This window comes from Cornus florida, unplaced genomic scaffold, assembly GCF_030987335.1.
Source record: "Cornus florida cultivar Cherokee Brave unplaced genomic scaffold, ASM3098733v1 CherokeeBrave_3.0.0_Hap2_Chr04, whole genome shotgun sequence".
Classification (NCBI taxonomy): domain Eukaryota; kingdom Viridiplantae; phylum Streptophyta; class Magnoliopsida; order Cornales; family Cornaceae; genus Cornus; species Cornus florida.
This window is the reverse complement of record NW_026775574.1, coordinates 56991850-57063938: the sequence shown is the minus strand read 5'-3', so window position 1 is coordinate 57063938 and position 72089 is coordinate 56991850. Positions and strand designations below refer to the sequence as shown.

At 36.3% G+C, this 72089-nt stretch overlaps 1 protein-coding gene across 1 annotated transcript; it reads right to left on the bottom strand.

Annotated features, from left to right (window-relative positions):
• Window positions 1-41103: 41103 nt before the first annotated feature.
• On the bottom strand, window positions 41104-52494 carry LOC132303298 (prefoldin subunit 5). The gene is made up of 4 exons (XM_059800514.1): window positions 52169-52494; window positions 51834-51937; window positions 44758-44835; window positions 41104-41469 (listed from the first exon to the last, which is right to left on the bottom strand). Exons 1-4 carry the CDS (start codon window positions 52374-52376, stop codon window positions 41386-41388), a joined length of 474 nt encoding a protein of 157 aa, XP_059656497.1. The 5' UTR covers window positions 52377-52494; the 3' UTR covers window positions 41104-41385.
• Between the last annotated feature and the right edge of the window lie 19595 nt (window positions 52495-72089).

Sequence of the window (72089 nt, the reverse complement as noted above, 5' to 3'; positions counted from 1 at the left end):
TACATCCACAAGTGTTCAAATAAACACCCAATATACAAGTCTTCAAATTATCGTTCAAAGATCAAATAATCAAACCACTCAAACTCATTGGACAAGTAGTTCTGAACCAAATACGCCATTGCTCACGATAACACCTATCCATTCATAGAAGTAACATCATTCTCCAGAAACATCCATTCCACTAGACTTACATCCAAATAAGACATCTAACTTTAAACTACGCAACACACTATATCCCGCTCTAGTCACCACCAATCAATCAATTAAGAATGCATTCTTGACATCTAACTGATGCAGAGGCCAAGAATGGGCAGCAGACAAGGTGATAAGCAGTCGCACAGACATCAACTTTGCCACAAGAGCAAAGATAGCACCAAAGTCTTTGCCCAAAATTTAAGTAAAGCCTTTTGCCACCAACCAAGCCTTATACCGATCAATAGAACCATCAGCTAAGTACTTCACATTAAAGACCCATTTGCAGCCAATCGTTTTCTCCCCAGTAGGTAAAGCAACAAGTTCCCATGTATTATTATGTTCTGTTGTCATGGCAGACACCCAATTGAGATCTGGAGGGCCTTTGACACTGATCGAGGAATAGAAACGGTCCCAATCTTGTTCAAAAATGATTTATATACACCTGAAAGACCATCATAAGAGATATACTGGGAAATAGGGCGGTTAGTGCTACTAGAGAAACCATACCAATTAGGAGGGTGATGATTACGGGTAGGATAATGGGATGTATGCTCAGGAATGGTAAGAGCCACAGGAGAAGGAAGGTTACATGGACCTGGTTCTGAAGATGATTCTGGCAGGGGAGGTTGAGTGCGATGGCGACGAGCCTAACCTGCAAAGGTAGAGAGGAACCCTGCATGGATGGAGAAGGAGATTCCAGGACAGTGTGATTTTCAAAGAGAAGAATAGGACGGGTAATAGGAGAAATCTCCTTCCCCAGACCACAAGAGAGAGAATCCTGTACCACAGAATTAGTACTTGATACGCGTCAAATAATGCATATTTAAGCACCCTTAATTGCATTAGTTAAGTCCATTAGTTGATCTATATTTATAGATTAACTGCATTTTTATGTTTTTGTGTTTTTGCAAGTCTTATTGCTAAAAAGGAATAAGAATAAGGTTTTAAGGGTTTTTGGGGCACAAGTCATATCGAGCCTACATATCAAGTGGTTTTCAAGGAGAAATGACCTGAATAGGCGATGGATGCAACCAGAGTTGAAGAAAGAAAAAGAAGCCAAAGAAGCATGCCTCGCATCCGGATGCCAACCTTTAGTACCTCTCGTCCAGACGCAGGATATGGCGTCCGGACACCAAACCATCAGGACCTCGCATCCGGACGCAAGGCTACGGGCCCCCATTTTAATTAAGTCCGATTTTATTCTATCTTAAGCATAAATTCAAATTTTGAACGAATTCTTTTATTTGAAAACTCATGTAAGGATAAAGGAGGGGCAAAGGCTTGTATCAAGTCAGTTAGTTTTGGTTTTTGAAAAGAGATTGTTAGGGAGAGGATTTTCTTAAGGTTCTTAGCTGATTTTTTCAACAATGGTGAGAAGAAGGATTTCCTTCTCTTCTTCAATCCTGGAGGTTGCTGCCATATCCATGAGAGGCTAAATCCCTTTCTAGGGAGTTGATGTAATCTAAACCAAGTAAACATTTGTTGATTTGTATTTTAATTTGAGGATTTTTATTGTATATATTCAGTTTCATAAATTAGAAGTATTTACATTGAATTGATGTATTTTACATTGAATTAATGTATGTGATTATCATTTGAATAAATATTTGTGTTGATTTGTTATCTTGCCTTAGAAATCACATTGACATAAATATTGCACTTGATTTCCTATAGTGACAATGGGAAATGGTGTTGCACCAAAAGTTTGCAAAAGAGACGTTAAACTAAGATGAGTGTGGCCAAGTTTTACATTTATAATTTGTCACTACTACCTTTCACTAAAAATATAATTAGGGCGAGTAGGGATCGTCCCAAGGGATTGGTGGGTCGTATTAGGTTGTGCAATCGAAATTAGGGTTAGTAGGTCGAGTGATCAAAAAATTGGTTGGTGATCGAATTATATTAAGATGCAATTTAAATTAAAGTAAACAATTAAATGTAATGGAGAGAAAATAAGATAGAGAGATCTTGGGATTTAGAGATCACCACTAAGCATAGCTTTTCTACACCCTTAATGAATGATTAATGAGGGGGAAAACATGTATTATAACATTAGTGTGTGTGTGTATGGTTGTTTCAACAAGTATGGATGACTAATTAAGTATATATTGTCTAAGCAACATAGTGGATAGCACAATATATCAAACTAAGCCATTAATCCTTTCTTTAAGCTCATAATCCAAACACATCACAAGGTTAGAGACATATGTTACTTGTTTTCATAAGTATGGAACATCAAACAACAAGCATAGATTGTCCTCCCATTTAACATCTGATGTGGTCCTTGTGAGGGTCGCTACACCATATCAAGCTTAAAGAGTGTGTATTAAGGCAAGGGCCAAGAGTTTTACATTTATAAAAGTCACTACTACCTTTACTAAAAATATAGCTAGGGCGAGTAGGGATCATCCCAAGGGGTTGTGAGGATCGAACAAGGTCGTGGAATCGCTATTAGGGTTAGTAGGTCGAGTGATCAAACAATTGGTTGGTTGGTTGATTAGAGAGCAACTAGATTGAATTAAGTAATAACAAAAGAATGCAATTAAGAGTAAGTAAGAGAGAGAAGAGTTTTTGGGTTTAGAGATCACCACCAAGCAATGCATTTCTATATCATTGATAAGTGACTAATGAGGGCAAATGGTGTGTTGCAATATTGGTGTGTGTGTGTGTTTGGTTGATTCAACAAGTAAGGATGACTAGTTAAGCATGTATTGTCTAAACATCATGCGAAAGGCACAATATATCTAAGCAATGAAGTATATATTATCTAAACAATATGTGAAAGGCACAATAGATCAAAACTAGTCATTAATCCTTTCATTAAGCTCACAATCCAAATACAACACAATGTTAAAAACATATGCTACTTGCATTCAAAAGCTTGGATCATCAAACAACAAGTATGGATTGTCCTCCCATTTAACATTACACTACAGCTACACTACTAGCATGAAAATAAACTAGGGGAGAGGCACAATCCATCAAGGAATAAGTATGAACCATCAAGAGAATCACAAGAGCATTCATTTAAGCACTCTATTTTGACAATCTCCAAATCTATAGCATTAATACACATAGACATGCATCAATAACACAAAATCTAGAGACAAGCACATGAACATCTATTCTAGCATACATAGACATATGGATAGAATGAAATGATCAATTGGAAGCATTAAACCACATAAATCATTGAATAAACAAAATTTATATATATCAAAGTGTCAAAACATTAATTACAACACTAATCCCTCAATAATACACAAGATTAAGATATAAAAAGCATGCTTAGGGCTAACTCTAGCCCCAAGAGGATGTCTAGCCACTCATGGTGATGTTGCTCCAACCCTCAAGGGCTAACTCCATGGAAGAAATCTACTCCTTGGTTGATGAAGAGTCTCCAATGGTGTCTCTAGCCTCCTCCTCTAAGCTTGCTCTCCAAGAGATGATATGAAAATGATATTAGCCTCCTTTTGTAAAAAACAATCCTTATCCTTATATAGGTAGGTCAAATGACACCCAAAATGAGCTGGGGTCGTGCACAGAATATTCTCTAATGATTGGATAAAGGACAAATTTCAATGAGATGGAAATTTAACTTTTTCGCACTGGAGGAAGTTCGATCGATCGAACCTTGGACTTGGATCGATCGAACTGGCTAAGATCCATCGAACTTAGGCTGGATTGATCCAACTGGTTGAGCTTTTTGGGAAAAGACAAATCCGAGATATTTTGGGAGATATTTTTGGGAAAAAGACAAAAGTGGTTAGTGGGTGGTACAGCTGTGGATAGGATCAATCATTTAAATAAGGACAAAAGTGTTCGATCGATCGAAGGGTGGTGTTAGATCGATCGAACTTTGGACTTTTTGCTTTTGGGCCAAGGCTTGGATCTATCTTGAAGTGCTGAGATCGATCATTGTTCAATCGATTGAACCTTAAAGTTGGATCGATCGAACTTTGCTGCTTCCCACCTTTGGCTTCATTTGCTTCCTTCTTTCTCCACTTTGCTCATTTCTTTGTTTAATCCTAGAATTGCTTCAATTAAGCTCTTATTTGGCTGAGTTAGCTTATTTTTGAGATAAATACCTGAAAATGGAAATAATACGAAATCAATCTAAAACGGTAAAGTAAGATAGATAAAGGTGCTAGAATGCCTAAGCTTAAGGGTTTTAAATACTCACTTTTCAGCACTCATCACACCCCCAAACTTAAATATTGCTAGTCCCTAGCAATGAACTAGAAAGTAAAGGAATGAAATGAACAACTATACAACTATGAACTAGAAAATAATAAATGGATACGCCACTTTCGCAGGGAACACGATTGCACTTATCATATGCAACAAGCCTTTTAAACCCCTAGGTTACCCCTAGTGGATGAGTGAAGTCTCGTGAGGGTTTCCAGATATGGTACCCACAAACATTAAGCTCATTCTTTCAAAAGAGGCACCAATATTGCAAACAAGCATTGGGAGAAAACTACCTCAAGTATGCAATTTTTTAACCCTTTCCAAGCAATCTCTCAAAATCTCAACATCAAGTAAGCAAGTGTGGTCCTCCACACATCAAGAAAATGATCATGCAAATCAAAACAACTCTAGAATCCTTTTTAAGTGGATCAGCATCAAATGTGTTGCTATCTAAGCCAACTAAAGAATTAATCACATCCTTACCCTCAACCTAGCACACAAATCTAGTATCGATCATCAAGACAAAAAGTGGACCTTTTATTAAGTTTTATTGTTTTAGGTGCGCTTATTCTTTTCACTCGATTTTTTTTTTTTTTTAAGGATCAAAGATGGAAGCATGGTGCAATGTGTTGATCTATTAAGCTTTCTAGTGATTCATGAGGTTGAGCGTTAGGTCAATGACTCCCAAACCAAACGGCTTTAGGGCATTAGGCGTTCAAACACCTCTACGAACTTATAAGCTCAAATCAACTAGGCTACAAATCAAAACAACCTCTATTTAATCATTTCCCACTTCTCACCATTTGGGAGAAGTCTTCACTTTTTATTACTTTTTTTTTTTTTTTTTGGTATTCAATTATTAACCTAGAGTTTGGGCCCTCCACCTTTCGGCGCGAGAAGTTCAGTGCTTGATGAGGCTAGAATCCCGGCTACTTAGTGAAAAGGGGTTGTTATCCACCTTTATCAAGACTGAAAGCTTTCAATACACTACTAGTCCAATTGGGATATAACTAATTCAATAATCAACAAAAGCATGTACCCCACAAATGAATGTTAGTGTGTGCCGGTGCTAGTGTAGAATTCTAGAATGAATCTCAAAGTAATCACAAAATCAAGATGATGTGGACCACAAGTGCAAGCAAGATATCAATCTTTCAAAAAATTTATTCCTAAATGGCATCCATAAGGCATACAAGGAGTATTGGACTCTCAAGTCAAGCAATTTTTAAATTTTAAGCAATATAGTCCTCAAAAGATCAAAATCATAGCTAGATATGGACCAATCATAGAAATATCCCTCAAATACACAAGTCATGCTCAAAATTTTGAAATTAAAACTAACACTGTAAAACACCATTCCCCCCAAACTTAAATGGCACAATGTCCTCAATGTGCGAAGAGAACAAAGGAAAGAGTATACCAGTGCAACTAAGGCATAGAATGATCGGGACTGAAGTATCCGAAGTGGGTGGCATGGCCCCCCCAAACTTGGGATGAACTGTGGTCCTGAAAATTGGCACTTGAATAAACTCATCAGATAACAAAATGGGATAATTAGTGCACAGTGGACATGCTAGTGTAAAGATCACTGTGATGCACCTGATGGAGTCAAACATACAGATATAAGAATATAATATATGACATCCATAATAAAAACAGATATATATATATATATATATATATAAAGTACTAGTACATCAAAAGATCTAAGCCGACAGACCAGTTACAAAAACAATAATGTACAGTGACAAAAGTAAAGTATCAATAGGAAAGAGGGATCATGAGATAGAAGGAACTGGGAACTCAGGAGGATGAGGTAGGATGGGCAGGTCGGGCTCCACGAATATCTCTGGATAGATCTCGGAACATAGTCGCGACATCCATGCGGAAGGCAGCAAAATCAGCTCTGTGGGCTATGAGATCAGCTCGTATGGCAACAACAGCATCCTCAAGAGTCTGTAGGCGTACTCGAAAGCCGGGGGTCATATCTGGAGCCTCAGGCATAGATGAATTAGAAGAAAGCTCCTGAGTCTACTCCTGCTCGTGAATGGGCGACCTAGCTGGAGAGTACTGCTCGGCGGCGTCTGCAGGGCGCTCTAAGTCAATATCTATATGATTAGCAGCTGGATCGACTGATGCGTCGTCTGCTGCGGGATCTTCTGCTGCTGCCTGTGCCTCTGCCTGTGCCTCCTCCTCCTCTAACTCCTCTGCAGCCACTACTGCGTGGTCCTGCAGTCTAGTGATAATGGCGTTGTAACTCTTAGTCCAATCCTTCTTCAGAAAGTGACATGAACCTCTCTCGGGGTGCTTCCAATGATGAATAAGGTAGCGCTGATCGATCAAAATCTGGGTGATGAGGTGGCTGAATGGAAGAGACTTAGCCCGTCTGGGCATCTCCTTGCTGATGTACTCGTCATATAGCTTCCTCATCACTCCAGATGAGCGTGGGAATGGACACCCAGTGCCCAGTGTAGAAGGTATAGAGGGCTGTCAAATAATCCCCCCTCCGCTGAATCTTGTGCCTGGCCATGTAAATGTTCTAGAAGAGCACGGAATCAGTAAACCAAAGGTCATCCGGAAGGAATGTCCGAGTGGCGAAGGTCTCGCCACTGGTATGGTGACCTATAAGAAAGACCGCCATGTCGGCGTAAGAAGGCCTGTATAGCCTCGGATATGTGTCCTGAAGCTCCGGAGGATAGCGGTGTGGGCAGTGGCAAGAGCGGGCTAGTGAGTCCACTGTGATGGTCATCTGATGGCCATCTACAGAAGTGACCAGCTTTGTTGTGGTACGCGAAGATGGTCGGAGGTTCTGGTAGAACAACCGTACTAGCCGCGGGTAGACTGGCTCTGTGATGGGGGCAAGAATAGCTGCCAGGCCCCTCTGTATGATGTTATGGTAAGCTGATCGGGTCAGCACCGATCTAGAGAAAAAGGCTATGTCGAACACTGACTCATGGTCAACCGTCATATGCGCATATCTAAGCACGGGCCTATCACGCTCTAGATGAGTTGGCTGAGCTGGTGAATTCTCAGCTCCAGTATGCGGTGGAGATGGTGATGGTGTAAATGCAGGATGAGCCGCAGAGGTGGATGGCATATGGTCATCCTCAGGCTCATGAGATGGTGACTGAGGTGGGGTAGCTTGTGCTGGCTGCATGAAAGGGCTCTGCTAGCTCCTCTGTACGTGGTCTGATATGTTGGTGGGGTCCATGTTGCCTATTGGCAACGGTCTTCCTCTTAACCATGGCCTGCAAAAAGAAAAAGAAAAACTTGCAATGGGAGTCAGTACCAGAGTAAGAAAGTTTAAGCACAATATAGAAACATGTATGTCAAGTAAAAATAGACAAAACAAATATGACATGAATCTAAGCAAGTGGCAGGATATGAAACATGCTAAATAATGTAAATATGAAATGCATCCAATGTGGAATATCACAGGCATTGGGCATATATGAGATAACATGAACATAAGATGTGAAGAATGAAGTGTGTGTGTGTGAGATCTGTGAAGTTCGATCGATCACAAAAAGAAGTGAGATCTATCACAAAAGTTGGATCGATCGAAAATATGTGAGATCGATCTCACAACTTCGATCGATCTGAGATATGAGTTCGATCGATCTCTCAAGATCGATCTGAGGTACAAGTTAGATCTATCGAATTGTGCGATGAATATAAACAGTCAAAGATCTGTGACTTTGGAAGCATGGGGCCCATACGAACGTGTTCGTGGGCCCATCAACACGACAAAACAAAAAATATCATCACCCAATCATGGCCCATCCTCCCAAAATAGATCAAACACATACATATATATACGAAGCATATACACACATATATATATACATGGAAACTCAATGCTTCAAAGCTTCAAAAATGGAGATTCAATCATGTATAAGGCAATAATGCAACATATAAAGCATCTAATCATCATATTGAAGCTTAAATCATAAGTGAGATCTCGGATCTTACCCAAATCGGAGGGAGAGAAGTGGATGCAAAGAGTGGGTGAGAAATCCGAGATGAAAGAGGTAGATGTGAGCTAGGATCTTGTCGGAGAACTCACCGGAGATGAGAAAGATGAGAGTGGATGCGGCGGCGATGAGGGGAGTAAGGGTTTGGATGGTTGGATCGATCTAAATGATCGATCTTGAGACCTTCCAGGTCTATTTTAAAAAACATTCCCGACAGAGTTCGATCGATCGAACTTCAACTGAGATCGATCGAACTTTATTGAACTCTCTTCAAAGGATTTTTTGGATTTTTGAAATTTTTGAAAAATGCAAAATTAAAAATTAGAATTAAAATTAAAAATTGTAAAATAAAATAAAATAAAATAAAATAGAATAAAATATTTTTGGTTTTTTTTTTAATTTTTTATTTTTGAATAAATTAAATAAACAATAATAATTAAAAACTAATTAAAATATTTTTGAAAACTTTTTGAAAAATAAAATAAAATGAAATAAAATGAAAATAAAATAAAATGAAATAAAAATGAAAATATTTTGAATTTTTTAAAATTTGAAAAGTCAAAACAAAATCAAAATAATGAAATGGAGAACTGAGATCGATCGAAACAAGAGTTCGATCGATCAGACAGAGAGCAAAAATATGCAGGTTTTTGGCTTAGAAAATTGGCTAAGTGTTGGAACATGAGATCGATCGAACTTGGAAGTTAGATCAATCGAAGAACTTCAGATCGATCTTGGAATGTTTCAATCGATGAGACAGAGAGGTGAAATATGCAGGTTGATGCAGACTCAAAATTTTTCTAAGTGTTGAATCATGAGATCGATCGAACTTGGAAGTTGGATTGATCGAAGGTCTCTTGATCGATCTAAGAATAAGTTCGAACGATGGGACAGAGAGGTGATTTGGATGCAGGTTTCTACAGGTCAAAAAATTTTCTAAGTGTTGGATGCAGAATGGAGTTCGATCGATCGAACTCAGGTTTGAAATCGATCGAACTATGCAGGATGCTCAATAATGACATGAAAGCTCATGCAATCCTCACCAAAGTTCCTTTCAATGTATATGAACCAAAAACAAGTATCTAGACTTCGCAAGAAATGAAATTAAAGATAGAAATGAAGGAGGAATAGGGTTTTGACACCCTACGAATGCTTTTTGCTAGTCTTTAACGTCTTTAGCAAGACATTAGGCTCTTTTAGCCTGGATCAAAGATCTTATAATGCATCCCCTCCTTGTTGGGGTGATAGATGCTTTGAACTCCTCCCAACAAATGATTTTTTGAAGAACTTGTTGGATTAAGCTCAAAAGAAACTTTTGATCCTTTGTCTATGCAATTATAACCTTTGGGCTTCCATGCCCTTTCAAAGCAAGAATTTGAAACAACATTTTGAGAATGCAAGGTTAAAGATGATCCTTTGGAAGTTTTGGTCTTACACAAAAGCTCATTTCCTTGACATTGAAGATCATAACATTTATCTATAACATTAACCTCTCCTTCATATTTGTCAAATGAATTGGGTGTGGGATTAAAGATATTCAACTTCACCTTCATGTGGCCAAATAAGATCTTCATTATCCCCGTCCTACAATTAATGTTGGCATTAGCGGTTGCCAAGAAAGGACGGCCAAGGATAACGGGAATTTGGCTCTTAAGATTGGGGACCGGTTCCGTGTCTATGACAACGAAATCAACGGGAAAGAAGAATTTGTCAATTTTAATCAAAACATCCTCAATTATACCCCTAGGCTTCTTGATAGATCGGTCGGCAAGTTGCAAAACTACCGACGTCAGTTTCAATTCACCTAGGCCCAATTTGACATAAACCGAGTATGGAAGAAGGTTAACATTTGCTCCTAAGTCAAGAAGCGCCCGATTAATGATATGATCACCAATAATGCATGTTGTAGTGGGTGAACCGGAGTCCTTAAACTTTGGCAAAGTGTTATGTTGCAAAATTGAGCTTACTTGCTCGGGTCAAAACCACTTTTTTTGGTGCTTAGCTCTTGTTCTTCCACTTTTGGGTGCACAAGTCTTTCAAGAATTTGGCATAAGCCGGAATTTGCTTGATTGCATCCAATAGTGGAAGATTAACTTTCACTTGCCTAAACATTTCCACAATTTCATTGGTTTTTGCCTTTTGCTTGTCTTTTGAAATGGATCCTTTTAAGGCATCCGGAAATGGAACTTTTGGTTCAAACACTTTTTCAAAATTTTCTTTTGAACTCTCTTCAATACAAGAAGTTTTTAAATCATTTTGTTCCAAATCATTTTTCAACAAAACTTTTTCAACATCATTTTTCAAAAATTCTTTTTCAAACACGTTTTTTAAAACTTTCTCATTCACAAGATCATGTATATGCAATGAAGGAAGAATGGGATGTGAAACGGGACGGGTGATAACTTGAGGTTGCACCGGTTTACTCTCTTCATTGGACATTCCAACTTGATTGTTCACAATCCTACCACTCCGCAAGGTAGTTACCGCATTAACATGTTCAATGGTGTGGCCTTCCGATGAGGAATGGGTTTCCACAACACATTGTTGCTTAGGTGGGGCATTAATGGGCATCTTTCCCTTCTCTCTTGCATTGAGAGTGCTTGCTATTTGCCCTACTTGGGTTTCTAGCTTCGTAATAGATTGAGAGTGAGAATGAAACAATTATGTGTTAGCCTCTAAAGTGCCCAAAGCATTCAAAACTTTTTCTTCAAAAGCGGGACTTCTAGTATTACCTTGGGAATAAGATTGGTTGGGAAAATGAGAATTAGCAAATTAATTCCCTTGTGATTGATAAGGTCTATAACCTTGGGATCCTTGGTTTTGAAGTGGAGGTGGAATGTACTTCCCTTGAAAACTGCCTTGGGAAGTGTTTGAGCCCTCTCCTTGGTTTTTCCAAGAGAAATTCGGATGATTCCTCCAACTTGGATTGTAATGAGTACCATAAGGATTGTTCCCTTGGTTTATAAAAGCTGCATTGACTTGTTCATTAGGTTCATTTTGCACTTGTCCGTGAGGACAATGAGAAGTAGAATGAAGAACACTAGAACAAGTTATACATGTTTCATTTGATGCACGATGAGAATGGTTAGGGAAGAAAGATACTTGGTTCGCCGAGTTTTGGTTAATAAAAAATCGATCAAACCTTTAAGATAAAGACTTCATTTTGGCGGCTATTTCATTTGAATGGTCGACTTGATATAAGCCAACACTCTTCCTACCTTGTGAATTTCTACCATTCTTAGATGATAGTGTTCTATGCAAAGAATTTTCACTCATGCTCTCATAAAGATGCCACACGTCATCCTCATGCCTATCAATGTATGAGCCACCCATGGAAGCATTAACCATACCCTTATAGTTGTCCGATAAGCTCTCAAAAAAGTATTGAACTAATTGCCATTTGGGCATGTCATGATGTGGACACTTTCTAAGCAATTCATTGAAGCGTTCTCATACCTCATGAAACGTTTCTCCATCCCCATGTGAAAATTCTCGAATTAAGGTTCTCATGGCATTGGTCTTAGAAACCGGATAGTACTTCTTCAAGAACTCTTGTTGCATTTCTGCCTAAGAAGTGATTGAAAAAGGCCTAAGATTGTTAAACCAATACTTTGCCTTGTCTTTTGAGGTGAATGGAAAAAGTTTGAGTCTTAAAACCTCTTCTGGCATGTCCGTATATTTTACGGTAGAACATACTTCAAGAAACTCATCCAAATGCTTGTAAAGTTCTTCACTTGGAAGTCTATGATAGTTAGGAAGCACTTGAATGGTTTGTAGCTTAATTTCATAATGATGTGCTCTAAATGGAGGCAATTGGATGCATGTAGGTGCATTATATTCATTAGGTACATAATGGTCTCTTAAAGTAAGAGGTGGATTAGCTACTTGAGGTGCAACATGAACACCTTGGTTTTGAATTCCTTGATTGATGATGGGAGGTTGTGGTGCATACATTGGCCTTGGCATTCTATATAGAGCTTGGCCTTGTTGTTGTGATGGTTGGTGAATGAATGGCCTAGGCATGCCTAATGGTACTTGTATGTTCTCATTGTGCACATTGGGATGAAGGATACCTTGTTGGTCTATTTGACCAAGGTCCTCAACATGATTATTATTATGGTCATCCATTGATAGATTGGCTCTATTTGAACTTCCTCTTCCCCTAGGATTTCTAATGATGGATTTAAGATGCAAATCAAGAGGGATAAGAGTTGGTCTCAATGAACGACGTCCATGCATGCACAATGCAAAACACAACAAGCACAAAGAATGACAAACACTATACCTTCACAACAATTCAATTAGACTTCTTTCACAAACACTTAATTCATACTCACATGCCTTAACAATAATTATGCAAGAACAAATAAAAATAAGCCTCCACGCGCGCCGACGATTTAACTAAGGGATTGAGTAAAGAAAGTCTCACAAAGGTCCTTTAGCACTTCAACTCCAAATTTAAAGCTTAGCTTAGCAAATTTTTAGAATTTTTAGCTTTTTTCCTTGCTTGCTTAGCTTGAAAGCTCCTTTGCTTGCTTCCTCTCCAATAATGCACCTAGTTAAGTAAGAACAACACAATAAGTAACCAAAAAGAAAAATAAAAATAAAGTAAAGACACAATCAAAAGAGCACTAATCCTAATTGATTCCACAAATCCGACGTTGCCTAATCTAATCAATCAATCCCCGGCAACGGCACCAAAAACTAATGTGGTCCTTGTGAGGGTCGCTACACCATATCAAGCTTGAAGAGTGTGCATTAAGGCGAGGGCCAAGAGTTTTACATTTATAAATGCCACTACTACCTTCACTAAAAATATAGCTAAGGCGAGTAGGAATCGTCCCAAGGGATTGTGAGGATCGAACAAGGTCGTGGAATCGCTATTAGGGTTAGTAGGTCGAGTGATCAAACAATTGGTTGGTTGGTTGATTAGAGAGCAACTAGATTGAATTAAGTAATAACAAAAGAATACAATTAAGAGTAAGTAAGAGAGAGAAGAGTTTTGGGGTTTAGAGATCATCACCAAGCAATGCATTTCTATACCATTGACAAGTAACTAATAAGGGCAAATGGTGTGTTGCAATATTGGTGTATGTGTGTGTTTGGTTGATTCAACAAGCAAGGATGACTAGTTAAGCATGTATTGTCTAAATATCATGTGAAAGGCACAATATATCTAAGCAATGAAGTATATATTGTTTAAACAACATGTGAAAAACACAATAGATCAAAACAAGTCATTAATCCTTTCATTAAGCTCACAATCCAAATACAACACAAGGTTAGAGACATATGCTACTTGCATTCAAAAGCTTGGATCATTAAACAACAAGCATGGATTGTCCTCCCATTTAACATTACACTACAACTACACTACATCTACACAACTAGCATGAAAATAAACTAGGGGAGAGGCACAATCCATCAAGGAATAAGTATGAACCATCAAGAGAATCACAAGAGCATTCCTTTAAGCACTATGTTTTGACAATCTCCAAATCTATAGCATTAATACACATAGACATGCATCAATAACATAAAATCTAGAGACAAGCACATGAACATCTATTCTAGCATACATAGATATATAGATAGAATGAAATGATCAATTAGAAGCATTAAACCACATAAATCATTGAATAAACAAGATCTATATATATCAAAGTGTCAAAACATTAATTACAACACTAATCCCTCAATAATACACAAGATTAAGATATAGAAAGCATGCTTGGGGCTAACTCTAGCCTCAAGAGTTAGCTTCATTCTTTGTTGCTTCCCACTTTTGGCTTCATTTGCATTAATTACAACATTAATTACAACACTAATCACTCAATCGAACTTTGCTGCTTCCCACCTTTGGCTTCATTTGCTTCATTCTTTCTCCACTTTACTCATTTCTTTGTTTAATCCTAGAATTGCTTCAATTAAGCTCTTATTTGGCTGAGTTAGCTTATTTTTGGGATAAGTGCCTGAAAATGGAAATAATACGAAATCAATCTAAAACGGTAAAGTAAGATAGATAAAGATGCTAGAATGCCTAAGCTTAAGGTGTAACGACCCGGTCATTTGCCTTCCTTTCCTTTTTCCTAAAATTTTACGAATGAATTTTTTTCGTTTAATTTTCCTTTCTGAGCTCTGTTTCGTGTCGCTTAGTGTCATCTCGAGTGCTCGGAATTGGTTTTTAAGACTCTTTCATGTGAATTGACAACTTTCTTTGAGGACCGAGTCATTTTCGCATTTTTCATTTTTGGATACTATGCGCTATTTCGTCTTTTCCCTATTCTGTCATTTTCCCTATTTCGTCTTATCTCCGTTTGTCAGTTTTTGGCACAACCTCACTTTTCGTGCTCAGAGTTGGTTTTTGACTTCACGTGCCTACATCTTGAGTGGTTTTCTCGAAATACGTATCTTTACTTTTGCAAGAAAGAACTCTGATTGCTCCCGGTGCCCACAGGGGTATGGATGCACAATTCTTTAGAATCTTTTTCATTTCTTGGGATGTTTTTCGTAAATATCTTTTGAAGATATTTTATTTTAGGGGCATCTAAGAAAATATCTTTTGGAAGATATTTTCATTCTGGGGCAGTTTCGCAGTTAACCCTTTTTATAGGAGTCATTGTGCAATTAACGAAAGTTATTGCAAAATGTCTCGTCTGGAGCCTGGATCCTCGTACGGGATTCATTTTCACATTTTGTTGAGTCGTGGACTCTTAGAATTCCGTTCTGGTCATTTTTCTCCAGTTTTAGAGTTTTTGGACCCGGTTGCAGCCGAACTTGTTCGGGGAATAACTTTTTACTCGGGACTCAATTTTTGATGCCGTTTCTTTCGTTATTCATATTTTCTCATTTTGAATCTTTTTCGTTCATGGAGTTTTTTTGTTTGAGCGCGTCTGCTCAAAATCCACTTTTCCAGACCCGGCGGGGCACTTTTAGGGTTTTTCTATAAATATGGGACTTAAAGAGAAAAATCGGAATTTTCTTCTCTCTCTCCTCTCTCTTAGCCGGCAGCCATGGCTGCCACCTTTGTTCTTTATTTTCTGGCCACTTCCCTCGAGTGAAAAGTCTTCGGCCTTAACGTTTAATGCTTGTCTTGACGTCACGCATCTTACGCCCTTATTAGAATCCATTTTCGACGATTTTTCGAGTTCGGGTTTGGAGTCAAGTTGAGTTTTTCATGGGGCTTCTTGCGGATTCTTGTTCCCGGTGTAGTCCCCGACAAAACCTCCCGGTATCGTCGAATTCAAAGCACTTTTATTTTGGTGGGCCTTTGAGATTTCATCTCAAATTGAGGTAGGAGATGTTCTAGGTTTAAATTCTTGTTATATAGCATGGTTGTGATGCTTATACTACTTGTTTGCATGATTAAATATAAAATCTAGAGATTTTATTATTTATTTTTCTTGTACGGGATCTAATTTTCCTGGTTGCTTATGACTTGGTTTAAACATGTAGCATGATTTTATATTGCCCCTTGATATGCTCATTGTCGTGTATTAAAATTGGAACATTTGAATAAGTATTAAAGATTTTATTTAATATTTATCTTAGGTAAAAGATTAATTCACATGGCCTTGACTAGCTTGAAATTTATATGTGTTAGCATATTATATTAGGCCTTAGCATGCTCTTCAACATAGTTGAATTTGAAAGTAATTGGAGGTGTTTAGAAAATTAGTAATTATTAATTAATTTGATTAATTAATTTACCCCGAGTGCACTATTCACTCCATTTAAATTCTGACTTGATATTCTTGATCTACGTGCCATATAGCTTCACATATATTTGATTTAGAGTATTCGGTGAGGTTTTGAAACCTTTCATTTAATTAATTTCGTTGTTTAAGATTTAATCATCATGGTGATATACAACTTGGAATTGAATTATGGCATGCTAGAAAATTAAGCTTTGGTGTAGTTGTTCACATATATTAAATTGGGATTAATTGCATGAGAATTGCAACTTTTAATTTATATTTAACTTTAGTGAAAGTTTAATTCACATGGTCTTAAATTGAATGAAATAAACTTGTAATGTGATATTACATTAGTTCTTGGAATGCTTTCCAACATAGGTTAATTTAAGAGCATTTGGTTGAGTTTGAAAATCAAGAGATTTTAATTAAAAGAATTAATTAAAATCTATTTTGTGGTCCCATTAGCTTAATTAAGTTGTATTGGTCATGACTTGTTTACTAGTATATATTAAATTAGGACTATTAGAAGTTGTTTTAGAACCTTGGGATTTAAATCAGCATGATTTAATTAAAGTTCTACTTTATTGTTCTAACAACCTAATTGAGTTTTAGAATGGATATAGGTGATGACCTTGCTATGTCCTTTAGCATGTATTAAATTGAGGTTAATTGAAATCAAATCATAAATCTAGAGAATTTAATTGTGTTTATCTATTTAAATTCTATCAATTTGCTCCATGATCTAGTTGTGTTTTAGAAGTGGTTTCTATATTCAAATCATGGACTTAGACTTGTTGTATATTCATTTGGTTATGTTTTAAACATTGGATAATGTAGTTGTTATGTTGTACTCATGAGAATATGTTTTCCTTATTGAATATATTGTTGCCTTGTGTAATGATTTGCACATTTCGTATTTAACATCTTTCATGCATAACGTGTAACGAATCGCACACTGAAGATTCGACATTCATCATATCATATTAGTTGTGGATTTAGAGCATGTATTGTATAGGTTTCCAAATTTGGTTGTGCTTGGTAGATAGTTGATTATCTTGCATATTCCTGTTGATATATGCGTTGTTGCACAACTTGTTGATTTTGGAAACTTGGGGATGTCGTTGTTTGACTATGGTTAGGACGTGGTTCTAGTACGGGGGATAGTCCCTCTATATGGTCTAGTACGCACATAGGGAGGTTACCTATAGGCTAGTAACCCTAAAGTAACTATGTCGTCGGTCTAATCCGGCGTGACGTCCGAGTATCCACTTTGTTTGATTTCGCATTTCATTTTCAAGTTGATAACTAGATGATGTTGTAACTTGTTGTTTCTTATTTGTCGTTCTATTTTAAGTTACATGATGTTAACTTTGCGAAATTGTGCTTTACGCGTTGTATTGGAAGTTCCAATGTTGGTTAAATTGCATCGATATTGAAAATTGTGTTTTGACGTTCTAACAAAGCTTAGGATTGATCCTATTGATTCATTTATAACTTAGACGTTAGGTGGCATGATCCACTTCTGTTGTTTTCGTGTTTTAGATTTCAAGCTGATAGCTTTAAGAAATTGTATTTTGTTGCCTTGTATAATATGCTTTTATGTGGTTAGATTGCATTGAAGTTGTAAATCATGTTTTGATTGTTCAGCATGGCCTAGGATGATTCCTTAGACTTATTCAGAACATAGACATTAGGTGACATGATCACTTTAGTTGTTTCTGTATTCGAGATTGCAAGTTAATACCTTTAAAAACTTATATCTTGTTGCTTTGTACAACATGCTTCCATATTGTTTAAATGGCATAGATGATGTGATTTATGCTAGAAACACTCTAAGGTAGCTTAGGATGCTCCCTGAGTCTCATTTCGATATAGACGTTAGGTGGCATGAACCCCTTTAACATGTTTCACCTTAAGGTGATAAATTTGTAAAATGTTAGGTCGATGCATGCTCATCTCCTACAAGTAACTTTATGTTACTCACCCCTACGATACTGGGGCATTTTTTAGGTACGAAGACTTGGTTCGTGACGCCTAGCATTCCTTGGATGTCGTGTAGCTTTCAAGTTTCCATTTCATGCAAATGTTAGCATGAAATGTTATTTTGTAGACTTATATGTCAAAATATGTATACTTGATTCCATGTATGTAATGTGTACTTAAGTACACTCCTTTCAATGTATTTGATATGTATGAGATGAGGCCAGAGGCCAATGACATGTATATTGTATTATATACAACTTTTTAACTTCATGAAATGTTATGAAAACCTTGAAAAATCGCAAGTCATTACTTCACCATGGTTGCATCGGGTGTGGGAATTCTATTTTCATTCTTTTATAGGGTCTTATTAATCTTGTATGAAGTGTGGCTAGGGGCCAAACGGTCATTTGATCCCGTTTTGTATTTTTGGATTCCGAGTTTTCATTCTAAGTTCCATTTTTGCCTTTTTGCCCGTTGGGGGGTCGGATTTTGTATCGGTGATATTTTTAAGTCGTGGACCATTGTAGCACGTCCAAATAGGTAAGTTACATTTGCGTGCATGGTCGTTTCCGGGCAAAACCTTATCGTTTGTGTTTTGAGCCTCTTGTGAATTCATTTCGCACTTTTTTTGCATATTCTGATCTAGGGGCATTATAGACTTTTCATGATGGTTTTATTTTCTTCTTTCAATATGGTTGAATAGAAAACATGATTTTAGGGGGGGTTTCTTTTCTGTGTTTTTCCAGAAAATATCTTCTTGATATCGGAAATCGCTTACGAAGTTCAGTTCTCAGTTTTCAAAATAGCAGCTTTTTGGACCTCCATGACCAGATTTCATGGAGGGGCATTTCAGGTATACTACATTACTTTTTTTTTTAATTCTCTCGGGAGTCACGTAGAAAACTCAATTTTGAAGGGGGTTTCTTTTCTGTGTTTTTGCAAAAAAAATCATCTAGGCCTCCAAATTTAGCCTCTGTTCTGGATTTTTCTGAAAAATAACCCCACAGCAGCTTTATAGGCTGCTACTGCCAGCCATGGTGCACTTAGCGTGCGCACGGCATGCATGGGCCCGCGCATGGGCGTGTGCATGGGGCTGTCATGGCCCCTCGTCGGGCCGCCGCGACGTCAACTCTTCTTTTGGGCTTTTCTCCTTCGTTCGGACTCCGATTCAAGTGAATTTTTTTTTTTAACTTGACTAATTTTTTGCTGTCTTTCCAATGGTGTACTTGGTTACACCCGGTTCTTCCTGTATAATTACCAGTTTACCCGTTTTGCCTTAAGTGCACGTTTTTCTTCGTCATACCGTTTCTCATTCGTCCGGATTCCGAATCATGCGATTTTTGAGTCCATCTTGATTAGTTTTTCGTTGTCCTTTCAGCGGTGTGCTCGGTGGCACCCGAATCTACAGTTTTCAAAAATGACTATTTTGCCCCTGGGGGCTTATTTGTCATATTTTTTATCTTTCGCTTCTGCATTCGGATCTGTTATCGAATCATCTTTACGGTTTATCACAGGACACGCTGGCCTAAAAAACAGGGTCGTCACATAAGGGGTTTAAATACGCACTTTTCAGCGCTCATCAACATCTAAACTACAACTACACCACAACTAAGCTAATGACATGAAATTGAACTAATTAAACTAAGGGAGAGGCACAATCCATCAATAAATGAGTATAAACCATCAAATAAACCACAAGAGCGTTCTATTAAGCACTATGTCTTGACAATCTTTAGATTTATAGCATCAATATACATAGACATGCATCAAGAATACAAAATCTAGAGACAAACACATGAACATCTATTCTAGTATACATAGAGATATGGATAGAATGAAATGATCAATTGGAAGCATTAAACCACACAAATCATTGAATAAACAAGATCTATGTATATAAAAATGTCAAAACATGTATCATAATACAAAACCCCTCAAAAATACATAAATCAAGGTGTAAAAAGCATGCTTAGGGCTAACTCTAGCCCCAAAAGGATGTCTAGCCACTCATAGATGGTGTCCTCCAACCCTTAAGGGCTAACTCTATGGTAGAGATTGCTCATCTTCTTGGTTAATGGAAGAACTCCAAGCTTGTGTCTCTAGCCTCCTCCCTTCTTTTCTTCCTTACTAAGAATATGATGTATCTCTTGTCTTTAAAGTATGTATATGTCTCTATCTCAAGAGTGGCTCATATTCCTTATATTGGTAGGTTAAATGTCACCCCCAATGACCTGGGCTCGTACACCAATATTCCCCCCAATGATTGGATATGAGATAATTTTTAATGAGCTGGAAATTGAATTTTCTTGCACTTAGGGAAGTTCGATCAATCAAACTTGTGGTGAGATCGATCGAACTTGGCTGAGATCTATTGAACTTTAGCTGGATCGATCCTCTATGGCGGTGCCTTTTTGGATAAAGACAAATCTGAGAAATTTTGGGGAACGAGACAAAAGTGGTAGGTAGGGTGGTACAACTAGATAAGATGAAATCTTTTCGATCGATCTAAAGAAAGTTGAATCGATCGAACTTTACGGGATCTTTGGATAAGAACAAAAGAGCTTGGATCCATCTTAAAATAACTAGATCGATGAACTTTCAATCGATCGAATATTTACTGAGATCGATCGAACTTGCTGAATTTCCACCACTTGCTTCCTTTTGCTCCCACTTTGCTCCTTTCTTTAATTCATCTCAAGATTGCTTCAATTATGCTCTTATTTAGCTGAGTTAGCTTATTTTAGGGATAAGTACCTGAAAATGGAAATAATACAAAATCAGTCTAAAGCGAGAAAATAAGATAGATAAGGGTTCTAGAATACCTAAACTTAAGGGGTTTAAATGCTCACTTTTTAGCGCTCATCTGGAAAGAATTTATGGAATGGTTATATTGGCATGTAATTTAGCATTTATATAGGTTATGCTTGATGAGCGCTGAAAAGTGTGTATTTAAACCCCTTAAGCTTAGGTATTTTAGGACCTTTATCTATCTTATTTTTCCGCCTTAAACTAATTTTATATTATTTCCATTTTCAGGCACTTATCCACAAAATAAGTCAATTCAGCCAAATTAAAGCATAAAAGAAGCAATCTTGAGTTGAATGGAAGAAAGAAGCATAGTGGAAGCAAAGTGGTGGAAAAACAATATCTTCGATCGATCTCAACAATTCTTCGATCGATCTGGAAGTGATCGATCTAGCCATTTCAATTTGGATCCAAGCCTTTGTCCTTATCCAAAAGATTCCACCATCTTCGATCGATCTAACTTTCCTCAAATCGATCGAAATCCTTTGATTTTTTCCCCACCTACCACTCCACCTACCACTTTTGTCCTTTTCCCAAAATATCCCAAAAATATCTCAGATTTGTCTTATTCCAAAAAGGCGCCGCCAATAATTGATTAATCCGGCCTAAATTCGATGGATCTGGCCACAGTTCGATCGATCTCATCTGAACTTGATCGATCGAACCTCCTCAAGTCCGAATTAAAACAAAGTCTAGCTTATTAAAAGATGGCTCATGGTACAATCATTGAAGGGACCCTAGTATACGAGTCCATACCATTGGGTCTGACACTTGAGCTACCTATAAAAGGATTTTGAGCCATTTTTTTTACATGATATCTTCATTTTCATCCAAACATACATACTTAGAGACTAAGAAAAGAGAGGAGTAGAGGCTAGAGACTAGAGACACACTATTTTGGGACTTTTTCCATTCTTCCAGGGTTTCAACCAAGGAGAAGAGCATTTCTACCATAGAGATAGCCCTTGAGGGTTGGATGACTACATCAATGAGTGGCTAAACATTTTCTTGGGGCTAAAGTTAGCCCTAAGCATGCCTTCTAGACCTTGATGTTTTATATTTTGAGGGGATTTGTGTTGTAATGTTGTTTTGACACTTGATTTATTTATGAATCTTGTTCTTACAATGATTTGTGTTCATTAATACTTCCAATTGATCATTTCATTCTATCCATATGTCTATGTATGCTAGAGTAGATGTTCGTGTGTTTATCTCTTGATTTTGTGATATTGATGCATGTCTATATGTATTGATACTATGAATCTAGAGATTGTCAAGGCATAGTGCTTAAATAGAATACTCTTGTGGTTTGTTTGATGGTTTATACTCATTTCTTAATGGATTGTGCCTCTACCTTAGTTTAATTAGTTTAATTTTTATGTCCTTAGCTTAGAAGTAGTGTAGTTTCTTTGCTTTCTTAGATGTGAGGACAATCCATGCTTGTTGTTTGATGTTCTATACTTATAAGTGCAAGTAGTATAATTTTCTAACTTGTTAGTGTGTTGATTGAGAGCTTAAAGGAAGAAATAATGGCTTAGTTTGATATATTGTGTTATTCACTAGGTTATTTAGACAATGTATACTTAATTAGTCAATTCATGTTTGTTGATTCAATCAATCACACCTCATTGTATTGCAACACATGTTTCCCCTCATTCATTACACATTGAATGTCTAGAATGGTGATATTTAGTAGTGACTTCTAAGTCCCAAGACCTTTCTCTCTTGTTCCCTCTGTCATTCATTTGTTATTATTTGTTTTACATTGAACTTGCTTAGTTTTAGCTAGTAGTTTAATCAACCAAACAATCTTTTGATCATTTGACCTACTAACCTTATATATTGTTTCCATTGCAAATACTCTCATAATCCCTTGGGACAATCCCTACTCACCCTAGCTATATTTAGTAGTTAGAGTTAGTAATGGCTTTTTATAAATTTAAAACTTGGCCACACTATTTTATTACAAATTTGGAGTGTTGCGACGACATGCACCAATGCTTAAGGAAGATGGACCATGCTATACCTTTAAATTAATGTAGTTAGGTAGATGGTCCATACCAACTGAAGATAATCTATGATATTTAATTGATTTCATGTGCTGCAATATACTATTGACAGACCTTGATAGGCCATGCCTAGGGAAAATGATTCATACCATAACCTAGCTTAGGTGGATGAGCCATGCTAACCAAAGATGGGTTATGCTTAGTCCTGAAATGTATGATCTTCTTGACGATGTTGTGGTAGTTTTATGCTTCTATACATCATTATATATATATAATTGTCTATCCCCAAGTTGAGTGCAATTTACCATGTTTATAAGGTTGAGGTAAAGTCAATTCCCTAGCCTTTTCTTTATAATTTCAATCCATTCTAATCACATTATTTATTGTTTTATGAAATTTAAATTCATGGGTTAAGTGACAAACAATTGAATTATCATCTCTGTTATCAAATTATGAAGTAATTTTACAATTCTGTTTGCCATAAACTAGCAATCCTTGTGGTTCGACAACCCCCTACTATAACATTAATCTACAATGATGAATGTGCTATTGTTATAAGTGGTATTTTTAAGTGGTACACATTTGTCTGTATCAGTACTATAAAAATGAACAATTTCATGAAATGTCACATCAAGAGAATGATACATATGTTTGGCCACAGGATCATCACAACGATAACTCTTTGGCATAGTAGAATAACCCAAGAAAATATACCTAATAGATTTATCATCAAGTTTATGATGAGAAGGACTACGGTTATGAACAAAACAAGTACAGCCAAAAACACGAGGCAGAAGGTGAAACAATGTATAATCAGGCTGGAGAATCTGAAGTGGGGCCTTACCACCCAAAACTCGACTGGGAGTACGATTACTCAGAGAAGCAGTTGTAAGAGCAGGCATATGCCAATAGAATTTAGGCACACGCATACCACTCAGAAGATATCGGACCACAAACATAAGATGACGGTTTTTGCGTTCAGCCACACCATTTTGCTCAGGGGTGTAGGAGCAAGTGAGTTGATGTAAAATCCCCTTTATATTAAGTTCAGTCCGGAACTCATTCGAAACATATTCACGTCCATTATCAGAACGAATATTACGGACAACAGTGTTATATTGGGTTTTGATCATTTGAAGAAACTGGGTAAATAAAAGAAACACATCAGATTTCTTTTTCAATAAATAAACCCAAGTACAACAAAAATAATCATCAATAAATGTCACATAATATCGATGCCTAGAGAAAACAGTAACTGTGTAAGGTCCCGAAATATTAGAATGAATAAGATTAAACATACTAAGTGCACGACTCATATGAGAAATATAGCTAGTTCTAGTATGTTTAGAAAGCTCACAAACTTCACATTGAAACTCATCGTCCTTACATGCTTTATTTAACAAAGGAAACAATAAACATAGATACTGAAAGTTTACATGCCCCAAACATGCATGCCACAAACTAAAAATGCGAAAAGAAACATCATAAACACTAGAAGCTAGTAGGACAGAAGCTTGAAGACCCATTCCTGATGGTTCCCCAAAGTAGTAAAGCCCATCACGCTCATAACCCCTACCAAAAATCCTCTTCGAACAAAGGTCCTGTAACAAACAGTGATCTGGCAAGAATATAACTGCACATTGGAGGTTTTTTACAAGCTGGCTAACAAATAAAAGGTTAAAGACAAATTTAGGTATATGAAGGACAGATGAAAGAGTAATATTATAAGACATACAAAGATCACCCTTACTATAAATGTAAGATGTAGGGCCATCCGTAAGATACAAAGATTGGGTAACAGGTATGACATTGGAAGAAAAACTAATAACTCACCAGTCATGTGATCATTGGCCCCAGAATCCAGAACCCAAGTGGGTTGTTTGGCCTTAATATGAAATACAGTAGGAGTACTTGTAACAATAGTGGCAGTGGGAGCAGCTGAAGGAATACCAACTCTAGAAGTAAGGGAGCCAAGCTGGTCTTAGATCTGCCCAATTTGAGACTGAAGCTGGCTTAGTCTAGGAAATACAGTAGATCCACCAGTAGTAGCAGAAGTCTCTGTAACAACCGCAGTACGAGAAGAACCAGTTCCAGATAAACGGTTCCTAGAAATTTTTTGCTTCAGTTCAGGATGAAGTTTAAAGCAATGAGCCTTAACATGTCCAACCCCTCTATAATGGTGACAAATAATCTTACCTCCAGAAGTACGTGATCCAAAGTTGGCTGCAAGAGCCATACTATCTCCAGATGGCTCAGACACTGGTAGAGGAACAGGTGAGGGCTAAATTAAGCGGTGCTTGCGTGCTTCACCATCAACAGTAGCAAAGACTTCCAATAGGGATGGCATTGGTGATGCATTCAAGATCTGAGACTTTAGTGGTTCAAATTCTGGGCGTAATCCAATAAAAAAACTAATAGGTATGTTGACGATCAAGACGTTTGACAAAAAGAGAGGCCGCCTCGGGAGGAAATTCACTGAGAGGCTCATATTAAGCTAGTTCCTCCCAACAAGATCTTAAATACCCAAAGTAATCAGCGATAGACAAATTCAGGCCTTCCTGCGAGGCCTTAACAATATCTTGGTATAATTCAAAAATACAAGCATCATTCCTAGAATGCGTATACATTTTATTCAAAGCAGTCCACAAGTCATTGACAGAGTCATAAAACATGAATATATTATAAATGATTTCCTCCATAGAATTAAACATCGATCCTATAATGGTGCAATTGTCCATATCCCACTGAGCATATTTAGGATCTTTAATATCTGGCATTTTTTCAATACCTAAAATCCACCCTGATTTGCCTTTTCCACCAACATAGAGGCGGAGGGGATGAGCCAGGATACAAAATTACGACCATTCAACAGCACACTAGTAACTCGTTAAGCCAGTGTGTGTTGCGTCAAAGAGAGAGTTTCTATATTATTACTTGAATCAGCCATAATATTAAATAGAACAATTCAATAGATCACCAATAATTTCAAATAAAGGAGGAATAAACCTGATTTTGATCAAACCAAGAAGCCCAAGACACGGCGGTCTGATCCAAAAATGCTGCCGAATATCCCGACAGCCCCAAAAAAATTACAAACACGTCTTCTGACCCTTAGTACATGAAAAAGACTAAGGGAATACCCCTACAGGGGTTGAACCTAAAGGAGATTGGCTCCCCTAGGACTGTAGCAACAGCGGCCTGAAGAAGAGAGAGGGTCTGTGAAAAAAAGGAAAAAAGAAAGAGGGAAGGGGCTGTGACGAGATAGAGAGAGAAATCAAAAGAGGCGGTGAAAAAGAGAGAAAGGGTGGAGGCGTAGGTTTGAGGATCTGATACCAAAAAGTAACTTGGTAAAATTGGTGTACTCAATTTGAGTGACTGGCTATCATTATATACAAGAGGAAAATTATAAATATGGAAAGAGAATAAAATCAAATCAGAATAAAGAGAATAAAATCAAATTAGAATAAAAATAAAATCCCTAAACATTAGCCAATAATGAAGACCCAATAAATTTGCCACAATCATTGAGTCAACTTATAGATATGATTTCCAACAAGTTTTTTTACGTACGTTGCTCTTCCAAAATTTTTTACACGTTCATTGCTGAGAAGCGAAGAAAAGCTCAAGTTGTGATTGCAATTACAGGCAAGTTAATTCTTGTTTTGATCTCATGCATATAGTATAGTCGGTTATGTCATCTAATATTAATTATAGGATTAATTGACTCATACTAGGAATGCCATTATGCATACTCGATCTTGTGTAGTATTAAAACATGAATGAATGTATATAGTTTTTATGCTTTGTACTTGGTCCCTGTATATTTCTTGTTTATCTTAACCTTGTTGTTACTGTTAGTGGATTTGGCTAGTGTGTCAGGAGGTAGTAATGGTTGTATGTAATCAAGGTATGATTCAATTTGATATTTTATGGCTATAGGTTTGATTATGGAATCTAGTGAATAGGTAGTGTTTTATATATTTCATTTGGTCATCGGAGATGCTTGGTAAATTTAGTTTAATGATATTACATCAATATCTGCTCAAAGTAGTGTGAATTACTGAAAGGTGACTGATAGATTGGTGGGGGTTCAGACACTAATCTAATTTATTTATTTATTCTTTTCAACTGCGGTGATGTAAGAAGACTGTATTTTTGCAATGTTAATCTTTACATAGTAATTAATGAGAATGAGAAATTAGTTAGCTGACCTATGAATGATACTATATATAGGTTATTTTTAAAAAATTATTTAGTGGTTATATAGTCTGCTACGTATATTTGAAGGCACTAGAATTTGAATACTAATTGGTGGGTTTTGGAAGTAATTATTTAATGAAGGGTGCAAACCTTAGTTGAGTGAATTGTGGATTCTTAATGTGGGTATATGCATATAGATTGTGTTGGAATTGTTTAGTATATAATCGGTGGAAAATTGAGATTAAGTTATCATATTCACTAGATATTATAACTAAGTTATGGGTGCAAGTGCTTCTACGTAATCATATGTCAATAAGTCTAGGATTTTGTGATTCATGGACTGAGAAATTTGAGTAAAGGAGTCATGGAAGCAATGTTTAGTTGACAGACATTAATTATGAATAGAATTCCTCAATAGGATTAAATAGGATTGACTGCCATGAGTTGGGTTAGAGCAATGAATTGAAAGATTGATTGTAGTTGACTTATATGATATACATGTGCGTGTCAGAAAAATGGATTTCATGTTTTGCGCCATGTGGGTCAGGAATTGTCATTGGCATGGATATAGATAACCTTTGAAACCATAATAGACAATATAGTTTGGAGTCTTTTATACTTGTTTTGGAACTGATTCTATCTAGATTATGGACTTGGAGATTTCAAATCTAGACCGTAAGCATATACTGGTATGATTGTTTTTATTATTAATAAAATATTTTATGCATACTGTTAATCACTAATTGACTCTAGAGGGATGGTGAATAGAGTCAATGGCCAATTTTTCAAATTTGCAACTTTAACTACTAATTAACAATTATGCAATAATCAATTAAAGTAGATAAATAATTCAAAGCATAAATGTAAGAGAGATAGGGATAAAAAATTGCAAACAATGACTCGGAGATTTTAGCGAGGTTCGGAAACTCCTACTCCTCGGCTCAAGATCCCTCTTGAGACTTCCCAATCCACTAGAGCTTCTCCTTAATGGTGGAGAGCAAATCTTCACATGAAGCAAGCCCTTGCTTCTCTTTCTTGCTAGGAGAACACACTTCTCCTAGGCTTCTTTTGGGTCACACCAACTCTTACAAGTTTGTAGTTAAGTTTGTAATTGAAATACAAGATTGAATCTCTCTCAAGATAGATATACAAGTAGGCTCACAAGACTAGAATAATAAATGAATTAAATGAAGCCCAAGTCTAATATGATTGAATGAATAATTGCTGAAGTAAATACTCTTTAATGATATTCAAACAGTCTCTCAAACAAACTCTTACCTTCTTCAATGTTTTATCTTATATAGAGAGAAGAGGTAGATGAGATGCATTAATTGCTCCAATATGACTGTTGGAGTTGGTTGCGCAGCATTAAATGACTGAATGACCGTTGGAGCATTTTATACTGAGGTTCAGATCTGTTTTAAGTCCTTTAAAGTAATCAAGAGAATGAGTTTGGATCTTATCTAACCGGTTATAATATTTTTCCTAACCAGTTACATCAGCTGTAGGGCTTTTTTAGTTTTAGACCAACTACTCAATTACAATGGCTTCCTAATCGGTTATCACATTGGCAATGAAAAAAAAAAATGGTCTTCTGTTTTAGTGAAGGTAATCGGTTACGTAAATTCTCCTAACCGGTTACAAATAGTCATGATAGGATGGATCATTCTGTCCATTGATCTACACGGTTAGAACAGACATCCTAACCGTTTACAAGATGTGATTGTTTAGGACATGCTCTCTGTTTCGTTCATCTACTCGGTTAAAGGATGTTTCCTAACCGGTTACAAGATGGTTTTCACAAGATATGTATTCTGTCTATTCACCTACTCGGTTAGAGAGACCTTCCTAACCGGTTATGAGATCTAAAAAATGGAAAATTTTGATTTCTCTTTTAAAATGCAAGATCTTGATGAGTTATTAAAATTTATTTACATGAGCTTATAGATATGAGCTTCAAATAAATTCATAAATTACTTTAACAAAGATCCTAATCACTCACCAATCTATTTACCCCTTTTTCTTTGAGTCTTGATCATGATTGCTTTGATCTTGAGGTAAACTTGATTCCTTTTGAAATGACATTTTCATTTTGTTTGATTGGTTACAATTGTTTTGCGTATGTGATCATTTTGCTCTGCATGCTCAGTGAAAATATTAGTCTGAGAACAATTCTAATGTTTTGTAATCATCAAAATCATTAGATGGTCTTTGAATGACCTTCAAGGTCAACACATACGACGTGCATATTTAGCAATGTGCTAGGATTGTTAAATGTTAATAGACATTTATTAAATCAGTATGGTTAATGATTTTATTGAGTTTGGTCAGGGACCGTCTACAGGAATGAATTACCCTTTTGTTATGGCCATTAGGTTAAATGTGCCCTTAGTATGTGGACTTGGTCAGGGACCATCTGGGCTAGTAGACATACAACCCAGCCACATATGTATAGTTGGTAGTCTGGGACTATGCAATTCACACCATTTAATTGGAGTGGAGACAGGGGCTCATGTGAAGTAGTGGCAATAGAACGCCAACTGGTTGAGGGGAGCCAGGGGCTCATGTGAGGTAAGTGGAAATTTAGTAATTTATTTTTTAGATGGGTTACAAGTTCTCAATTTTAGTTAATGTTATTGAAGGACATCATAGTTAGCACAATTGTAGTTGGGTCAATTTAATTATTAGTTAGTTTGATGATTTGTAGATATTTCGTGGTCACTTATATAAGTGTGTGTGTGTGTATATATATATATATATACGGATTATGAGTAAGGATTGATTTGCTGAACGATGATAGTTTTTAGCAATTTCTTACTGAGTTTGTGAGCTCACCCCTTTATCACTTTCAGGTGCATATGGATTTAGCTTGCAAATGAAGCTCAAGGGGAGATGGAGATTTTTCGGATTATCCACATATTTATTTTATTATTATTTCTTAGCAAAACATTTTGTAATAGATTTCCTTTGGATTGATGAATTTTTAAATAAAATTTATTCTTACTGATTTAATCATGAATTATTGTGGACGAATAATATGAGTCACGTACTAGATTTTAGTATAAGACAGGGTTGTTGTATTAGAATTTTTGGGGCGTGACACCAACTAAATTTTAAAAATCCAATTTTGCACTTGTGATATGAAAGAGGGCATTTGCATCCTTGTTGACCAATGTAAAAGTACATGAATACCCTTCTTTTATAAAGTTAAATTGACCAAAATACCCTTTAGTTAAATATATATATACACGTGTGTGTATATATATATATATCAGCTGAGTAGACCATATGGTAACAACAAATATCCCCGGCACTATTGTGGTAGGTTGTGTTAGGACGGGAGCTTTTGATCACTCAGGAACAGTATCTCCTCTACCTCCCAAAGTGGATGGTAAGGATTCGAATATTTAAATGAATAAATTGAGTGCATGAGTGGTATGTGTACATTTCTTGGCAACGAAAAAAAAAAAAAAAAAATCAAATCAAATCATTTAGGTTGGATTGTAAATAGGTTTTCACAGATCAACAAGTCCGAGATAAGAGGGCGAGACCAGTTTGGGGGGAGGTACCATGTTAAATTGGCATTTTATTCTTTTAAATACAACAATAAATATATGTATTTAATTCATGGGCAAAATGGTAATTTTGCTCAATAACCCTGTTGACCTTAAGGATTTTATCCAAGGGCAATCTAGTTATTTTGATGATAACAAACCATTAATGGTGTTTAAAGACTAATGTTTACATTGAGTGTTATATAGATTATTCACATTCAAAGAATGATCTCTATGAAGCTATAAAGATCATTCCAAGTTTTCTATTATTCAAGAACATATCAATGAAAGAAATTGATACAAAGAAGAGTTGAAGTTGCAAGGAACCAAATGCAAAGTCCATCCAAAGATAGCTTAGACTACAATGAGTAAGAAAGCAACTCAAAGGAAGGAAGAAAGAAAGACTACCTCAAAGCATATCCGATCAAGGACAAAGCATGAAGAAAGGGGTAGATAGAATGGTGAGTGTTTAGGATTCAATGTCAAAGTATTTATGAATTCATTTGAAGCTGATCTCTATAGGATCATGCATATCATCATTATTATTTATATGTTCCTATATGCATTAGCAATAGACTATGCATTTCATTCATATATAATTAACATATGGAGTCTTTGCTAAAGAATGAGTTAGTTTAAACTTACTTAAGCTTTGAAAGAACTCATCACTTATGCTAGAAATGCTAAGACCATGCTCATCAATCACATGATTCATATTAGTCAACGATTAAGGCATACGAAGCCTTCATTGCCATGAGTTGGTAACGGACATTAGGACCTCATAATACGCGTCATGAAAAACTGTGTTTTTGGCTAAGTGTGAAAAATAAATTTTTGAAATAATGATTATTTCAAAATAATTTTTCCCGGTAATAACTCCTTATACTTCAAATAGCCTAAACTGATTTTATCAGAATTTATGACCAAGTCTACATTGGTCTACATAAGAATTCATTTTTACCAAAACTGTCGAAAATCCAAATTTGTACTAAAACTGAATTTCTATATTTTGATTTAGTTGGGTTTCAATTTTCTTATATTTTTTATTGAATTCAAATGGGGGGTACTTCCTTATTTACATTATGTGATACCCCCCAGATTTTCGAATGCAGGTTGGCCAGGCCCACGTCCGAATACCTGAGGATATCAAAAACAAATTGATAATAAACGAACACAGAGTACAAAAGAATAAAGAAGACTAAATAAAATGCTGACAAGAAACTAAAATGATAATCTAATAATAAATCTCAAAATATATTTTCATTAATTAATAAACTCTTCTGATACAACTGATCCTCCAAAATACAACTCAGGAATCCATACTGTGTGGACCCCTAGAAAATCCAAACTAAACAAATGACAGTAATAACTGTCTAAATCAGGAAACTGAATCATAAAGGAACTCCTATTTAGCATCGGAGGAATGAAGTAGACTGATCCCTGCTCAGCACGAACAAACAAGCCCACAAACAAGTTCTACTCTACTACAGTCCAAGCAGAGATCCGATACACGTATATATCCTAGTCAATCCAATAGTAACTAGTAGTCCGTATATATATATATACACACTAAAGGAACCTCACTAGACTATAGAGTTGTCTCAACCTAAATAGTAGGCAACATGCAAAACGCACATATAGTGGGCATGAGTACCTAAACCTACCAGGGTACACAACTACACTATATCTAGTTACACATCCCTGGCAATATACGCACCCTAACCACTGATCCTGAAACTCAAACTTATATCATGACACCATACTTATATATATATAATCTAGTAACCATCCTATTCAGTATAAATTAATCCTCCATAAGTCATTCAACTTGTTCAGCTGACCTGACTTGAATATAAGTAGGACTTAACATTTTAGTTAATCTATTCCCTTATATAATAAATTAATCCTCCATAAGTCATTCAACTTGTTCAGCTGGCCTGACTTGAATATAAGTAGGACTTAACATTTTAGTTAATCCATTCCCTTATATAAAATAGGTAGGACTTAACTGATAAGTTAATCCGTCCCTAGAATGCCACCGTCCCATACCGGTGCATTAAACCACACAATCCAACAATTGATGTAACGATTAAGGAAATACATCAAACAATCCAGAAATAACTATGATAATATGATATCAAGTTATCACAAAATAGGAATGACTTATTATTTATTTAAGCTTCCTATATCATATATCCTACATAAATTGAATGTTATACATATGATGATATTTTGTTATACCGTCAAATAAGTATTCTCCATATTCATTTCATCCTACACATTTAATCTCAATTGCTAAAACATATTAAAAGATTAAATCCATTCATTTGTTTAAAACATTCAAATAGCAAACATCATTACGATTGAGTCTATTTAAATTTATTTAAACCCAAACCTAGTTCCTATTTAATGTTCAGGAATCCTAGGCATGTTTCTACATTCTATCATTCCACAGATATAAAAAATACATAATTTAAACATGTAAAAATTCACATCGGAAATCAAATAAAAATCATGCATTTATCAATTCATAACACAAGAACAGATATGAACCAAATTCATAAAACCTATGTTCTAATCCAATTAAATATGCATAATTATTTAATTTTATGTGTTTAATAAATCCTGGAATTTCCTAGGCATGTACAGAAACACGAACCAAAGGGAAAGAGATAGAAGAAGAACTTGCCTTAAACTTTCGGATCGAAAATTACACTTCTTCTTCCTTGATCTTCTCTCTATAGGATTTTTTTCCTCCTTCCTTCCTTAATTTTTCTCCTTTCCTCTCTAACTCTCTCTCTCTAGAATATATTACGTGAATATTTTTAGCCCCTTTTACAACCTATAACTATATATTTATAGACTAAACAAAATAACCCTAACCCTTTTCCCAATCCAAGTTAACTTAAAAAATAAATATTAAAATATTAAAAAGGTAAGTAAAATATGTTACGTATATAATTTATGTATATCTTTATTAAATAAATAAGTTATACACATCCCATTATTTATTAATGGATTATCCAATAATACTTAAGTTACCATAATATTATAAAGTAACTTAAAACATAACACGTATCAAATCTATGTATATTTTTATTATTTAAATATAAAACATATACATCAGATTAAATATTACTACCAAAGTTACCATAAAAGTAATTAATAAATTACTTTCCTTTTTATATATGTATATAATATATATCTATATATATACATACACAATTATCCATGGGTAATAATCCATACACATCAAACCTCCTATCCAAGTCCATGGGACCCAATTGGTTGGCCCATTACTACTAACCATAACCATAAAAGAAAAATAAAATAAAATAATAAAAGAAAAGAAAACATTTAGTTTACAATTAATCAAAATACCATTTAAGCAAATAATCTAATTAAACAATTAACACATAGACAAATACAAATAATACATAGACACATAATCAAATAATCAAGTAATACCTAATTCAATTAAGCACATAAGCAATTAGTCAAATAATCAATTAAATAATTAAAAATACAATTAAAACAAATAAATAAATACCGAGACTATCCTTTTAAAATTAGGGGTATTACACATTGTAAACTTAAAGTAAATTGATATATAAATACATTGTAAACTTAAAATAAATGGACATATAAATACTGTATATAGAAGTCCTGTGGAAAAACTGTCCAGTTGAACTGTTTGAAAAACTGTCAACAATTTCTGATGACCATGTAACCGGTTAGGAAGATCCTTTTAACCGAGTAGCTAAATGGGCAGAATGAACCATCCTTCAAATACTACTTGTGACCGGTTAGGAAAATCTTTGTAACCAAGTACTTGCACTGAGATAGAAATGTGTCACTTCGAAATGCCTCTGTTGTAACCGGTTAGAAACATCCTTGTAACCAGTTAAACGTGATTTACATCTTATCTACTCGAGTAGTTAAGTCTTGTAACCGGTTAAATATATGGGCAAAAGCTTCCCAACGGCTATTTTGACCATTTGACCTCATGGGAACTTACCATAATGCCCCAAAATGGCTATATACTTCCAAGGGCCTATAAATACACAATGTATGGACATTATGGGAATAGAAGAGAGAGCGCATTCAAGAAAACTACTTTCACCTCTTATAGAAGGCTAGGGTGCGAGTGGTCGTTTGGTTTAAGGAGCAGATGTGGTGATTGTTTCTACTCTTGAGGATTCACATATGTGAACTTCCTGGTAGGATGGTTGTATTGCCAGGTGTGGTTTTGAGAGCCTCTGTGTAGTAACTGTATTATGCTACCTCGTGTTTATTGTGAGCTTAGAAGCTTAAGGATTAGAGAAATTGCAAATGCAGTATGTACCTTTCTTTTAGAGTTGTGTAAGAGTGATGATTGGAGTTCCGACCTGAAGACAAGAACGACGTGGTTGTCAAGGACAGATTGATGTAGAGGAATGGCCTGGCAAACCATTCTTCGTGAGTCGGGTCCACCGTTGACAGAATGCCGCTTGAGACTATATATATGGATCCACCCTCTGGATTTCGGGCTGAGGGGGAGTATGCTGGGAAAGTCTGTTGGCTGCAGAAGTCTCTTTACGGTCTGAAGCAATCTCCTAGAGCTTGGTTTAGTCGTTTTAGCGATGTTATTCTATCCATGGGCTTTGTGCGCTGCCACTCAGACCATACTTGCTTTATTCGACGTCGCTATGATGGTCGCTGCATTATGTTATTGGTATATATGGATGATATCATTATCACATGTGATGATGCTTCAGGGATTACTTAGGGGAAAATTCATCTTCAAAAGTCCTTTGTTGTGAAGGACTTAGGTCCTCTTCGATATTTTCTTGGAATTGAGGTTGCTAGATCCCATCGTGGAATTTCTTTATCTCAAAGGAAATATGTTTTGGATCTTCTTTAAGATACTGGCATACTTGGGTGTCGACCCGCTTCCACTCCTATGGACCCCAATCTCAAACTCTCTGTTGAGCCAGGGGAATTACTTCCAGATTCGTCTGTGTATCAACGTTTGGTAGGTCGTCTTATCTACTTGACTAACACAAGGCCGGATTTGATATTTGTTGTTAGTATGGTTAGTCAATTCATGCATGCCCCTCGCTCAGCTCATATGGATGCAGTCTACCATATTTTAAGGTATCTTAAGTCATGCCCTGGTCTTGGTCTGTTCTATGTCTCAGGAAATCAGTCTGGACTCTCATACTTTACTGATGTAGACTATGTTAGATATAAAACAGATAGACGTTCTACCTCTGGCTTCTGTACTTTTTATAGTAATCATCTCATATCATGGAAGAGTAAGAAGCAAGTTGTCGTCTCTAGATCTTTTGCTGAAGCTGAATACTGAGCTATGGCTCAAGGTACTTGTGAGCTCCCTTGGCTTCAATCAATTTTGGGAGAGTTAGGTCTTGTAGAGAAAGTTCTTCAAGGTTGTTTTGTGACAATAAATCAACCATTATGCTTTGTGATGTCCCCCAGATTTCCGGATGTGGGTTGGCCAGGCCCACGCCCAATTACCCGAGGATATCAAACCAATTAGCAATAAATGAACACAGAATACAATTAAGATAAACAGGAATAAATAAAATTGCTGAAAAGAAACACGAATGATAATCCAAAAACTGAAACCTCAAAATAAAATTTTATAGATAAAGAATTATTCTGATACATCCAACTTTTCCATTTTTAATAAAACTCGGGAATCCATCTGGTGGACCCCTAATAAACTCCAACACTGGAAAATAACAACTAAAGAACTCCAATGCTAAACCATGAAGAAAACTCCTACATCGTCGGAAGAATGAGTAACTGTCTTCGCTCAGCACGAACAAGCTCTACAACCTAGAACCGTCTGTTACCCGAAAAATAATAGTGGGTCAGGCCCACGAATAAGTTCTAATCTAACTGCAATCCATACAGAGACCCGATAGACAGATACACCCTAGATACCTCACAATATCTATTTAGTCCATAAGTATATATATATCCACACTAAGGACATTCACTGGACTACAATAGGGGTCTCAACATAAATAGAAGGCATCATGCGAAAACGCACCCAAAGGTGGGCATGAGTACCTAGACCTAACAGGGTATACCTACCTACTATATCCAGCTACTCATCCACTGCATATACGCACCCTAACCAACGAGTCTGAGACTCAAGCTCATCTCGTGGTACCATAGTCATATATCTAAAGTCCGTCCAAAACCAAAGTATGTCATTCAATTATTCATTGAGGAGACATACAAAATGCAGTCCAGATAGTCACTCAACTTATTCAGCTGATATGACTTAACTACAACCAACTAATCTAGGAAGTCACTCAACTTAGTTAGTTGATCTGACTTAAACACAAATTTAGGATTCAATAGTTTATAATCCATTCCGTTAATCCGATAGGTCTTATCATTTTGAAGTTAAACCGTCCCTAATATGCCACCGCCTCATACCAGTGCATACAATCCTCCATATCCATGTAAATTACAATATATAAATCATAATTTAGTAATTTATAGTCCAAACCATTATCCAAATAATTGCAGAAAACGTTTCATTATTCTAGCAATTTCAATCCAACAATAATCCAAGTAATTACAGAAAAGGTTTAATATTTCGACAATTAGCGTCCCAAAACATGAATAGATCAAAACAAATACATAGATGACCCTATCATGCATTTAAAATAAGTGTTATAAACATGTTAGATCCCACTGGATTGCCAAAATTAAGCTTAGGCAATTTAAGTTTTCTTCCATCCGTTAACCGTATACAAGATGCATAGATTTTATACGGTTTGTTCTGTTAATTCAGAGGTAAACTTTAACCAATTAAAGGTCCTATTAACACCCTACATTAATTCTTAATCACTCTGTAAAGTCCCAGAATAATTCCCATGCTCCAACAGTAACAATAGCTCGTAACAAAAAAACACAGAATATCAAAATTGAAGAGAAAGCCTGCTCTAATTCTTGGAGAGCAGGCTCTTCTAGCCTGGAGCCTTCTCTTTTAAAACAAAGAGCCCTTTCTTTTGACATGGAGCCTTCTCTTTCTAAATCCAAAGCCTTCTCCTTTCCATAGAGCCTTCTCTTTCTAATTTCAGAGCCTTCTCTTTTCCCTACTACACGTCTTCTGCTTCATCTCCGGCAACATCCGACCTTACTGTTCTTCTTCTAAATTGATCTTAAAGGTCTTAAATTACATTTAGTATTAATTCAGACCTTGTTTTGTTTCAATGAGTTTCAAAACAAACTTAAAACAGTGAGACGTTTTATGCCGAAACAGAGACGAGAAAAACACACATGACAGAGCTATTGCAAATACGTTTTCACAGATAAGAGATGATCAAAGTCAAATATAAAAATCATGCATTTTAAACAAGATTTATATTCATGCTATAATCCCACAAATTGTTAAAATTAAATTAAACAATTCAGTTCCTCCCATCCATTAACCGTATGCTAAATTGTTTACTTTTATACTGTTCCATGCAATAAGAGATTTTAATAACTCTTAAAACTTCACTTAGGAACCTCAGTACACTCACAAAGCAGTTTAGGAAACATTAAACCATCCAAACACTGCCCAGAAAATTTCAGAAACAACTCCCGTGGGAGAGCATGCTCTAAAACTTGTAGAGCAGGCTCCAGAAAACAAAAGAGCGGGCTCCAAATTCTTGGAGCCTTCTCTAGGTAGGTAGATCCGGCCCTACCTCTCCTAGAGCCTGCTCTACAATGGGGGGGAGCCGGCTCCCTCCTCCTGGAGCCGACTCTCTCCCTCTCTGAGAGCCGTCTCTTGCGTCTGCGCTTTCTACGACCTTCTTCTTCAACGCCGGCCGCTTCTAACCCTTTCTATCTGGTTTTAAACTATTCCTAAGAATCTTAACTAGGTCCAGTACAATCCCCATGGTGTGTTTACAGCAGTTGAAATCCAATACAGAGATTACAAGTTCTACAAACTAAACATGCTTTATGAACACAATTTAAATCAGACATGCACGAACTATACTTTAACAGATTTCAACACATACAAAGCATAAATATAGCATCTAATATAACTGTAAAACTCAGTTCATGATTAATTAAACCCTAAAGTCTACCTAGGTGCACAGAACACAAGCCAAAGGGAAAGAGGAAGAAAAGAACTTGCCTGTGATTTCAGTTATGAAATCCCGGCGTCGTGTCCACTGTTCCGGGAACACTGAGTTACTGTCTAGCCTCCTCTTACTTCTATTTCTCTGTTTCCTTCAGAAGTTTGCTTATTTTACTAAAACCCTGAACCACCGTATAGCTTATATTTATAGGTGTAAATCAATAACCCTAGTCCATGAATAATTAGAGACTATGCCCTTTTTCCAATCCTAGTCGGCTCATGAAACTATATATGTTACCAACTAAGTCTGCTACAAAATTAATTATTTAAAACTATTAATTCACCGAAAACTAAACTACAAAATTAATCCAAATGAAACTATATATGTTACCAACTAAGTCTGCTACAAAATTAATTATTTAAAATTGTTAATTCACCGAAAACTAAACTATAAAATTAATCCAAATAATGCAAATAATTATCAAATAAATCAAATAATAACTATTAATGCAAATAAATACAAATAAATCAAACAAAATGCAAATAAATAATAAATTAAATACCAGGAATATCCTTTTAAAATTAGGGGTATTACATGCTTGCTTCCGATTATGTCTTACATGAAAGGTCGTAACATATTAAGGTAGACACTCACTTTATTCGAGAGAAGGTTCGATCAGGTATCATTAATCCTATTTTGTTTCCTCTTCAAAACAGACTGCAGATGTGTTCACAAAGTCTATTGGGCCTTCTCTTCTCCAGTCTTCCATAGTCAAGCTGGGCTTGGTCAACATATTTACTCCAGCTTGAAGGGGAGTGTTGGAAATCATATCTATATGTTAACTTAATGATTGTGGCAGATTTGTTGGGTCTTCATTATTGGCTAATGTTTAGGGATTTTATTCTCTTTATTCTGATTTGATTTTATTCTCTTTCCATATTTGTAATTTTCCTCTTGTATATAATGATAGTGAGGCTCTCAAATTGAGTATGTCAATTTTACCAAGTTACTTTTAAACTAAATACAACTAGGTGTAGACATATATGTGTATATATCCGGTGGTTGAGTTCAATAAAAACTCTTTTAAATTTCAAAATAAACTAAATGATAACTCTGCTATCTCTTTTTAAATACAATCACTTATCTAATTTTTAAATAAGGATAATGCCTATATAATAATATGTGTCCATATATATATATATATATATATATATATATATATATATATATTGGTTTGTGGTACCTAAAGAGACTCATTCAGCCATTTGGAAGGGTAGCCATTTTGTGGTACCTAAAGAGACTCATTCAGCCATTTGGAAGGGTATTGTGTGTGTGTGTATTGGTTTGTGGTACCTAAAGAGATTCATTCAGTCATTTGGAAGGGTATTGTAGCAGTTAAAGGGATATCGGAAGATCATTGTTCTTATCACATTGGTAATGGACAACACATTAAAACTTTTTTGTATCCATGGTGTGGGGGTCAGTTCTTAACTGATATATTCAGTTATAAAACCCTTGAGATTGGTCTCTACTAACAAGCAAATAGCCTTAAGCAGTTTTATTGAAAATTTTCAGTGGAAGGTTGATGGTATTCCTTTTGAAATCCAACAGTGTATGCAGCTGAACAGGATTTATGGTGGTGAGGATCAGATTTTGTGGAATCACAAGCCATTTACTTTTAAAGATGCTTGGGAGTTTTGTAGGGTTGCAAAACCTGAGGTTCAATGGTGTGCTCTGGTTTGGAATGTAGGTAGACCTCGATGGTCAGTTTATTGTGCTTTGATCTTACAAAACGCTGTCTTGACTGGTGCAAATTTGCATAGGCGAGGTAATTCTTTAGCTTCTACCTGCTGTTTTTGTGGCAGAAATGAGGAACATGTGGATCACATGTTTGTTACTTGTGTGTATTCTTGGGAAGTCTGGTGTGGTTTGGCTGATTTGTTTCCTTGGACAGTTCAGAAACATAATAGTATTTGGAACTTTTGCTACTGATATGGGGCTGCAATTTCATGTTAAATCTTAGAGGAATAAGGTGTACAAGATGGTTTTTACAGCTGCTGTGTAGTATTTATGGAATGAAAGGAATGGAAGACTACACAATGATATAGCTAGGACCCCTTCTAATTTTATTGAAATGTATTGTCTGGTGTTTTAGATATTGCAGGGGTTTGCCTTCAAGATGCTTTAGGTTAGATAGGAGTATAGGGTTGTAGCAGGGTTGTCTGCACTTCTCTACTCTTCTATGGGTGTGTTTGATTTTATCTCACTTCCTCGTTTGTACTATATTGTTATATGTTTATAAAATTTTCTTCATTTAGGAAATATATATATATATATATATATATATATATATATATAATATTTATTTACAGGGTATTACAGTTGGTGTCCAGGGAAATCAGTTGCAGAAATCACAATGTCTCTTTTTATATAATCCGTGCTAAGAGAACAATAGAAAGGTATCCTTCAAGAACTACAAAACCTTTAACGGACAACACAAAAATCCGAGTTCTAACACACCATCTACACTTTCACAAGGCTTCACACATCAAAGTACAACAATACTGTGACTGCATTATAACCCATTTATTTCGAGGAAAGGAAGATCTTGAATTGCACATTTGCAACGGGTGCTTCAACATAAGGCTTCCAAATTCAATTTGATGTACTAAATCTTACAAAACCTATGGTGTCGGAGCCAGTTGCTTTAACTTTGATTGTAAGATCACTCCAACTTGATCGGCGATGCTTTTCTTCTTTGTTGCAACCTGCATTTCAGATCCAACTGTTATCGAAGGAAATGAAAAACAGGAAAAGAATATACAAGTAAAGCCGCTTAATAAATCTGGGAGAGGTAATTGTTTCCTTTTAGTTTGGTGGGTTTAGGGTTTCCATATCTACTATTTTTGTTTGTAATTGTTTGGCTTTGTGCCACGTTATTAATAAAATTTGCTTACTTGAGACAAAAAAAAAAAAAGGCTGCTTAATAAATCTTTCAATGTGAAAGTCTGTTACTGGTCTCGATTTCAAATGATACTGGAGAAAATTGGACTGTGTTTTGGTCTCCTGTTATAAGAATACAAGATTCATTTCTTTTTGTTTCCTTAAATATAAGTTTTCCCCCTAACATCATTTATCCCATAATAAGTTTCTTATGGAAATAAAAATAAAATAAAAAATCTATCAACAACCACAGGCCTTTTGGAGGGATTTGGAAGAGCGCTCCTCATCTTCCTTCTGATAGGTGACGTGGCCCAACCAAATATTGACACATGACCAAATATAAAATAAAATATTAAAAAACTAAAGATGTGGATCAAACCCATTTTTAACAGGTTAACTGGGTCTCAAGAACCCATTTTCAGATTTCGCTCTCTCCCTCCCTCCCCAACGAATCTCCATCTACATCTTCATGTTCATTCCTCGCGCGCGCGCGTGTGTGTAAACATGTAAATAAATATAAATGTATACATGCACCACCAATCTCCATTTCCCACACACACACACACACATATATATATGTATATATACACCAGCAGATCTCCATATCCCATACATACATACATACATACATACATACATACATACATATATATATATATATATATATATTTTATATACACCTCTTGTTCGATTGGGGGAATCTAAAAGGCCATCGTCTGAGTCACGCCACTGTTCAACCTCAATTTGCTCACTACCATAGTCAAAAGTCGCCAAATATTTCGAATTAAATCAGTCCAATAATCCCTTTCTCTCGCTATTTGCCGGAGTCCGAGAATTAGGGTTAAGCCCAAATCCATGGGGGTGGGCAAGAGAGGGAGATTATGAGTAGGGCAACCCCCATAACCTTGGTTGTCGAGATGGGGGCGGCATGCAAGCTTGTGGTGAAGGAGATGGGAGTATGATGAGAAGGATTGAGGAGTTGCAGAATTTATGGAGATAGAGGAAGAGTGAGAAGAGAGAGAATCACAATTATTCAAAGGGATAGAGAGATTGAGACCCGTTTTAACCACTTAAAATGGGTTTGATTCAATTTTTAACTTTGGGATGGGTCATAGGGTCATATTTTGGTTGGGCCACGTCACCTATAGGAGGAAGTTCCTACTGATATGGCCTTAGGCAAGTATTGTCCTTACCATTATGGATTTATTATCAAATAGTATATATCTCATATTTAATCACACATAATTAAATGAAATAACAATTTTTTTAAAAAAAATGAAATTATATGCTCCAAGTGTGAAGTTCAGTTACTCTTGCGTGCTAAAATTGTAAGAATCCTGAAATCAAACCTAAAGGAAAACCAAAAACAAATCTTTCATTATCACATTGAAAACAAAATTTGGGCTTCAGAAAGAGATATCCAGTATGTTATGAAGTGATGCTGTTTCAGATTAAACTTGAAATTGGCCACAGTATCAAAATGCATCAACCAGAGACAAAAAGTAAATAAAATTTATTTTTGGTTCCATTACTATGGCGTTATTATTTATCTGAACCAAGCGGAAAGGACCAGATCATATCTGGAAGTGGCAAGTTACCTCGACTTTCGATCAATGGGGGAACTACAGTGTTGCCGGCGATGAGAGGGGCATGTTTCAAGGGTGATGATAAGGGATTGAGGAAGCTCAAGGAGTTCTTTCAAAGTTGCTAGGTGGGTAAGTTCAACAAATAGTTGTGTAGTCCAGAAAAAATCGGACAATGGGCAGAGAGGATCTGGGAGGTGGTTGGTTGAGCTGGGGTTTCTCCATTTCTACACCATCTGATGTTGTTCCGGCTATCGTCTGGTCAAGCAGCTGTTAGGGTTGTGATGGAGGGGAAGATAGAACAGGGAGAGGCGAACCTGAGATTGGATGTTTGGGATGGGATGCTCTGGCATCTTGAGGGAGAGGACAGAACGGCAGATACTTATTTATGCCGCTGCATTTGTGGTGTCAGTTTATTTGAAGCCGCAGGGGATGAGGGAGCGGGGGGTGGCCCAGTGGGGTGGGGGTGTTCTTTGAAAGCATAGGCAGATCTGTGTACAGTCTCTGAGAAGGCGGTGATAAGGGTGAAAGATGGTGATCGAATACCGGATTGCATATGGGTGGAAGACAATAGACTATGGTATGGAGTGGCTCTGGTGGAGAAAAAATTGCCGGAGCTTGTGTCGACATTAGCTTTTGTTGCTGGTAGAGATGAGAGTTTGTTGATATCAAAGGGCCAATAACGGAGGAGGAAGGATAAGGAGTTGGGGATAATGTGGAGAGGGGATTGAAAATCAAGTTGCAGAGGAAGGGCCAATGGGAGGTGAGGGACAAAGTGTAACACACACACTTGGGCCATGTGGAAGGGAGAGGAAGGAAAGTGGGGTACGTGGCCCGCCAATCTCCAATGGCTCAAATAGATGGGGAACAACTAGCCCTATATGTGGCATGAGGGGATTGAAGACTTTTAGAGGGTGGGTCACGTGAGGTGGGAAGGGTGAATTTAAATTGGGATGGGCTGGGCCATAGGTTGAATATGGGTGGGCTCACTCAAGTTGACCCGAGGCAGAGAATTCATGAAATCAAAGCATTTAGAAAGGCCGAAAACAACTGAGCTTGTTAATCAGAAGTTTGGTCAAGCCGTAAATTCAGCACACAGAATCAGCAAAGGGAAACTGGGATTATTCATACAAGCCAAAGACCGAATAATCATGAGGTGGGGAAGCTGGGCAAGTCCAACATGCTTGGTTCGCATAAGCTGGCCCAAGAAGTCCAAAATCTCACATCACAGAACCAAAAAAGAAGGTTGACTTGAGTTGAAAAAGAAAAGTGGCCTACTGATTTTTTTTACAGCCTAACCCAAAGGTCAGCAACTTGAATTTAAAGCCGAGGAATCATAAATGCTCTTCTTATGGGTGCTTGTTGGGAGAGAGGGGTAACGCTGTTACGCGGGGTTGTAGGAGAAAGGGAGGACAGTGTGAAGTCTCTACTTTACATTTCACTTCGTTTAACATAAATGCATGTCTTCCTCCAAATGTTTACAATGACGATCAATATGCAAAGTAAATTGAATGTGTTTTGGAAACATACCTCAACAAGTTGGTCATAATTAGATTTCAGCAAGTTGATTTTACGCTCACAATAATCTTTTCCTTCCGCCATTGTTTTCTGATTCAAAACACATAATTACCAAAAATAAGTTGGGTATAGTATCTGATAAGGGCAAAACAGTAAAGCATAATTACAATTTTCAGCATGTGAGATGACAAGAAACAACATATTTGCTGCACCATTTTTCTCTCATTTGCCTATTTTATTACAAGTGCAGTTCAAATCCATAAAAAGCCTCATATTACAACAAGATCATCTCATTATACACCATGAACTCTAGGCATAATCAGACTTTCAAAAGGGTACATGTGATGGAGTTACGATCAGTTGTGGAGTAATATTTACTAACCACATATTACTACATAAAATCAACATGGACAAGGTCCAGAAAGGATACTTGAACCACCATTCAGTGCCAGAAAAGTCAAAAGACAATTAGACAATAGCAATAAAATTAGTATATTTCCACAATTCGGTCACTTCTTAAAACCCAATATAATGGTAAATACGAGGATATGACTCTTTTTGCATATTGTAGACTACCTTGCCCTATATTTTAAATCCACGTACAGAAAATTACAGAAAGCTTTTAATTATCAATTTCAATTTTTATCACATGATCACATCAGCCAAATGGATTCCAGTAAGAAGAAACAGGACCTGAATGTTCTTAAAATATATTCCGTGCATATAGTGAAAATCCGAGTTATAGGGGGGAACCCTAGATAACAAACCTCAAGCATCAAAAGATTAACCTCCTTGAGCTCCAAGCACAGTGATGATTAGTACGTCAACAGTATTGAGTATACTGAGAAACTTCAAAAGACACTGCATTCCTTTTGCACGAAGGGAAAAGACTACAGCAGTTATATCCTCCCAGAAAAGTAAGAAAAAAGCATCACAATTTTCTTTTCGGCAATTCTCCAACTAATTAGGTTCTCTAAGATACCAAGACTACAAAAATGAAGCAACAATCATTGAGCCTTTGTAATTTAGTCCCTCCACAATGTGTATATAACAAAAAAACACAAATATACCTTTTTTTTTCCTTCTATTTTCACTCCTCCAGTTTAGGAAAGGAAGTACAATTATGTTCATATGTATAAATATTTATATATTTACTTTTCAACTGTTGAAGAGAATAGTAAGCTCTTCAATTTAAACAAGATGGACAACTTCAAGTTGTTTAGTTCTGCAGCCAAATGACCAAGATTCAAAATGGGCTCTATACCATTTCATTTAGACTTCTCGTCTATCTCAGAAAATAACAAAGGTCAGGAACACGTGCATGGGTTCAAACGGCACAAACAATAGGATTGGTTTCTGTATCCACCAGTTTATGTCAGCCATAATTCATGGGAAGTTCCTCTCCTGTCATCTAGCATCCTACAAAGAATTTAGCATCAAGAGCTGGTTCATAAGAGAATCTGAAACCATTAAGGATCAAAAAAAATTAACCCACTCAGAAGGTTGGGATTAAAATTTGCTAGCTCCACATCTTGTGTTTCTTTTTAATTTCACCTTTAAGTCTTCAGGTCAAGGTGTTAAAGCTCATTTAATTAAAAGTTCAAAATGCAATTAAGTGATCAATCAATAAAATCATACTCTTATCAAACCATGTGAGAGTTGTGCAAATGAAGAACCCAGATGGAACGACGGTTAAATAGAGGCGTGACTGGTCATTTGTCCAATACATGACTGAAGGTTAACTAATTACCAATTTAATGCAACTCAATTATTCATCAATACGAGGTCCAACTATCAATCAAACAAAAACGAACAAGGGTTAATTTCAACGACATCCCCTGAGATTTGGATAAATCTCACACTAAGACACCTTTCGAAAATTACTATCACTCACATTACAAACATTTGGTCCGTTTTTCATTCACACCCCAAACATCACTTTTCAGTTGTGTCAGAACACTTTTGGAACATAAAATTACATTATTACCCTTTTACTTTGTATTGACTTACTGAAGGCATGTTTTATGTATTAAATGACACAACTATCCCCACAAGACCCATTTAATTGTTACTGACCAAATCCTTTATTTCTCTCTCTAACATATATATATATACACACACACACATATATTATCCTTCTTTCTCTCCCTCGCTCACTCTAACCAACCATTCTAACAATTGATTCTGATATATAAATAAACTAATGTGTGGACTAGAGAAGAATCAAGATGTGGCTTTCACTTATACTTCATTATACTCAAGCTCAGTCAGTGTATATATGTATAGATATATAACAAATGTTCTCACCGAACAAAAGTTCACTGGACTAAGGCACGTTGGAACTGAGATTCAACTGAACTGAAGCATGCCGGTGAAAGACTAACAATCTTCTTTCTAAAGGTATGTTCAAGGAAAAGAGAAGATTGATTGATCCAGTTTCCAGAGTAGCTGACTAACTGAGGTTTAATGAATTGGCTAAAAGTTCAACTCTGTGCATTGGAAGAGAGAGAAGAATGGGATCAATGGAAGTGAATGAGATTGAACACAGAGGAACAGGACAGAGAGATATGGTGAAATTAGAAGTGCATTTAAGGCATGTATGCTAACGTATCATGGTTGAATTTGTTGGTACCATGTAATATTATCTAGGGTTAATTACAACACCACCCCCTGAGGTTTGATGCAATGACAGTGATATATAAGCTGGGCTATTTTTGAACGATAACACCCCTTAGGTTTGATAAAGTTAACAAAGACACCCCAATGATCCTGAATTGACATTATTGCCCTTGACACATTCAATTACCAATTTATCCAATACAATTATTTTTTTATAGACCAAAATACCCTACCGTAGCCACCACCGCAACCACCACCCACCAGTCGCCACCACCAATACTTTCCACCCCTTCTTTCTCTCTCTCCACCCACCACTGCAACCTCTGCCACCATAACCAAAACCCATCAATTCAACACATGAAAAACCCACAAAAATCCAGCAATCGAACTCATTAAAAACCCACAAAAAAATCCCAATTGCACAAACACATAGATTTATATATATATATAAATCTCTTCGATATATATATATATATGTCGAACAGAAGAAGCCGTTGGCCTTGAAGAGTCTCGGAGGTTATTTCAATTGATGTGGACTGACGAGGATGCCATCGAGCCGTTGCATGAATCGCAAATCGTGAACCAAAAAATTGTTGCCAGAATTGCGACTGATTCCTCACTGCCGGCTCAAATTCTGATTTACCCGGCAACGGCCTCTGGCCAACAAAAACTCCAGCATACTCTCCGGCAACGGCCTCTGCCTGAACCCGCACCATCATCTAAAACCCACCGCTGCCGCCTCCGTCTACGGTGTCGCCATCAGACAGTCCGTGGAGCATAATCACCGGACTGAAAGGAGATCGATTTCCACCGTTCCTCCACTTCATCTCATGCTTGTTGGGTTTTGTGTGGCTTTGCAGTGGTGGGTGGAGAGAGATTGGGGAATTGGGTGTGGCAGCGTAGTGGGGGCGGCGTCGGTGAGGGTGGTGGCGGCTAGCAACTCTGATGGTGATTCAAGAGGACGCTGCTATAGTTGGATTTCATCAGTGCTTAGGTGATGAAGTTGTAATGGTGAGATGCTTTGGTGGACTGGAGGGATTTGTGATGATGTTGTGATTGCCATACTTGGGATTTCGATAAAGCTGAGCTCTTAACTTCTCTCTCAGCTTGCTTTTTGCTCTTAAGTACTCCTAACCCAACCTCCTCTTTCCTGTACATATAAAAAAGATCTGCTATGTAGTCTCTTTAGGCCACCTGAACACATCACACCTTTGGCTGCTCTTCTATATATATATATATATATATATATAAGGGTAATAATGTATATATATAAGGGCAAATTTGACTTTTCATGAGTTTTGATATTTTATAATAAAAATGAATTAAATATTGAAGGGCAATTTTGCCTTTTCTAACGTTTTAAGGCCTTGTTTGGATCAAAATTATTGCAGGGGGTGTCTTTGTCTAAAAAATAACTAAGTTGTATATGACTGTCAATACATCAAACCTCAGGGGGTGTAGTTGTAATTAACCCTATTATCTATTGTGATTAAAACAAGTGTCTGGTTCCACAACTGTATTGTTGTATATACAAGATAAATTCAATTCGAATTTATTTGGAAAATATAGGAAGCCCTATTAACATATAAAACACTAAATACATTTTTTTTATTTATTTAATTTAACAAATCACTAAGGCTTTTCAGTAAAAACAAAAACAGAGTGATTTTAGTAGTATTTTTCTTTACTTGTACAAAGTGAGGAGTTGGTAATGGTGGTGATGAGTATTGCAATTTTAACCATTATAAGTGTCCATGACTTTCGCATTGTACATAAAGTAGATAGCTGCTGGGAAGGTGATGGGATGGGCATTGACTTTTCTCTCTCTTTTCTCTCTCTTTCTGTCTCAGTCTCGTCGATCTCCCTCTTTTGTGTGTCTATATATAAATAAACCACATGCAGTGCCACAAACTGCCTTAAACCCACTTCCAAACTTCACCATATCTGTGTCTTGTTCCTCTGTGTTCAATCTCATTCACTCCCATTGATCACATTCTTCTCTTCTCTCTCTTCTAATGCATGGAGTTGAACTTTCAGCCAATTCATTAAACCTCAGTTAGTCATCTACTCTTGAAACTGGATCAATCAATAAATGAGGGCATTTCTGTCCTTTAAGTTTGCTAATATTTTTTATTTAAGTGGATTAAAAAAATGAGTGTAAAATTGTCATTTCACACCTTTTTAACGGTAAAAGTGACGGAAAAGTGATTTTGGGCATAAGTGATACTTATTTTTGAACGACGTCTCCATGTGAAATTCAACCAAACCTAAGGGGGTGTCATTGAAATTAATCCAAGGAACAAAGAAGGCCACAATTATTAATGGGAAACAAAACTAGGAAAAATCCACTGAACCTAGTCCAAAGTCCAAACACTAACCAATCAACTATGCAAGAGAGAAGCACAACTTATTATTAGAGACTCTTGCTCAAGAACCACAAAACTTATGTCTGACTCTTGTCACCACATGTCTAATAGCCATCCGGTCAACAAACCTATCTCCACAAAATTCATCTCTCTACAGTGATTTTCAGCAACATTGTTCCTTCAATACGACCTCTTGTAGTATCATGAAGTCAACTCCCTCCACTATCTCCCCTTTCTAGGCATTGAGTAAAATAAGGCTCTCACAATTGCTATATAGTAAAGTTTAAGGGACCCTAATTCAAGTTAAACAAACAAAATACAACTTCTTGTAATTAGAAGCTCTTAATTTCTGGAACTGACCAACTTGTCCCAATCCTATTCAAACCTAATGGGAAGTTAATAAGGAAGAGCTATGTATTTTGGCATAAATACTAGAAATGAAGAAACTTTTGAAAAAAATACATATGCAAAAAAGGAAGTTAAGAAATTACGAAGTATAGAGTATACAACTGTCTTTATTCTAAATTGAGTACAAAAAAATGAGACAAGTATGCATAAACTTGCTAAGTTAGAGAAATTGAGTTAAGATAGTTTGGCCATATGCATTGTGCAGCAAAGACCAATAATTGCACCAGTAAGAAAGAGTAAGTGACTCGAAGTGAGGGTAATGGTACTGAGAGGGAAGACCAAAATTAATATAGGTTGATATAGTAAAGAAAAATATGCTGGAGAAACAAGACACATGTAGCTGGCCCCAAAAAGTTAAAAAAAGGCTTTATTGAGTTGTGTCTTATTAAGAAAAAAATACATAAAAATGCCATACCAAGTCCATTTTTGAAAGAAATTCGAGTATATAAATATATCACCACATCACTATGAATTGCTTCCATATTTACTAATTAGAAAACTCATTTTTCAAAGCAATTTGTTTTTGAATCACGGAATTCAATTTCCTTTTGAGATTTCATAAATTTTTAAAGAATTTAAATTTGCACTCATGGATAGATATCTTTTTCTCAATTAACATATGGGAGATAATATTGATTGATCAATAAAAACATGCTTCAATGACCCTTGTTTTCCCCTTTTGGTTCTACTTGTACAAGCTAGCAAATCAACAGCATGGCCATTGGAGGCTCCGAAAAGAATCTACTAAATTCATTGAGTTGTTCCAAATGATCATAACCACCATTGCAATTTTGAATGGCCCTTCTTGCTACAATAAAAGTATGTAGCCCTCCTCATCAGCCTTCTTTTGGAACATAGGCTTTAGTGCTTGTAGGGGTGACAATTCATGTTGGCGGGTCGTGTTAGGACTTGGGTATCCTGTTATATGGATCGACACGAACACAACCCAAATATTACATGGGTAACACGATATGACAAGCGTATCCTCTTTAATAAATAAGTCAAGACTTGACACGACACGACAAGACACGTTTAAGTCATTTTTTATACGAACACAACACGTTTATTTAACACACTTAGTTAAACGGGTTATTTATTTAACATATTTAGTTAAATGGGTTATAAATGGATTGATGGGTCAAACACGAACGAACCTGACACGTTTAATTACCGTGTCAATTCAGGTCGGCACGATTTCAACCCAAACAAGATTTGTCTAAACAAACTTATCCCGTGTCGTGTGTCGTGTCAAATATTGCTACTCCTTGTGGCCTTGTGCTTGTTGAAAACCTCTCTTTTCTCTCATAACATTAAACCCTTACCAATTTACTTCCCTTAAAACCCATTTGGTTTTTATTACAAAAATGAGTTCTGTCGTGCAAAATGCATATCTGATCTATAAAAATATAAACACAAACAAAACCTAGAAGAAACATATCTATTTTTCATGTTTGTCCACAAGGACCACAAGACTTCTAAAAAGAATTGTAAATAATAAAAGTGTTTCTGAAACACACTACGAGAAGAATTTACATATTACTGAAAATAGGAAATTTTGAATTAAACATCCCTTTAACATCTTAGTGAAATTGTTATGTAAAACCCAAATTGATTTCTTGCAGACAATTTGCTTTGAAAGAGAAGCACATAAAATAAAAATGAATCAACAAACAAATTTCAAGTATACCAACTGACCTCAATGAAATATCCAGTGCCAACATCGACTAGGACCTTGTCCGCATCATCAAGCGTACCAGGAGCATACAAGGACGCCGTAAGAGGCACCAACATTTTCTTCCCTGAAATCAAGAATACAACCAACCAACCACCACCACTCCTGTCATGAAAATTCTATACACGGGTACCAACAGGCCAGTGGCCTAGCGGTACCAAGCTCCTACTTCTCGTTATTAAACCTCATGTGTGTGTGAGTACCAACTAGGAAGAAAAAAAATAATAATAAAATAAAAAATAAATAAAAAATAATTCTATACACGGACAGTAATAGAGAAACAGAAAAGGGGTCAAACCTTGGGGACGCAGAGAGAGATCTTGGAGAGCGTTGGAAGCGATCTCGAGACGAACCGTGGCGGTTCGGATGTTGTTGAGGCTGTCTTGGAGGAGATTGACTTCGAGATCGGCCTGTTCTTTGAGAGCTTTGAGCTGATCCACGCCCATTTTCTCTATCTCCGGAATCCTTCCTATCGTTCCTGCTCCTCCACCTCCTTTCGAAGCCATTGCAGGTGCACAGAAACCCTTCTCTCTCTAGTCTCAACGAATCCCTCACTTCTCCCCTCAGCTTTGTGAAACTGTGTGTATTAGATCGGCGCGTTGGAAAATTATAAAAAGAATAGGAGAGACTCCAGCTCATAAAACCCAATTACAATGACCTTCCGAGTAAAATTACTAAATAAATTTCAAAAATAATACTACACTGATTACCTCTATAGTTCTGGTCAAATAACACTAAACTCCCCTTGTCATAAAATAAGTTACTATTGTCTCTTGATGTCATGTCTGAAATGAAAACAACTTCAAACTTAGAACGCTTTAAAAATATTTGTGTTCATATATTGTACAACGGTTATAAATGTCATTTCAAAACTTCAAAAAACTAATAATAACAGAGGAAGTGAGTATTACTTTTTAAATTATAAGAGAATTTCCTGTTATTTAGGCGTTTAGGAGAGTTCAGCGTAATTTACTTTTTTATTTATATTTAAATAATATTACAAACAAAATTTAATGTGACAGACATTTATACTACCCCTCCTAGTTTTCTTTTATTTTATGCATTCTTTTACTTTTTTTATTTTTTGTTTTATGCCTTTACTTTATGATTTTGTTTTCATTATGTATAAATATTTTTGTCTTCATAATTATCTATTCTACTATGACTCAGTAATGGTTATATACATTCACATGATTTGGGTTGTGTGTGCCTTCAAGCCAATTTGATTGTATATTTGACTCAACTTAATATGCTTGTTCTAGGGGTGCACATGGTTTGGTTCGCTATGGTTCTTATCGGAACCGAAACCTGTATGAATGGTTCCTAAAAAATGGAACCAGAACCGGAACTGTGAGCAGTGGAATCGAACCGGAACCGAACCGTGAAAACGGTTGGGTTCTGGTTCGATTCCATGAAACCGTTGACCAAAATGAGATTGAAAAGAGAAGCTGAGAGGAGAAACGAAGATCTGAGAAGAAGTGATTGAATCAGAGGCTGAGATAGAGACCGATCTGAGTAGAAGTGATTGAATCGGAAAAAGTTGTCGATTTCCAAGCACTGCCTCCATCTCCGATCGGCTCCAGTCGCCGATCATCGGTTACAAACGCTGACGTTCTCACCGATTCTCTCGAACACTCTCTCTAGTCTCCGCGTTCCGAACCTCATTTTACTAGATTGAGTCTTCCCTCGCCAAAAATCGACAGAAAACCCTCCTAAAATTGACTTAATTAAATTAGAGGCTGAGAGGAGAGGCTGAGACAGAGACCGATTTGACCGATCCGACCAGTGATATGAGAAGATAGAGACCAATGAGAGGGCCGAGAGGCTAAGAGGAGAGGAGGGGAGGCGAAGCCACCGAGTGAGTTTGAGAGGTTAGGTAAAGTGGTGAACCTAAAGCTTAAGTTTAGGTTTTGAGAGTTTTGTGACTTTTGATTTTTAATATTTTATCCAATATATGATAATCTGAATTCTGAAATGAATGTGTGGATGTGGTCACTTTGAAACTTATAGGCTAGACACGGCCTAGTCACCCACAGCCCACAACGGCATAGCCCACAAACATAATTATAATATATATATATATATATATATATATATTACGGTTCGATTCGGTTTCGGAACTGAACCGTGAGACCGGAAGAGAAACCGAACCGAATCTAAACGGTTCCTCGTTTTAGGAACCGAAACTGGAACCAGAACTGTGAGAATCGGCCTAGTCACCCACAGCCCACAAATATATATATATATATTACGGTTCTGGTCGGTTCCGGAACCGAATCGTGAGACTGGAACAGAAACCAAACCAAATCTAAACGGTTCCTCATTTTAGGAATCGGAACCGGAACTGGAACAGTTCCGGTTCCCATGGTTCCGATTCCACGGTTTTTTTGTGCACCCCTAGCTTGTTGGTCTCAATATTTTTATAACTAAAGTATTTACCCAATCTTTAAAGCGAAACCATCAAAGTTCCATCTGCTCACAACATATAGAGTTGACCGTTTATTGGAAAAAAAAAATTTATGGGGTCAAAATAAAATAAAATTAAAAACCGATCTCAATTTTTATAATTAAAAAAAAAAAAATTGAGTTCATTCTAGCGTCACATGTTTTACATGATTTGTGTACATATATAGCCAACCATTTGTATTGTTTTACTCTAAAGTTGAGTCAATGTTCTATTGATTATGTGTTATAATTTATGTGCATGACTCTAAATATCACATTTTGCCTCGACCCCTCCGGCTATTCTTTGGAAAAAAAAACACCCGATCGTCGAATAAAAAATATGATCCCGCCATCATTCTCAGAGCACCCAAAAACCTAAAAATGCATCTAAGGTTCAACTCAATCAGATGTCCATAGCACTCGATTGCCCCAATTTAATAAAAGGGTAAAATAGTAACTTCGCATTGCAACGCATTGATTATAATGTCAAGTTAGGAAATGCAACCCACCAAAGCGCCATGAAAGTCCAAAAATCTTAAAATAGACCCCAAAAACGCATTTTTTCGTGCCCTATAGGGATAAACAGTCAAAATCACATCAAATAACATTCTAAATGGCATTTGACGATGTCGTATCGTTAAAATCATCATATGATGATCAAAATCCTATAGAAAGCACAAAAAACATGGATTACAAGTATGGCATCTAGAAAACACAATCATCCGCACAAGTAGACACGACTACATTACCTTTTAGTATAAAATGAAGACAGTCGCACCTGTAGACTGTAGAGACCGGTTCCTTTTCCATTTTTATGGATTTTCTTTTTCTGTTATTTTTCCAAGTTCGGATTTTGTCGAACCGGGTTAAGTCGAGTGCTCGGGAAGAATTCCCGACACTTCTTCCATTTGAGATTTGTATTGTACTTGCTTTTATTTTGCCTTTTATTAGTTAGGGTTATTTGTGCGATTTCTTTTGGTTGACATTTCATTTTTTGGGGCCTTTGTGCGAATATCTTTTGGAGATATTTTCATTTGGGGAAATAGTGCAATTATCTTTTTAGATATTCTAGGAGGGACTTTTGTGCAATTAAGGTAAATTTGTGCAAGGTGTCACTTGTTGATAAGACCAAGTGTTGGCATTTGTTTGGGACATGTGGTGGAGTAGGATGATGACATGTGGAGGGCTAAGATTAAAGTGTGTGTGTGTGTGTGTTTGTGAGGTAGTGTAAGACATTGTATTAGAGATTGTATCACCTTTTGTCTTTCATCTTTTCCTTTAATCTTTATCTTCATCTTTTTCCTCTCTCAAACCCTCCACCATTGTTGGCCAAGTTTAAAGCTTGATTTACCTCACTTTCCACTCACCTTATTGACTTGCCATAAAAGAAAGTGTTGTTGGGGACACTAAGGGCTACATAACCCATGTCCCTATTTTCATTTGAGTGTGGACTGGCATGGACCTTTGATTCATCTCTTACCATCGAAGGAATTTGTGTCGGCCTTACCAACGGCCATCTTTCCATCCTATTGGATTTTTGTTGGGATCGTTTTTGAAATCTAGATATTTGCCTAAGTTTAGATTCTTGAGTTGCCGGAAGAGGATTTGTTGTTCTTTGGGTTATCCCCAACGTAACCCCAAAGTTGCGTCGCTTTTGGAACGGTTTTATTTGGTGTCTTTAAGGTTTTCACCACAATGTGAGATAGGGGGTGTAGTATGATTGTAACCTAGGAGTTACCTTGAGTTTTAGGGTTTATCATGAGCTATATGTATGTTGTGTGAGTTGTAGGAAGATTCATTGAAATTTACTTTATGACTTAGGTGATTATATTGATCAAATGCATAGTTATATGTCTTGAAAACTTTTTGTCAATCTAAAAAGATGATGGTTTAATGTTGGTTTCTGTTGGAAACGGGGGCATTAAAAACATAAACTTTAGATGAGATTTGAAATAGATTTCGCTAATAATTTTTTGTAGATCTTTAGACGAGCGCGTTTCTCTCCGTAAGGAGATGAACGTGGTATATTTACTTTCTCAAATCCGTTTCCAGGTGAATGAGAAATTAGCTCCAAAGTGTGGTGTTTTGATAAGCCTAAATGGGTATACAAATTGTGGGAAGTATTTGTCCCACATGGAAAAAAATGTTGAAACTAATTGAAGTTTAAATAAGCTAAATTTGGGCTTAGGCTTGGGCTTGGGCCTAATTGTAAAGTCCAATTATTCTTTTTACTAAATGATATATTGGATTGGGCCTTTAATTTTGGGATAGGCTTATTTAAATAGGTGGTTAGTTTTTGAATTTAAATTAAAAGTTAGTTTTTTTCCAAAGGGTTTCATCTATTTCTAAAGGAGTTGCATCTGTTTCTAAAGGGTTGCTATTCAAAACCAACAGACGAACTATTCATGTAAACCATTGCAACCTATTGGAGTGGATGTGTCTATTGGTGAACAGACACCATGTGAACCATTGCAACCTATTGGAGTGGATGTGTCTATTGGTGAACAGACACCATGTGAACCATTGCAACTAATTGGAGTGGATGTGTCCAGTGTGAAGAGACACATATAAATGGTTGTGTCTCATGATGAAGAGACACACCCAATCCGAAAAGGCACCTTACTTAAAAACTACTTTTTAGCTTTTTTTACAAAAGGTTGCACCCAATCCGAAAAGGCACGTTAATTAAAAACTACTTTTTAGTTTTTTCCAAAGGGTTTCACCCAATCCGAAAAGGCACCTTATTGCCTATAAATACCCCCTTTTGGATCATTTGCAAATCATTCATTTTTTCAATTTCTTCTATCTCCCTCTCTAGACTTGAACCCAACCCAAGTGGGTTCAAACCATAGGTTAAGTGGTCCGAACCACTTAGACCCTAATTCAATTTCATCGAGCCATATTAAGATTGGTCCGAACCATTTGGTTCGGATTGCACCTAATTCAGCATTTATATAGTATATATATATATATATATATATATATATATATATATATGTATTTTTGAGTCAGAGAGAGTATTACACGGAGGAGGTTCGCCGTATTCACGAGTTTGTAATACTGCTACTAGTGGATGAAGACCGTTGTATCCTGGGAGATAGACGTCACTGAGTCCGTTAGCACCATAGAGGAGTGAATCTATTTTAAGGACATAGTATCCAATACTAGCCTCGGTCTAGGTTCATTCCTTGTATATTATTATTATTTTATTATTTTATTTTGCATATTTAATTAAATATAGAGTTGCATATTTAATTAATGATTTTTTAGCATATTGTTAATTATCACATGACATATTAGTATAAGGTTTGTTATATCTTAAATGTCATATGAAACATATATTTTACCAACAATCTTAAGACAGACCCATTCCTTACTTAGATTTTATTATATGTTTCTATTTAAGATATAAACAAGTAGATATTATATTAATAGTTGAAATATAATAAAATAATGTTATATACATTATTATATAATAATATGCTAAATATTGATGTGTTCAATATTATGTGAAATTGAAGCATGCTATATAAGTAGATTATTGAATTATTTATATAATTCAATATTGGTTGAATTATTTTAATTTTGTAATATGATATTATGAAACATATTACATTACCTTAAACATATGCCAACTAGAGGTGGAAAAATGTATTTCGTTACTTTTATCAATGGTTGCACAAGATACTCTTATGTATATTTGCTATGAAACAAAGATGAAACCTTAGAAATGTTTAAACATTATAAAAACGAGGTTGAGAATCAACTTGGCCAAAAGATTAAGATGTTAAGAAATGATGAATGTTATGTTGATAAGTTATGGTTTAATTCAGAATTTGTGGGGGGAAATTTTGTTTTCCGCAAATTATATTCTCAAAAAAATACCTCAATAGAAAACAAATGTGACACCATATGAATTATGGAAAGGTTGAAAATCTTCCTATAAATTCTTAAAAGTGTGGGAGTGTCTATCTAAGGTTGCAATTTCTACTCTTAAGAAAGTTAAAGTGGACCTAAAATGTAACGACCTTGTAGGTGAGTGTGTCGTGGACGGGTGCAAGAGATACTGATAAGCTACCACACTGGGTGAGTTACAAATGCACAGTCCCACATCGCTTAGGTAAGGGAAAGGTGAAGTAATTTTATGTGGTAAAGTAGATCGTTACATAAAACCTTTGATAGGTTATGCTCATAACAGTGATGCATATCATTTTCTTGTGTAAAAATTATAATATTAAAAAAAGGATGAACTTAGACTTAGCAAGAGGGTTACTGAGAGTTGTTATTCTTTCTAGTATTGTATGTTGATGATATTTTAGTTCTAAGATAAAAGATCTTGATGAAACCTCATTTGTCATTGACATTGTCATTGACCAAGAGATTTCTTGTGGGATTCTTGAATTGTCACATGCAGTCTACGTGGATATAATTTTGCAAAGATTCAATATGCATCACTGTAAAAGTGGAATCGCACCAATAGTAAAAAGCGATAAATTTTGTAAATTTTGATGTTTGAGAGATGACCTAGAATGGGGTCAAATGAAAAACATTACACGCATGTAGTTGGAGCTTGATTCATTTGATAAATGCTAACGCTTTTGCTTGATTTTTCTTGCTCTTTCTTTAGATTTACCTCAGATCTGTCCAGAGTTCCACCATATTTCATTCAAAGGTATACACACACATATACCTCTTCATTTTTATAACGATCCTTTAAGTTTGCTACATGAATAGTACGGATGGCTGATTCGTTTATTACTTCATGTTTGTCTATTATGCTATATAAATATAGTTTTACAACTTAATTTTATACAGGTCTTCATGTGGTTGGGTGATTTATATTTATTTGTTTACTTAGGATTATAATTCGGACGGGTTAGAGATATAGCTTGAACTCAACTTGACATATGAAATATTCAACCCTAATCTAATATAAATCTGACCTTTCACTACAACTACTCACCCACCCCAAGCCCAACTCATCCATTTATTTTTAAACTCGGGATTAAAACTTGGACTGAAATTTTGAGTTAGAAATCCAAGTTACCCATATGGTCAATACCCATACTAGAAATTTAGTATGATAATTTCAGATTAAATTAAAGCAAATTTTTAATAAATTACAAACAATTTAAAAAAAATTAATTCTCCAAGTGTAAACATATAATAAATTAAGATTTAAGTTGAAAAGAAAAAAGATGATCATAATTTAAGTATTATATATAAAGTATTAAAATAATATATAAATATATATATATATATAATAATGTTAGAATTTGGATTCAAATTGATTCGGATTCCTAGCACCTCAACTAAGCCCAACAACCCTAATTAAGTTCGATTTAAGATTTTTCAACCTAGTCCGTGAAAAAATCAGGATGACTTGGATTAGTTTCATGTTGAACTCAAATTGCACCCCTAGTTCACTTTCACTTTTTCTTATTTACCTTCCTAATTGATAACTTCCTATTTTTCTTATCTTCTTCCAGTTTCACGTGTTATTTGTTTTCCTTTTGTACTAATCCCTTCATCTTTAAGTACAGTCTACAACTATATTTTCTATTTTCCGAAAAAAAAAACTATATTTTTTATTTTGTTATTCTCATTAACTCCTATTTTTTTTAATTGTTTTTTTTTTTTTTTTCAAGTAACTCAAAGAAATTTGGTTTTTCTAAAATGGATCATTAAAGACTACAAATCTTCATTTTATTTTATTTTATTTTATTTTGTTCTTGTAGGTACATAAATTGGTCGTTCACTGTAAATGGAAAGTTTACATACCCATACGCACTCTCTCCCTCTCTCTCTTCCTCTTTCCTATTTGTACTCTCTTGGGTTGATGGGCTTTTTCTTCTTGTTGGTTGGCCTAGTCCTCCCTCTTTGCCGTATGGACTGGATTGGTCCTGTCTTATTTGGGCCGATCTTTCCACGCTCGGCCCATCTTTCATGATATTTGGAGTTATTTTGTATGTGGTTATTTTAGCCCTTCCAGTTCTATTATCTTCCTTACTCGTTCTAGAGGATTTAACTGAATACTATTTCAAATATGAATTTTAGAAGTTTCAATTCTATGTTTTACAAGCTTTCAAGACCCATCTTTCATGATATTTGTGGTTATTATGTATGTTGACACTTTAGCCCTTTCAGTTCTATTATCCTTCTTACTCATTCCAAAGGATTAATTTACCTGATTACCATTTCAAATATGAATTTTGAAGTTTTAATTCTATGTTTTACAAGCTTCTCAACTTCTGGAGAGCTTGAAATATGGCCAAAACATAGTATTTCAAGGGGTCTATAAATTGTTTGCACCAACACACCACAAAACAACATTGCAAAGAGAGGAAATTCTCTGTCGAGATGATGAAGATAACAATCAAATATTTTATTATTAAGAGTTGAAATAAAAATACATCATTTAGGTTAAAAAGAGAAAAAAATAAAAATAAAATATATAGGATACATAACAATGAGGTAACATGACGTGCTTCTCATCAAGCAACAATCCTCTACTAAGTGTTCATTAGTAAACTTTTTTAGTATAAAGTAAATAAAGGACACCAAGTTCGAAATCAACAACTTTGTGTAATGGGAGTAAAACTGGATTCCTAAAATAAATATAAAATGACAAGTCATAAAGAGTATTAAAGATAAATTATTTTAAATATATATTAAAAATTTTATTTAGAGAAATTTTTATTTGATATGTTCTTGAATTCCTAAATATATATAAATATATATATATATATATATATATATATGAAAAGTTCCAAACTCATATCTCAATTTATCATTTGACATTCTTGCATTCCTCCATAGTTGTTGTAGCATCCTAGTATATATTTTTAGAAGCCAATTTTACTAGCTTTTGTGCACTTTCTTACCGCGGTTATTTAGCAAAATTTATTATTGTTCATAGTGGTTCCATTATCTTCTACCTAATGGATCTTCCCTGTTGTATTTTTTGTAGTCTCCTTCTAATTGATCCCCAATATGCTTATGAAATTTTCTAAAATATCTACCTGAATATTATTTTTTTCTTTTTAATAATAAAATAATTCAAATTAACAGATATATTTTTTTTTCTTTCAAAATAGCACATGTCAAATACATTTTACATTTCTAATTTTCTTAAATGTTTAATTTTCTTATCCGTACTCCAATTTGCTCATATTGATGGTCTAAGTAAGAGTTCTTCTATTTGTTTTGCCATTTTTTTTTTTTTTTTTATAACTAGAAGTGCTTTTTCTTTATTTTTCTTACTCTTTCTTTATATTTACCTTTTATGGTTGTTTGTTTCACTATATATATATAAATATTTTTTGAAAGGTAAAGGTAATCATTGCAGAAAAGAGACAGTACATCAGGCCAAGAGCTAGTACAGTGCTAACTGAACAGCCATATCCCAAATACAAAGCAGGCCCAAAGGCCACAAATAAACCATGGAACAACCCGTGCAGCCCAACAAGAGCACATGACCGTTACAAGCCAACAGTTAGATCCGGTGATAAAGGAGCTTCCTCCGTTGAGTGCAATTGGAATCCCTAGTTTGGTGGTTTCTCTTGAGGAATAATTGATTCAGGGATATATTCAAGTGAAATTCTTCTGGAGTTGAGGGAATCAGTGATTGAAGAGATGAGAAGTTTGGCTCTGACTAATTTGAGTGCGAGGTGAAGGATTGAGTTGGGTGAAATGGCTTTCTTCTGAAATATTCTGCGATTCCTCTCATTGCAAATATGATAGACAAGAGATGCCAAACTCATTTTGAAGACATAATAGCTATGAAAGTCAGAGACACCACGCAGTGATGGGAAGCCCAAACAGTGAGGTCCCTCCAAGATGATGGTTGAATATGAAATCCACATTGTGCTTGAATAAATGCCCACAAGGGCCTAACAAAGGAACACCTGAAGAATAAATGGTCATGAGACTCCAATTCAGTGCTGCAGAGAATGCATGTGGTTGAATTAATGTGAGATGTGCATCTCCTATTCAGTGTTGGGAGTCTTTGCTGGATTGCAATCCACAGAGGGAATGTGTGTTTTGGTATAGATGGCTTTGACCAAACAAGGTGAGTCCATGGTAGTGTGGCAAGGTTTTGGTTGAAGTGTTTTGGAGATGGAGAATAGACCTAAGGAAGAAGGGATCCATAAGAACTTGTCTCTGCAATTTGGTTTGGGGGTGGGTAGGTTTGCTGTGCAATGAAGCTGTGGTAATAAGGTGGTAATGGTTGACGGGAAGGACCATGTAATGGAGGTAATGAATGTGCTCAATTTGGTTTTAGTATCAAAGCCTGAGTGAATCAACTGTTGGTGTGTAACAAGTAGATGAAGTGGTCCAAGACATGCATCAATAACACAAAAACTAGAGATAAACACATGAACTTCTATTATAACATATATAGACATATGGATAGAATGAAATGATCAATTGGAAGTATTAAACCACACAAATCATTGAATAAACAAGATTCATATATAAAATAAGTGTCAAAACAAGATTACAACACAAATCCCCTCAAAATACAAAGCATTAGAGTCTAGAAGGCATGTGTGATACCCCTCGGATCCGAGACACGGGTTGATCAGGCCCAGGCCCAAACCCGAGGGAATATCAAATAATTAAAGTATTTTAAAGCGAACACAGAATAAAAAGATTTAAGAATTTAAATAACAAAATTGAAAAGAACTTTGAAATATAAATCCTCCAAATAATACTGAATAAAAATATTCCAATTTTCCAAAATCTCCAGGAGTATAACTTGGGAATCCATCTAGTGGACCCCTAAATAAAAATCCCAACTGAACTGAATAACAGAAAATAAAACTAAACTAGAACATCGAGAGAAGTCCTACGTAAGCAGATGAAAAAGAGACTGTCTTCGACAAGCACGATCAAGCTCTAAGGCTGGAACCGTCCTGTACCTGAAATGTAATGACCCGGTCTTTTTCCTCCTTTTCCATTTTCGGCGATTTTCTTTTTTCGTCTTTTTCCTATTTTGTCTTTTCCTTATTTTGTCTTTTTCCCGTTTTTCGTTTTCCTTGCATAACCTCACTTGTTGTGCTCGGATTTGATTCCGGTTTTGCATGTATTCATGGTATTTGATTTCCATGACATTGGTATTTTTACTTTTCTTGAAAAGCATACTAGATTAGTACTTTTCTTGTAAAGGGCATGAATGCATACTTTAGTGTAATTATTTTTAACTTTTGAGATTTTAGTGTAATTATGTAAAATAATTATTTTTCGTTTTAGGGACCTTTTTGCAATTTATTTTGAAAGATATTTTGAAAAAGGACCATTTTGTAATTTTTAGAAATTGTGACAAGTGTCACACTCTCATGAAGCCATTTGTTAGCATTTAGGTGAAGAGACTTGGCACCATGACTTCTTTACATTTGGTGGGTGGAGATTCATCCATGTGTTGGCCTTTGATTAGCTCACATGTAGCCTTTGATTTGTGACAAGTGTGGGCTTGGGATTTAGTCTTAGAAGAGACATTGGATTAGTGACAAGTGTAGGATCAAAGTTTAGTCTTGCATTGTGTGTGTGAGAGAGGTAGTGCAAGAGCACATAGTGAGTGGAGGATTTCTAGCCCTTCCACTCACCATTTTTACACTTTACCTTCTTCATTCCATTATCTCTCATGAACCATAGAAAAGACTCCATTAGAGGAAAACTTAGTATAGAGCTTTGACTTCACATTTGGCACTCTTCCACTCACCCTAGACTTTTGACCTTAGGAGAGAAAAGATCCCTATCACTCTCCTCTTCAAGAATCCTAACCTTGTTTTCCATTTTGTGCTTGGTAGCTTGGATTATAGAGATTCAATTCTCTATTGAGATAGGGGTGGTAGTATGTTTATTTTCTAAGTGTTTTATAGTCCTTGTGGTTTAATATATATTGTGTACATGCTTTTGATATGATAGTATTGCATATTATAGGAAACCCTCACTTCTTGACTTAGGGTTTATTGATTTAAGCATGTATGATATGTGTAAACCATGTGTAGGAGGACTATATAATTTAGTAGCATGCTAAATTCTAGAAATTTCACATGTGTTAGTGATGTGGGACACTTGTAGAATTATTGATGTTATATACAATCTCTATTGATATGAATTGCTATATTTGTCGTTACAATAATTCTATGCCTTTGTGAATTACTAATTGTAATTATTTAGGAGCTTATTGCTATGATGTTGACAATTAGTATATAGAGCTTGTTATTGAGCCATGATTTGAATTGATAAATTTGTGATATTGTATTGTGCATAATATCATGATGTGAATTTGTCATTTGGTATGCCATTCTAAATTTGGAACCCTAAGACATGGTTTGTATGGTTTCAAAATACTTGTGCATGGAAGGTAGTTTGTATACCTTATTATATATATATATAAGTTTTGAACTTGATATATATTTTGGAATCTCTTAGGACATTGTTACATGTGACATGGCTAAAGTTTGGCTTTAGTGCAGGAGGTATAAGTTCTCCCCAATAGAGATAGTGCGCACTAGGGTGGTCTTTCCAGCGGATTAATGCTCGGAATAACCGTATTGATCTTAATTAAGTCCGAAACGTGATGTCCAAGTCTTCCATTACTTGTTTTCGCATTAAATTTCAAGTTGACAACCGATGCTTAATTGTAGCTTGAAGTTCTTGTTATTGGCGAATTGATGTTGTTAAGAACATTGATATTGATTTGTATTGCTAAAGAATCATTCAAGTTAGCTTAAGATGATCCCTTAGCACACCTTGAACGTAGACGTTAAGTGGAATGCTCCCTTGTATTCGTCTATATTGATCTTGCAATGATATTGAAACTTTAGGGTATACGCATATGCTTCTCCTACGAGTAACTTGATTACTCACCCTAGTGGTTTGGGTTGTTTTTCAGGTAAAGAGACTACGTTCATGGATGCTCATCATCCTTAGAAGCTTTTGAGCTTGTTGAAGCATTTTTGTATATTAACATGCAAGTATTTAGCATGCTTAACTTTTGAAGTTATAATTTTGTATACCATGTATGTATGGTGCTTTTGAAGATTATGTAACCTCTTTGATGTGTAAAGATGCTTAATTAATCACTCTTGACATTAGAAGCATGTATGTAATGAGGCCAAGGGCCAAACATGTCTATTTTTGTACTTAGACACTTTTTGTATCAAAGTTTTGCTTTAAATGTCTTTTAATCAAAATTTGAGGTTTGAGAGGTCAAAATCTTGTAAATGATGTGTATGAGGCCATGGGCTATTATTTTGTACTCAAATATCCATGGCAAAGATGTTAGCATGTTCACATATCCAATCTTTATTGAGCAATCAGTTTTGTGCATTCATTTTGAATTAAAGCATTATGGGATTCAAGTTGAAGTGGAACTTTAGCACCTTCAGTAGATAGCAGGTTCAGCAGCAGGTTTTCGAGGTGTTTCGGCGACCAAAACTCCATTTCGGTCGGCTGATGGTTAATGGTTTTGTGTTTGCATAGTAATATCACATTCCAGTAGCCGAAAATACTGTTCAAGGGTTATTTCGGTCGACCGAACCTTTATTTTGGTCTAACAAAGCAATTAGAACCTTTCTTCATGATTTCAGGTCTCAGTATCTCCATTTTGGTAGTCTGAAACTTCATTTCGGTCGACCAAAATAGCTAGAACCCGAGCCTTGCCTCTGTTGAGTTTCAGCACTTATCATACAACTTCAACGGGTCATAACTTCTTCATTTCTAATCCAAATGGGGTGATAATTGAGCCTAAACTCAAGGATTTTGAGTCATCTTTCCAATGATACCAATCCCATTCTCAAATTCCAAACACAGTGGGAGTTATGTATGTTTTAGTGAAGCAGTGTCAGTTTTCACTTCAACTGGGATGGGGCATTTTATGGGATTCTTAGCCAATGTTCACGGAACCTCTTGGAATGTTTTAAAATGATTAGATTAGGTTGTATAACCTTGTTTGACTTGTTTAGAGTCAAGTTTCTCCCTTTAATAGTGAATTGACCCTTTTGCCCCTTGGATAGCAAATTTTGTCCTTTTTGACCTTTGTTTCCATTTTTGTTCTCTTTAAGTTCCGTGACCTCATAGAGGGTCACATTTGTGTCTTAGGAGTGACTCCTATCTCTAGAGACCTTGGTTTACCTTTAGCTTTCGCATTTTGGATCCGTTATCGGATCACTTTCGGTTCATTATTGACGCACCGGGTTGAAAAACTTGGACTGTCACATGAAACGAATAAAAGAGTGGGTCAGGTTCACGAACAAGTTCTAATCTAACTACAACCATACAGTGACCCGATACGCAGATGCACCCTAGATACCTCACAATAGCTTTCTAGTCCATAAGTATATATATATCCACACTAAGGGACATTCACTGGACTACAATAGGGGTCTCAACCTGAATAGAAGGCAACATGCGAAAACGCACCCAAAGGTGGGCATGAGTACCTAGACCTAACAGGGTACACCTCAACCTACTATAGCCAGCTACACATCCACTGCATATACGCACCCTAACCAACGAGCTTGAGACTCAAGCTTATCTCGTGGTACCATAACCATATATCTAAAGTCCATCTCAAAACCAAAGTATGTCATTCAATTATTCATTGAATTGACATACAAAACACAGTCCAGTTAGTCACTCAACTTATTCGGTTGATATGACTTAACTACAACCAACTAATCCAGGAAGTCATTCAACTTAGCCAGTTGATCTGACTTAAACACAAATATGATTCAATATTTTACAATCCATTCCTTTAATCCGGTAGGTTAGGTCTTAGCGTTTTGAGCTAAACCACCCCTAGTATGCCACCGTCCCATACTGGTGTATACAATCCTCCATATCCATATAAATTACAACACATAACTAGTAGCTTAGCAATTTACAGTTCAAAACCATCATCCAAATAATTGCAGAAGAGTATTTAATATTTCAGCAACTAGAATCCAAGCGTGAATCCATGTAATTGCAGAAAAGGTTTCATATTTCAACAACTAGCATCCAGAGCATGCATAGATCAAAACTAATACATAAATGACCCTATCATGCATTTGAAATAAGATTTATAAACATACCAGATCCCATTAAATTGCTAAAATTTAGTTAAGCAATTAATTTCTCTTCCGTTCGTTAACAGCATAGAAAGTTCATTAATTTTATACTGTTTGTCCCATTAATTTAGAGGTCAACTTTAATCAACTTAAGGTCTTAATAACACCCAAAAGCAAATTCTTAATCCCTCTGTGAAGACCCAGAACCATCAGAACAGTTCCCATGCTTAAATAGTACCAACAATGCGTAAAAAAAAACATCAGAAAGTGTAAATTGGAGAGAGCCTGCTCCATGACTTTGGGAACAGGCTCCAAGGACCTTGGAGCCAGCTCTGTAAGTGTGGGAGCCGGCTCTTATCTCCTTTGAAAGCTTCTAATCCTGTTTCACTCCGTTTCAGCCCAACTGCTCTGTCTTCAGCCATTCCAACCTTACTGTTCTTCCTCTAAATTGAACTTAAAGGTCTTAAATCTTATCTAGTATTAATTCAAACCTTGATTTAATATAGTAAAATGCAATACAAGATTAAAATAATGGCGACTCTTTATGCTAAAACAGAGACGATAAAAACCATACATGATAGAATTATTTCAGATAAATTTCACAGATAACAGATAATCAAATATAACATATAATAATCATGCATGGTCTAATTAATCTCCTAGAGACTATCTAGGTGCACAGAACATAAGCCAACGGAAAAAGGAATAAAAGAACTTACCTGTGATTTCAGTTATGAAATCTCGACGTCGTGTTCACATTTCTGGCAACACTGAACTACTGTCAAGCCTCCTAGTGCTCCGGGATAATTCACCACAACCTCTCCTTGGTCCTCTTTGTTTTCCTCCTTGACAACCCTTATGGTGCTCTATTCTTTCAACCCTCTCTTTACAGAACTACCTTTATGTTTTTTCAAAACCCTAAACCAACGCGACAATTATATTTATAGGCTTAAAACACTAAAACCCTAATCCTTGTATAATTCTAGTCAGCCCATAGAACAACCTATGTTATATATACGTCGGCTACGTATACGTGAATTTTACTGTAAAGCTATAACCGTAACTTAATTATATACCTAAACAAGTATAATAATTAAAGACTATTAACAACTTAAATCAGTAATTTAATTAATACAAATAAGTCAAATAGTTACACGTCATTAAAGCCATTAATTCAATAATTTAGATAATTAAACAAACAAAACAATAATTAAGCAAATAACAAATAACCCTTTTAAGATTTTAAGAATTCAAATAATTAAACAAATAAACAAGTAAATAAATAAAAATGCAATTTAAACAATTAAATTAATACCAGGACTATCCTTTTAAGAATTAGGGGTATTACATTCTTCCCCCCTAACAAAAGGAATTCCGTCCTCGGAATTCGCTCTTACCTTCTTCCAATATTTCTGGAAACTGCGAGCGAATAACATCCTCCCGTTCCCAAGTAGACTCAGTCTCATTATGATGACTCCACTGAACACGTACCAAAGGGATAACCTTGTTACGAAGGATTTAATCCCTATGGTCGACAATACGACACGGTTGCTCCAAATAAGTTGCATCCGGCTGCAACTCAATCTCCCCAACATCGATATGCTGATACCGATCCTCATCTCGCAGAAATTTTCGCAACATGGAAACATAAAACACGTTGTGTACGCGATCCAAATTATCCGGAAGTGCCAACTGATAAGCAACAACTCTAACTCGATCCGAAATCATAAATGGACTGACAAATCGCGAAGACAACTTCCTTTTCTCCCAAAGCGCATTACTCCTTTCATAGGAGACACTTTGAGTGAAACCTGATCCCCAACCTAAAACTCTAAAGCACGTGTGCGACGATCGGCATAACTCTTTTGCTGACTCTGAGCAGTGCGTATGCGATCCCGAATAAGAGCAATCTTCTCAGAAGTATCCTTGATGAACTTAGGACCCAAGAACCTGCTCTCGCCAACCTCTATCTAACAAACAGGCGATCGACATGGTCGGCCGTACAATGCCTCAAATGGTGCCATACCAATAGTCTTCTGGAAACTATTGCTATATGCCAACTCCACCAGTGGCAAATAATCCTCCCAGTGGCCCTTGAAATCAAAAACACACGACCGAAGCATATCCACTATGATCTGATTCACCCTCTTAGTCTGTCCATCAGTCTGAGGATGATACGCAGTGCTAAGATGCAATTCTGTACCCAAAGCCTGCTGAAAACTCTTCCAAAATCCTGACACAAAGCTCGAATCCCTGTTCGATATAATCGACAATGGAATGCCATGCAGCTTTACAATCTCAGAAATGTAAAGTCTCGCCAACTGCTCCGAAGTGAAGTCAGTGCGAATAGGCAAGAAATGAGCTGATTTCGTCAATCTATCCACGATGACCCAAATGGAATTGTGATCCTTGAAGGAATTAGGCAACCCTTTCACAAAATCCATAGAAATGCTTTCCCATTTGTACTCCGGTATCGGCAGTGGCTGTAGAGCTCCTGGCGGCCGTTGATGATCAATCTTGACCATCTGACAAGTACTACATCGAGAGACAAAAATATCAATGTCTTTCTTCATACCTGCCTACCAAAACTGCCGTTTCATATCCTGATACATCTTATCCCTTCCCGGATGAATAGAGAACTCAGAGTGGTGAGTCTCAGTCATCACATTCTTCCTCAACTCGTTAGCAGAAGGTACCACTAACCGTCCCTTGTACCTCAAACCTCCATCAGCCCCAACATAGTAAAATGGGACCTCAGCGGAAGCTATCTCTGCAACTTTGTCAATGCACTGCTGATCCGTGAGTTGTACCTTCAAAACCTTGTGAATGATAGAAGTTGTAACAACCATACAAGCCGTGAAAGCATCCGACAACTCATCCACCGTCTTTAAAGTGTTCCACTCAGTAGTGAATAGAGCAAAAAGACTACCAACAGGTCGGCGGCTGAGTGCATCCGCCACCACATTCGCTTTCCCTGGATGGTACTGTATAGAGAAGTGATAGTCTTTCACAAACTCCAACCACCTGCGCTGTCTCATATTTAGCTCCCGCTGAGTGAACAAATACTGCAGGCTCTTGTGATCGCGAAATAATTTGAAGGACTCACCTAACAGATAATGCCTCCAAATACGTAAGGCAAAGACCACAACTGCCAACTCCGAATCACGTGTTGGATAATTAAGCTCGTGAGGCTTAAGCTACCGAGATCCATACAAAATCGGTCGCTCCTCCTGCATTAAAACACATCCAAGACCCTGCAAAGAAGCATCGGTGTAAACCAGATATTCTATCCAATTCTGTGGGGTAAACAAAACCGGTGCAGAAGTTAACTTAGTCTTTAGCTCATCAAAAGCTTTCTGACAATGTTCATCCCACACGAACCGTACACCCTTCTTAGTCAGATGAGTGAGTGGTCCCACTATCTTTGAGAACCCCTGGATGAACCTCCTATAATATCCTACCAATCCAAGGAAACTCCGAATCTCGGTAGGTGAAGTAGGCTGTCCCCACTCAACCACTGTTGAAACCATGGCTGGATCCACCGCTGTTCCCCTTTCTAACACCACGTGACCTAGAAATTTCACCTCCGGCTGCCAAAATTCACATTTCTCAAATTTGGCATATAACTGATGTTCACGAAGCGTTTGCAACACAATCCAAAGATGTCTAGCATGATCGTCCTCAGACCTAGAATAGATTAAGATATCATCAATGAAAACAATAACAAACTAATTCAAATAAGCCCTGAAGACTCTGTTCATCAAATCCATGAAAACCGCAGGTGCGTTAGTCAGTCCGAACGGCATGACACGAAACTCATAAAAACCATATCTAGTGAGAAACGCTGTCCTCAGAACGTCTTGCTCCCTAACCCGCAGTTGATGATAACCAGAATGCAGATCAATCTTAGAGAAGTAAGTAGCTCCCTTTAACTGATCAAAAAGATCATCGATTCTGGGCAAAGGATACTTGTTACGAATAGTAACCTTGTTCAACTCCCTGTAATCTCTATACAGCCAAAGTGAACCATCATTCTTCTTTACAAACAGAACTGGTGCTCCCTAGGGTGAAGTGCTCCTACGAATAAAACCCTAGCTGAGTAGCTGCTGAATCTGATCCCTCAGCTCTCGCATCTCCATTGGTGCCATCCTGTATGGTGCCCTAATAATAGGTGTAGTGCCTGGAGTTAAGTCAATCACAAAATCGATCTCGCGACTAGGCGGCAATCCTGGAATCTCCTGAAATACATCCAAAAAATCCTGTACAATTGCTATGCTATCCAATGATACAGTAACCTCCTCTTCCGTTTCCTCCTCCACATGAAACAAATAAGTGCTATTAACCCCGTTAGAACGTGGTATAGCGATGACGTACAGATCCTGACCAGGTATGGTAAACACAACAGACCTATCATAACAATTAACTTGGGCATGGTAGTGAGATAACCAATCCATCCTAAGTATTACATCATAAGTGTGCATGTCCAGGACCAGTAGATTGGCTAGAAATCTGAGCCTTCTAATATCTAGTGTCACAGTCCCATCACTCTCATGTAAAATGGCTGTATTACCCAAAGGTGTAGAAATACTCTGAGGTCTATCACATACCCGCGTCATCATCCCAGATAAAATAATAAAAGATCAAGATACAAATGAGTGTGTAGCACCCCTATCAAATAAAACACGTCCCAATGAACCACGAATAGGAAACTTA

What these genes read in the sequence shown, in the direction of transcription:
- LOC132303298 (XM_059800514.1), bottom strand. Translation starts at nt 52,376, where the DNA reads ATGGCTTCGAAAGGAGGTGGAGGAGCAGGAACGATAGGAAGGATTCCG. An exon ending in TCTCTCTCTGCGTCCCCAAG is followed by an intron (nt 51,938 to 52,168) that starts GTTTGACCCCTT and finishes TCTTGATTTCAG; the next exon opens with GGAAGAAAATGTTGGTGCCT. An exon ending in GCACTGGATATTTCATTGAG is followed by an intron (nt 44,836 to 51,833) that starts GTCAGTTGGTAT and finishes GTTTTGAATCAG; the next exon opens with AAAACAATGGCGGAAGGAAA.